At 44.8% G+C, this 71,435-nt stretch overlaps 2 protein-coding genes and 4 long non-coding RNA genes across 90 annotated transcripts; 5 read left to right on the forward strand and 1 right to left on the reverse strand.

Moving 5' to 3' along the window:
- Positions 1-16,686: 16,686 nt before the first annotated feature.
- Positions 16,687-19,014, forward strand: LOC127919232 (uncharacterized). 13 transcript variants are annotated; one of them, XR_008102213.1, is made up of 5 exons: positions 16,687-16,829; positions 16,880-17,250; positions 17,301-17,900; positions 18,101-18,432; positions 18,783-18,908. It is a non-coding gene; the product is annotated as an uncharacterized LOC127919232 (long non-coding RNA). The 13 variants fall into 13 exon arrangements; XR_008102223.1 differs by lacking the exon at positions 16,687-16,829 and adding an exon at positions 18,733-18,782 and having other exon boundaries at positions 16,846-17,250; positions 18,101-18,182; positions 18,883-19,014; XR_008102215.1 differs by lacking the exons at positions 16,687-16,829; positions 18,101-18,432 and adding an exon at positions 18,683-18,782 and having other exon boundaries at positions 16,846-17,250; positions 17,301-17,982; positions 18,883-19,014.
- A 15,069-nt stretch (positions 19,015-34,083) lies between these two features.
- LOC127919233 (uncharacterized) lies at positions 34,084-36,432 on the forward strand. 50 transcript variants are annotated; one of them, XR_008102239.1, is made up of 4 exons: positions 34,084-34,181; positions 34,224-35,771; positions 36,075-36,203; positions 36,290-36,432. It is a non-coding gene; the product is annotated as an uncharacterized LOC127919233 (long non-coding RNA). The 50 variants fall into 50 exon arrangements; XR_008102233.1 differs by having other exon boundaries at positions 36,075-36,160; positions 36,204-36,432; XR_008102229.1 differs by having other exon boundaries at positions 34,224-35,685; positions 35,729-35,771; positions 36,075-36,432.
- A 285-nt stretch (positions 36,433-36,717) lies between these two features.
- On the forward strand, positions 36,718-44,135 carry LOC127919237 (uncharacterized). Its single transcript, XR_008102307.1, has 4 exons — positions 36,718-37,380; positions 38,605-38,748; positions 39,036-39,150; positions 44,012-44,135. It is a non-coding gene; the product is annotated as an uncharacterized LOC127919237 (long non-coding RNA).
- A 915-nt stretch (positions 44,136-45,050) lies between these two features.
- LOC127919231 (oncoprotein-induced transcript 3 protein-like) lies at positions 45,051-46,386 on the forward strand. Its single transcript, XM_052502726.1, has 5 exons — positions 45,051-45,211; positions 45,468-45,623; positions 45,703-45,758; positions 45,885-46,060; positions 46,324-46,386. Exons 2-5 carry the CDS (start codon positions 45,502-45,504, stop codon positions 46,384-46,386), a joined length of 417 nt encoding a protein of 138 aa, XP_052358686.1. The 5' UTR covers positions 45,051-45,211; positions 45,468-45,501.
- Positions 46,387-46,391: 5 nt separating this feature from the next.
- Positions 46,392-54,264, forward strand: LOC127919235 (oncoprotein-induced transcript 3 protein-like). The gene is made up of 4 exons (XM_052502727.1): positions 46,392-46,726; positions 47,619-47,715; positions 47,990-48,206; positions 53,210-54,264. Exons 1-4 carry the CDS (start codon positions 46,485-46,487, stop codon positions 53,374-53,376), a joined length of 723 nt encoding a protein of 240 aa, XP_052358687.1. The 5' UTR covers positions 46,392-46,484; the 3' UTR covers positions 53,377-54,264.
- A 392-nt stretch (positions 54,265-54,656) lies between these two features.
- Positions 54,657-56,836, reverse strand: LOC127919236 (uncharacterized). Of its 24 annotated transcripts, none has more exons than XR_008102301.1 (6): positions 56,793-56,836; positions 56,469-56,612; positions 56,182-56,316; positions 56,068-56,148; positions 55,606-55,884; positions 54,657-55,481 (listed from the first exon to the last, which is right to left on the reverse strand). It is a non-coding gene; the product is annotated as an uncharacterized LOC127919236 (long non-coding RNA). The 24 variants fall into 24 exon arrangements; XR_008102286.1 differs by having other exon boundaries at positions 56,469-56,659; XR_008102287.1 differs by having other exon boundaries at positions 56,469-56,751.
- Positions 56,837-71,435: the final 14,599 nt, after the last annotated feature.

Consider the following 71,435-nt stretch of genomic DNA (forward strand, 5'->3'; position numbering starts at 1 on the left):
TTCTCTGTATTTCTCTGTATGTGTAATTGTATTGTGTTGAGGTGTCTCTGGTCCTGTAGAGTTTCTCTGTATGTGTAATTGTATTGTGTTGAGGTGTCTCTGGTCCTGTAGAGTTTCTCTGTATGTGTAATTGTATTGTGTTGAGGTGTCTCTGGTCCTGTAGAGTTTCTCTGTATGTGTAATTGTATTGTGTTGAGGTGTCTCTGGTCCTGTAGAGTTTCTCTGTATGTGTAATTGTATTGTGTTGAGGTGTCTCTGGTCCTGTAGAGTTTCTCTGTATGTGTAATTGTATTGTGTTGAGGTGTCTCTGGTCCTGTAGAGTTTCTCTGTATGTGTAATTGTATTGTGTTGAGGTGTCTCTGGTCCTGTAGAGTTTCTCTGTATGTGTAATTGTATTGTGTTGAGGTGTCTCTGGTCCTGTAGAGTTTCTCTGTATGTGTAATTGTATTGTGTTGAGGTGTCTCTGGTCCTGTAGAGTTTCTCTGTATGTGTAATTGTATTGTGTTGAGGTGTCTCTGGTCCTGGTTTCCTGTAGAGTTTCTCTGTATGTGAGTTGAGGTGTCTCTGGTCCTGTAGATGTGTAATTGTATTGTGTTGAGGTGTCTCTGGTCCTGTAGAGTTTCTCTGTATGTGTAATTGTATTGTGTTGAGGTGTCTCTGGTCCTGTAGAGTTTCTCTGTATGTGTAATTGTATTGTGTTGAGGTGTCTCTGGTCCTGTAGAGTTTCTCTGTATGTGTAATTGTATTGTGTTGAGGTGTCTCTGGTCCTGTAGAGTTTCTCTGTATGTGTAATTGTATTGTGTTGAGGTGTCTCTGGTCCTGTAGAGTTTCTCTGTATGTGTAATTGTATTGTGTTGAGGTGTGTCTCTGGTCCTGTAGAGTTTCTCTGTATGTGTAATTGTATTGTGTTGAGGTGTCTCTGGTCCTGTAGAGTTTCTCTGTATGTGTAATTGGTCCTGTTGAGGTGTCTCTGGAGTTTCTCTGTATGTGTAATTGTATTGTGTTGAGGTGTCTCTGGTCCTGTAGAGTTTCTCTGTATGTGTAATTGTATTGTGTTGAGGTGTCTCTGGTCCTGTAGAGTTTCTCTGTATGTGTAATTGTATTGTGTTGAGGTGTCTCTGGTCCTGTAGAGTTTCTCTGTATGTGTAATTGTATTGTGTTGAGGTGTCTCTGGTCCTGTAGAGTTTCTCTGTATGTGTAATTGTATTGTGTTGAGGTGTCTCTGGTCCTGTAGAGTTTCTCTGTATGTGTAATTGTATTGTGTTGAGGTGTCTCTGGTCCTGTAGAGTTTCTCTGTATGTGTAATTGTATTGTGTTGAGGTGTCTCTGGTCCTGTAGAGTTTCTCTGTATGTGTAATTGTATTGTGTTGAGGTGTCTCTAGAGTTTCCTGTATGTGTAATTGTATTGTGTTGAGTCTTTCTCTGTATGTGTAATTGTATTGTGTTGAGGTGTCTCTGGTCCTGTAGAGTTTCTCTGTATGTGTAATTGTATTGTGTTGAGGTGTCTCTGGTCCTGTAGAGTTTCTCTGTATGTGTAATTGTATTGTGTTGAGGTGTCTCTGGTCCTGTAGAGTTTCTCTGTATGTGTAATTGTATTGTGTTGAGGTGTCTCTGGTCCTGTAGAGTTTCTCTGTATGTGTAATTGTATTGTGTTGAGGTGTCTCTGGTCCTGTAGAGTTTCTCTGTATGTGTAATTGTATTGTGTTGAGGTGTCTCTGGTCCTGTAGAGTTTCTCTGTATGTGTAATTGTATTGTGTTGAGGTGTCTCTGGTCCCGTAGAGTTTCTCTGTATGTGTAATTGTATTGTGTTGAGGTGTCTCTGGTCCTGTAGAGTTTCTCTGTATGTGTAATTGTATTGTGTTGAGGTGTCTCTGGGTGTTTCTCTGTATGTGTAATTGTATTGTTTGAGGTGTAGAGTTTCTCTGTATGTGTAATTGTATTGTGTTGAGGTGTCTCTGGTCCTGTAGAGTTTCTCTGTATGTGTAATTGTATTGTGTTGAGGTGTCTCTGGTCCTGTAGAGTTTCTCTGTATGTGTAATTGTATTGTGTTGTGTTGAGGTTTCTCTGGTCCTGTAGAGTTTCTCTGTATGTGTAATTGTATTGTGTTGAGGTGTCTCTGGTCCTGTAGAGTTTCTCTGTATGTGTAATTGTATTGTGTTGAGGTGTCTCTGGTCCTGTAGAGTTTCTCTGTATGTGTAATTGTATTGTGTTGAGGTGTCTCTGGTCCTGTAGAGTTTCTCTGTATGTGTAATTGTATTGTGTTGAGGTGTCTCTGGTCCTGTAGAGTTTCTCTGTATGTGTAATTGTATTGTGTTGAGGTGTCTCTGGTCCTGTAGAGTTTCTCTGTATGTGTAATTGTATTGTGTTGAGAGGTGTAATTGTATTGTGTTGAGGTGTCTCTGGTCCTGTAGAGTTTCTCTGTATGTGTAATTGTATTGTGTTGAGGTGTCTCTGGTCCTGTCACCTGTATGGTGTTCATGACCCCGTTGGCCAGCACGGCCATCTTGCCCGCCACAGTCTTCACCCCCTGTTTGAACTGAGCAATGTCTGGCCCCGTCGGCAGCACACTCTCATAACCTGCTGCTCCTACAGAGACAGAGATCAAACTGGTCTGAGAATTTTGTTATCAATGTTCATAAACTTCAATTAATCTACTCAGTCTGCAACCCAGAGTTTGTAAGATTCTGGTTGAATGAAACAGACAAGAGTCCCAGCTTACAATAGTCAAATGGTTTATTCACGGGAACGTTCTCCAGTCCATTATACAAAAACATCCATATACTTGCTCCTTACTTACTCACGTACTTTCACACAAACAGTAGATATCCTACGCTCATACATACACACAAACAGTAGATATCCTACGCTCATACATATCCTACGCTCATACATACACACAAACAGTAGATATCCTACGCTCATACATACACACAAACAGTAGGTATCCTACGCTCATACATACACACAAACAGTAGATATCCTACGCTCATACATACACACAAACAGTAGATATCCTACGCTCATACATACACACAAACAGTAGATATCCTACGCTCATACATACACACAAACAGTAGATATCCTACGCACATACATACACACAAACAGTAGGTATCCTACGCTCATACATACACACAAACAGTAGGTATCCTACGCTCATACATACACACAAACAGTAGATATCCTACGCTCATACATACACACAAACAGTAGGTATCCTACGCTCATACATACACACAAACAGTAGATATCCTACGCTCATACATACACACAAACAGTAGATATCCTACGCTCATACATACACACAAACAGTAGATATCCTACGCTCATACATACACACAAACAGTAGATATCCTACGCTCATACATACACACAAACAGTAGATATCCTACGCTCATACATACACACAAACAGTAGATATCCTACGCTCATACATACACACAAACAGTAGATATCCTACGCTCATACATACACACAAACAGTAGATATCCTACGCTCATACATACACACAAACAGTAGATATCCTACGCTCATACATACACACAAACAGTAGATATCCTACGCTCATACATACACACAAACAGTAGATATCCTACGCTCATACATACACACAAACAGTAGATATCCTACGCTCATACATACACACAAACAGTAGATATCCTACGCTCATACATACACACAAACAGTAGATATCCTACGCTCATACATACACACAAACAGTAGATATCCTACGCTCATACATACACACAAACAGTAGATATCCTACGCTCATACATACACACAAACAGTAGATATCCTACGCTCATAAATACACACAAACAGTAGATATCCTACGCTCATACATACACACAAACAGTAGATATCCTACGCACATACATACACACAAACAGTAGATATCCTACGCTCATACATACACACAAACAGTAGGTGAGTTTTATCCTTCTCCGTAGTTCTCACCACTGTGTATCACTACCCAGCCGACAGTTCCATTCCCCCGAGGTTAGGGAGACCTTGAGAAGTACTCCCTGTCCTCATAAGTTTATCCATAGTTCTCACCACTGTGTATCACTACCCAGCCGACAGTTCCATTCCCCCCAGATTAGGGAGACCTTGAGAAGTACTCCCTGTCCTCATAAGTTTATCCATAGTTCTCACCACTGTGTATCACTACCCAGCCGACAGTACCATTCCCCCCAGATTAGGGAGACCTTGAGAAGTACTCCCTGTCCTCATAAGTTCCTCAGAGTTCTAGCCAGGTCTGTTCAAACACAGTTTAATTGTTCTCTGTATTTTCTTAGGTACACACACACACACACACACACACACACACACACACACACACACACACACACCTCTCCCTCCCAGTCCAACCTAGTTGTACTTATGTTTAATACTTTAATTATTCCTTGTCCATGCTACATAAACTATAATCCCAAATGGTTAAGTTTCAGGGTAGAAATATTTAATCATTATCTAGAAACATAAATTATTTTTTTACAAACACAAACATTAACAAATACTCAAACACACTCATAACTTGCTGCCCCTACAGAGACAGATCACAAACACACACACAACATTAACCCTTACCTGTGTCACGGTCACTCCCGTCACCAAACAGGTCAGCAGAGCTGATGGACGTGTTGCCAGACAGGCCCTCCAGACGTGTCTTGGCCTCATACTGGGGAATGACAGAACACCATTTCATTAGACTAGACAACACCATCGCATTCGCTTGACTAGGCAACACCAACGACACAATCTCATTCGTTTAGGGTTGATCCCATTTAGACTGGTCGATTGTTTGGTCAATATGCTGCTGGTCGACCAATATTTATTTAGTTGAGCAGTCAGTCGCAATATTATATATTTGTTACAATTGTGCACAAGACACCTGGATGATTGACACCTGTCTGATTGGACTGATCCATTGTGGAGGCCGTGGGGGATGGAACAGTCCATCACTAAGACATGTCTGATTGGACTGATCTATTGTGGCCGTGGGGGATGGAACAGTCCATCACTAAGACATGTCTGATTGGACTGATCCATTGTGGAGGCCGTGGGGGATGGAACAGTCCATCACTAAGACATGTCTGATTGGACTGATCCATTGTGGAGGCCGTGGGGGATGGAACAGTCCATCACTAAGACATGTCTGATTGGACTGATCTATTGTGGCCGTGGGGGATGGAACAGTCCATCACTAAGACATGTCTGATTGGACTGATCCATTGTGGAGGCCGTGGGGGATGGAACAGTCCATCACTAAGACATGTCTGATTGGACTGATCCATTGTGGAGGCCGTGGGGGATGGAACAGTCCATCACTAAGACATGTCTGATTGGACTGATCCATTGTGGAGGCCGTGGGGGATGGAACAGTCCATCACTAAGACATGTCTGATTGGACTGATCCATTGTGGAGGCCGTGGGGGATGGAACAGTCCATCACTAAGACATGTGCAACTGAAATTCTATACGATTACATTACATAAGAACAATGGTGCAACACTAATAAAAATATTATTTTATAACAAATGCTCTTGGATAGCGGTCGCTGTCCGCGGTTCTGAAACATCAGTGCACTGTTGAATTGGTGCCTTTTCCTGGACCATGTTGCTATGTAGATAATAGCGGAGTTAACCAGCATATTGGTGTTGAGAACAATGTGGCGGAGACAGCAGTGGAGTGAGAAGACGAGGAAACAGCCCAGTGGAGTGAGGAGACGAGGAAACAGCCCAGTGGAGTGAGGAGACGAGGAAACAGCCCAGTGGAGTGAGGAGACGAGGAAACAGCCCAGTGGAGTGAGGAGACGAGGAAACAGCCCAGTGGGGTGAGACGAGGAAACAGCCCAGTGGAGTGAGGAGACGAGGAAACAGCCCAGTGGAGTGAGAAGACGAGGAAACAGCCCAGTGGAGTGAGAAGACGAGGAAACAGCCCGTGCCTAAATTTTCTAGTCACAAAATGCCGGATACAGCAATTTCACAAATTAGGCAATAAAAAAATCTTTGCTATGTTTTAACAAAGGATTTAGAATGTGTTTCATTAGATGAGCCTCTGGTATTAATTACACTGGACAAAAAAAGGCCCCAGAAATGTTTCATACTCAACCTTACTTCTCTCAAATTTTGTGCACAAATTTGTTTACATCCCTGTTAGTGAGCATTTCTCCTTCGCCAAGATAATCCATCCACCTGACAGGTGTGGCATATCAAGAAGCTGATTAAACAGCATGATTCATTACACAGGTGCACCTTGTGCTAGGGACAATAAAAAGGCCCCTCTAAAAATGTGCAGTTTTGTCACTCAACACAATGCCACAGATGTCTCAAGATGAGGGAGCGTGCAATTGGCATACTAGCTGCAGGAAAGTCCACCAGAGCTGTTGCCAGATAATTTAATGTTCATTTCTCTACCATAAGCCACCTCCAACATCGTTTTCGAGAATTTGTCAGTACGTCCATCCTGCCTCACAACCACAGACCACGTGTTTGGCGTCTTGTGGGCGAGCGGTTTACTGATGTTCTCAACGTTGACAGAGTGCCCCACACGTAGTGGGGGGATGGTATGAGGGGGTGGGGTGGTATGGGCAGGCATAAGCTACGGACAACGAACACAATTGCATTTTATCGATGGCAATTTGACTGCACAGAGACACCGTGATGAGACCCAGCATATTGGTGTTGTGCCATTCATCCACCGCCATCACCTCGGCTCCATGTCGCAAAAATATTTACACAATTCCTGGAAGCTGAAAATTTCCCACTTATTCCATGTTGCCCATTGAGTATGTGTGGGATGCTATGGATCGATCCCCCACCGTGAGAATTTCTCAACGGACCATGTTTCTCTCAATTACGAGAAGACAAAGGTTGCAGACCAGCTCACCTCGATAACGAGAGGACAAAGGTTGCAGACCAGCTCACCTCGATAACGAGAGGACAAAGGTTGCAGACCAGCTCACCTCGATAACGAGAGGACAAAGGTTGCAGACCAGCTCACCTCGATAACGAGAGGACCAAGGTTGCAGACCAGCTCACCTCGATAACGAGAGGACAAAGGTTGCAGACCAGCTCACCTCGATAACGAGAGGACAAAGGTTGCAGACCAGCTCACCTCGATAACGAGAGGACAAAGGTTGCAGACCAGCTCACCTCGATAACGAGAGGACAAAGGTTGCAGACCAGCTCACCTCGATAACGAGAGGGCCAAGGTTGCAGACCAGCGCACCTCGATAACGAGAGGACAAAGGTTGCAGACCAGCTCACCTCGATAACGAGAGGACAAAGGTTGCAGACCAGCTCACCTCGATAACGAGAGGACAAAGGATGCAGACCAGCTCACCTCGATAACGAGAGGACAAAGGTTGCAGACCAGCTCACCTCGATAACGAGAGGACAAAGGTTGCAGACCAGCTCACCTCGATAACGAGAGGGCCAAGGTTGCAGACCAGCTCACCTCGATAACGAGAGGACAAAGGTTGCAGACCAGCTCACCTCGATAACGAGAGGGCCAAGGTTGCAGACCAGCTCACCTCGATAACGAGAGGACAAAGGTTGCAGACCAGCTCACCTCGATAACGAGAGGACAAAGGTTGCAGACCAGCTCACCTCGATAACGAGAGGACAAAGGTTGCAGACCAGCTCACCTCGATAACGAGAGGACAAAGGTTGCAGACCAGCTCACCTCGATAACGAGAGGACAAAGGTTGCAGACCAGCTCACCTCGATAACGAGAGGGCCAAGGTTGCAGACCAGCTCACCTCGATAACGAGAGGACCAAGGTTGCAGACCAGCTCACCTCGATAACGAGAGGGCCAAGGTTGCAGACCAGCTCACCTCGATAACGAGAGGACCAAGGTTGCAGACCAGCTCACCTCGATAACGAGAGGGCAAAGGTTGCAGACCAGCTCACCTCGATAACGAGAGGACAAAGGTTGCAGACCAGCTCACCTCGATAACGAGAGGACAAAGGTTGCAGACCAGCTCACCTCGATAACGAGAGGACCAAGGTTGCAGACCAGCTCACCTCGATAACGAGAGGACCAAGGTTGCAGACCAGCTCACCTCGATAACGAGAGGGCCAAGGTTTGAGACCAGACTGCTGAATCTTTTAACCATACCATGTTGTTAAACTCTGAGACTATCGATACCGACAGAATAAGAACAAGTCTTTGATATTAATTACTAGTCTGCAGCTAGGAATTCGGTATCATTGAACGCGAATACCGACAACCGCTGAAACATCTATTCTACAAAGACATGAATGAATGTCACTCTGAACCATCTATTCTAACCTCGATAGAGAGATCGGACAGACTCCAACAGAAACAAACTTTTCAACAGAGATCCCGACGACACACTGAGCGTAAATATATATATTGATTGCAATTATTCACGAATGAGTGAGCATTCATGTGCAAAGGATTAGCATTTCAATTGTTATAATTATAAACTTTGTCGTGTCTTTTATCTCAGTCGACCCCCACTTCCCTTTTGTCCACCAAGCTGCGATGCTGGTTTATCCCACTCGGGAAACTCCGTTATCATTTCCTTGTAACTATCTACTGTTTGTTTATGCATTTCTGTGAATTTAGTTAGTAAATAAATGATTTTAAGACAATTGATGTATGGATGACTCATAGTGAAGACTGGGTTCGTGCAGATAACCAACAATTTATGACGTTTGGAATGAGACTAACGTGAGGTAAAGAAGAATTCATTAATCAGAAGACTGTTGATCATTTCTGAAAATATCTGAAAAGTTATTAGGAAAATTATAACTTTGTAATCTGAATATTTTCCATGGTGACCCGACTTCCTAGTTAATTACAGTTACATGACTAATCAGTTTAATCGCATAATAATAATTACAGAGAGTTATTTGATGAATAGGTCTTCAGTGTTAATGATGCCAAAGACACGACAACACCAACAACACCATCTAATCTTAAAAGTAGAAATAGAATGAAACAAACAGGCATTATATATTTGCTCTATTATAGTGGCCACTATAGTAGAAATCAATCAAGTGCACAAGGCTACATGTGTGCAAAACTAACATTCACTGAGTAAAAAAATGTAATAATTCCCCCTCATTCACACACAAGTGTCACTGTCAAGTTCAAAGCCATATCTGTGGGTACACATTACTGCATTGTACACTATCTGCCTGTGGATATCTGTTCTACAATTTTCCAGCAGAGCATGAGACCCTTTGTTGGCATAATTGATCTCTTTCAGGCAGAGAGAACACCTGGCCTGTTCCTTTCACCTCTATAATGGCATCCAGCTTAAACCAGGCCCAGCTCCAGCTACACTTCATCCCTGAATACACTTGTTTAACAAGCAACGCCTCATTTTCACCTAATTCTCTCATTCTGAAAATGAACCACATACTGTAAAGGGAAAACATTAACAGTTAGTTCGTTAGCTAGTTAACAAATCAACAGTTCACACAGATTGCCAGAGTCCAGTAAGCAACTAAAGTGTTATAACTTGAGGAATGGCACAACTTCCGGTGAAACTGGAGGGCGCGCAATTCAAATAAATAATCATAAAAATTATGGATATTAAACATTTCGGTACATACAAATGTCTTATATCGGTTGAAAGCTTAAACTAACTGCACTGTCCGATTTACAGTTGGCTTTACAGCGAACGCATGCCATGTGATTGTTTGAGGACGGCGGCCCATATCAAAATATTTTACACCGGCACAGGTTTCATAAATTCACAAATAGGGATTAAATATTCACTTACTTTTTGAACATTTTCCTCTGATTTGTCATCCAAAGGGTCCCAGCTATAACATGCGGTGTAGTTTTTTTAGATAAAATCCTTCTTTATATCCCAAAAGGTCTGTTTAGTTGGCGCCATCGATTTGAGTAATCCACTCGTTCAACATGCAGGACAGGAATCCGAAAATCTACCCCTAAACTTTGTTTTAACAAGTCAAAATACGTTTATATTTAATCCTCAGATTCCCTAAAATGTAATTAAACTAATAATATTTCATACAGAAGGAAGTATGTTCAATAGGAAAACGATATTTGCAAGTGCGTGTCCTTTTCATCGCGCGCGCATACACGAATTTCCAAGTCTGTGTCCCTGTAGTAAAACTCATTATTCTTACTCGTTTTGGAAGAAACAAGCCTGAAACCTTGAACAAAGACGACCGACACCCAGTGGAAGCCACAGGAATTGCAATATGGGAGCTGGAATTGAGTATGCCCCTATACTTTCCATTGTAACAGCACAGGCTCTTAAAAAAAAAAAAAATCTGGTTGGTTTGTCTTTGGATTTTCTCCTACCATGTCTATTGTGTTATAGTCTCATACATTATTTTAACATTTCTACAAACTTCAAAGTGTTTTCTTTCCAATGGTACCAATTATATGCATATCCTGGCTTCAGGGCCTAAGTAACAGGCAGTTTACGTTGGGCACATCAGTCAGGCGGGAATTGAGAAAAAAGGACCCTAGCCTGAAGAAGTACTATAGCGAATTGGTTAGGTTACTAATGCTAGCTCATCTGATGTTGTAATGTCAGCTTGCTAACGTTAGCTGTCTGGCTTTAATAGCCAGCTCATTGAAATGCGGCACGCTTTGCTTTCTAAGTTTCCGTTCAGTTGACAGGTGGCTTGGTATTTGTTGGTAATACAGTGGTGTAACTTTACCTCGGCATAGCTCTCGCGGCCAAAGAACATGTCGGAAGAGATGGCCTTGGCGTTGGAAAACTTCTGCCGGGCCTCGCTCGACTCGGACACGGGCGCCGCCGTCTCCGCCTTCCGCCGACTGGGCCGTTCTCCGATAGGCTGGATGCTGGAGATTGTCACCTCCTCTTTAGGCTCCTCATTCTCCAGGGCCCAGGAGGAGGTGAAGGAGGCCACTCCCCCATCAGAGTCCCACCGCGAGCCGAAGCCGTCGCCCGCCGTAAACGGGTTGTCCTTGTACCTGTCCCAACAAAACACACACAGAGGCAGGGATAGATCCAATGTTGTTGGTCAGGTAGGGATAGATCCAATGTTGTTGGTCAGGTAGGGATACACAAGGACACATTCATAATGGATTAGATCTGAGGAAACAGAGGTAGATGAAGGGATATATTACACAGACCCAAGGCTCTACCCCTAACCCACAGACCCAAGGCTCTACCCCTAACCTATAGACCCAAGGCTTTACCCCTAACCCACAGACCCAAGGCTCTACCCCTAACCCACAGACCCAAGGCTCTACCCCTAACCCATAGACCCAAGGCTCTACCCCTAACCCATAGACCCAAGGCTCTACACCTAACCCATAGACCCAAGGCTCTACCCCTAACCCATAGACCCAAGGCTCCATCCCTAACCCATAGACCCAAGGCTCCATCCCTAACCCATAGACCCAAGGCTCCATCCCTAACCCATAGACCCAAGGCTCTACACCTAACCCATAGACCAAAGGCTCTACACCTAACCCATAGACCCAAGGCTCTACACCTAACCCATAGACCAAAGGCTCTACACCTAACCCATAGACCCAAGGCTCTACACCTAACCCATAGACCCAAGACTCTACACCTAACCCATAGACCAAAGGCTCTACACCTAACCCATAGACCCAAGGCTCTACACCTAACCCATAGACCCAAGGCTCTACACCTAACCCATAGACCCAAGGCTCTACACCTAACCCATAGACCCAAGGCTCTACACCTAACCCATAGACCCAAGGCTCTACACCTAACCCATAGACCCAAGGCTCTACACCTAACCCATAGACCCAAGGCTCTACACCTAACCCATAGACCCAAGGCTCTACACCTAACCCATAGACCCAAGGCTCTACACCTAACCCATAGACCCAAGGCTCTACACCTAACCCATAGACCCAAGGCTCTACACCTAACCCATAGACCCAAGGCTCTACACCTAACCCATAGACCCAAGGCTCTACACCTAACCCATAGACCCAAGGCTCTACACCTAACCCATAGACCCAAGACTCTTAGATAATTATGAAAGGATTGGATGGGTGTCTTAGCAAGATGAAGACATGTATATCAAGCCTATCTGAAGGCAAGTTGGATGCATTACCATATTGTTAATACCAATCCAATCCTTTCAGCTGTATACAACAACCCCCGTGCCTGGGAGGTAGCTAGCTTGGGGTTGGAAGTCCATTTGGAATTGGACAGAAACCCATTTTTCCACTACTACTCCATAGGAGAAGGCATTCCGATCTGTTTGGGGTGTGACGTACTTAGGGGGTCCGGAGGAGAAGCCCGGTTCATCCAACATGTCCAGTTTGGAGCGAGGCGAGGACTTGGCCCCCAAGGGCGTCTCCTGCTCAATCACCTGCATCTCTGACATCACTGAGTGAGATATGGTGCTGGAATACGCAGAACACACACTCACTTAAGTCATGTCCGCACACAATAATGTACTGCAACACAATCTACACACACACAGACACCGTAAAGACATAAACACCACTGAAGGTAAAGCCACACTCTGTAACATGGCATCCCATCAAAGAGTGGGACACCAACCAAAAGCGTAAATAATTAGAGGGATACTTCGGGATTTTTAGCAATTAGGACCTTTATCTACTTCCCCAGAGTCGTCAGATCAACTCCTTTATCTACTTCCCCAGAGTCGTCAGATCAACTCCTTTATCTACTTCCCCAGAGTCGTCAGATCAACTCCTTTATCTACTTCCCCAGAGTCGTCAGATCAACTCCTTTATCTACTACCCCAGAGTCAGATCAACTCCTTTATCTACTACCCCAGAGTCAGATCAACTCCTTTATCTACTTCCCCAGAGTCGTCAGATCAACTCCTTTATCTACTTCCCCAGAGTCGTCAGATCAACTCCTTTATCTACTTCCCCAGAGTCGTCAGATCAACTCCTTTATCTACTTCCCCAGAGTCGTCAGATCAACTCCTTTATCTACTACCCCAGAGTCAGATCAACTCCTTTATCTACTACCCCAGAGTCAGATCAACTCCTTTATCTACTACCCCAGAGTCAGATCAACTCCTTTATCTACTACCCCAGAGTCAGATCAACTCCTTTATCTACTTCCCCAGAGTCAGATCAACTCCTTTATCTACTACCCCAGAGTCAGATCAACTCCTTTATCTACTTCCCCAGAGTCAGATCAACTCCTTGATACCATTTTTATGTCTCTGTGTGCAGATACCCATACACTTCCAGTCATTGCGCTAACGCTAGTTAGCATTGGCTCACAAAACTCTCTCTAACTTCCTTCAAACTTGACACGGACTATAAAAATGGTGTCCACGAGTCCATCTGACTCTGGGGAAGTAGATAAAAGGGCCTCATTGCCAAAATCCCAAAGTATTGTTTAAGCAGGAATGCTATTGCCTACAGTAGCACATGCAAACAGGCAGCACTCATTTGCTATTTGTAGTGCTCAAGGAACGCTTATTCCATGAGAGAAACATTACTGTTCTTTGAAAACATGGTTTGATTACCTGCGGTTGCCGAAGCCCATGCCCAGTCTCTCAGCCTGCTCTCTCTTCTTACCCTCCATGTTCTGCATCTTCTTGTTGTCCATCTTCCTGTCAATCTCCAGCTCCTTGTAGGCCAGGCGCATGGAGGCCACACTGCAAAAAGAGACATTTGTCAATTGTTCTACATTCATTTGCAACAATTTTGGAATTTTAGGAAATTCTCCTCCCGACTATGTCGTTCTCATCGTAAAATGATGACCAACATTACCCTCCCTGTGTAAAATGTATTAAGACAATAATTATATTTTTTCCCCACGGTTATGGTCCATAATTGTCAGTTACACGATAATACGATTATTGAGCCAGCGGATGTCACTACTTGCTGTCCTAAAGGATCCCTTCCATTCATTTTCTGTACGCAGAAGTAGGCTGCATTATTTATCCAACCTCTGAACAGTCTGGCCATGAGAATAATATATAATAATAATAATATATGCCATTTAGCAAACGCTTTTATCCAAAGCGACTTACAGTCATGTGTGCATACATTCTACGTATGGGTGGTCCCGGGAATCGAACCCACTACCCTGGCGCTACAAGCGCTATGCTCTACCAACTGTGCTACAGAAGGAAGGCTGGGGGCAGACAGCAAATATTAATTTAGTGTAAACACTAAAACAGCAGGAAGAGCAGAATCTGGTGCGGAGGCGTTTCCATGCTCTCTGACTGTCAAACTGTGTGGTTCACTCACATGGACTCCTCTGCCTGTTTCTTAGCATCAGCTGCTTGCTCCTCTCTCTGCTTCTCGGCTACCTGGGCCTGTTTCTCCACCTCTGAGAAGCTCTTACTGCTCACCTTCTGGGCCCCCAGGCCCTTCTTAGCACCCAGCTGGAGGGGGAGAGGAGCACAGAGGAGATGGTTACACACAGCTGGGGACAGATAGAGGAAGTTACTGCCCCCCAGTGGACAAGTGGTAGTATTACATTCATGGTTTGATCAACACACTCTTAATTCATTAGCCAGGTTTGGTGATTCTGATTTTGGGACATTTGTTTTTCTGGTCAACGTGACTTATCCAGGAACAACACAGAGCCCTAACTACATGCCAGATCTAGTGCTCCACGTGTTTCCTAATCAGATCACGTGACCAGCCAAAACCCTGCTCCTCACGCAGAGCCCCCTGTCTGAGTGCTAAAGGGGGTGTAACCTACCCCTTTCTTAGTAGTGCTGGGCTTCTTTTTCCCAATGATGGATTGCTTCACATCTGTAACACAAAGCTCATCATTAGAACACTGGTGGACAGCGACAGACCAGGGACTCCCGAGTTGTAATCGCTCTGCATAACTTTCAAAAAGGAATGCAAGTTCTACACACACACACACCAATGTTTACCCCTACAAATGCATAGGTGTGCCCCCCATACATGTGAACGCACAAACCGCCGTACATTTCCCCTCTTGTTAAAAGGTGCAAACATGCAGTGTCCTTAGCAGACGCGACACGAAGAACATGTCAACGCAGTCAGATGAGAAATGGCATCCCAACGGTCCTCTTATCCAGTCAGATGAGAAATAGCATCCCAACGGTCCTCTTATCCAGTCAGATGAGAAATAGCATCCCAACGGTCCTCTTATCCAGTCAGATGAGAGATAGCATCCCAACGGTCCTCTTATCCAGTCAGATGAGAGATAGCATCCCAACGGTCCTCTTATCCAGTCAGATGAGAAATAGCATCCCAACGGTCCTCTTATCCAGTCAGATGAGAAATAGCATCCCAACGGTCCTCTTATCCAGTCAGATGAGAAATAGCATCCCAACGGTCCTCTTATCCAGTCAGATGAGAAATAGCATCCCAACGGTCCTCTTATCCAGTCAGATGAGAAATAGCATCCCAACGGTCCTCTTATCCAGTCAGATGAGAGATAGCATCCCAACGGTCCTCTTATCCAATCAGATGAGAGATAGCATCCCAACGGTCCTCTTATCCAGTCAGATGAGAGATAGCATCCCAACGGTCCTCTTATCCAGTCAGATGAGAAATAGCATCCCAACGGTCCTCTTATCCAGTCAGATGAGAAATAGCATCCCAACGGTCCTCTTATCCAGTCAGATGAGAGATAGCATCCCAACAGTCCTCTTATCCAGTCAGATGAGAAATAGCATCCCAACGGTCCTCTTATCCAGTCAGATGAGAAATAGCATCCCAACGGTCCTCTTATCCAGTCAGATGAGAAATAGCATCCTAACGGTCCTCTTATCCAGTCAGATGAGAAATAGCATCCCAACGGTCCTCTTATCCAGTCAGATGAGAAATAGCATCCCAACGGTCCTCTTATCCAGTCAGATGACAAATAGCATCCCAGCGGTCCTCTTATCCAGTCAGATGAGAAATAGCATCCTAACGGTCCTCTTATCCAGTCAGATGAGAAATAGCATCCCAACGGTCCTCTTATCCAGTCAGATGAGAAATAGCATCCTAACGGTCCTCTTATCCAGTCAGATGACAAATAGCATCCTAACGGTCCTCTTATCCAGTCAGATGACAAATAGCATCCCAGCGGTCCTCTTATCCAGTCAGATGAGAAATAGCATCCCAACGGTCCTCTTATCCAGTCAGATGAGAGATAGCATCCCAACGGTCCTCTTATCCAGTCAGATGAGAAATAGCATCCCAACGGTCCTCTTATCCAGTCAGATGAGAAATAGCATCCCAACGGTCCTCTTATCCAGTCAGATGAGAAATAGCATCCCAACGGTCCTCTTATCCAGTCAGATGAGAAATAGCATCCCAACGGTCCTCTTATCCAGTCAGATGAGAAATAGCATCCCAACGGTCCTCTTATCCAGTCAGATGAGAAATAGCATCCCAACGGTCCTCTTATCCAGACAGATGAGAAATAGCATCCCAACGGTCCTCTTATCCAGTCAGATGAGAAATAGCATCCCAGCGGTCCTCTTATCCAGTCAGAGCCGTTTGAAGACAAGCCATGTGCTACAGTCAGCAGGGTTTTATTATCACTGCAGCTGAAGGACAGCACCATTGTCATACACCTGACAGAAATAGTTTCATTAGTTTACGTTACTCTAAAGTTATGGGACACACAGTTACTATAATGACTATTCACCCCATTGGACTTTCACACTTTGATACGAAGTAGAACTGAAATGATAAGCACCAAATCATGAAAACCTATGATAGACACTAAGCCTGCTGGGTCTGTGACCGAGGCTACATGTTGAATGAAAGGCACTGTAAGTCTGCTGGGTCTGTGACCGAGGCTACGTGTTGAATGAAAGGCACTGTAAGTCTGCTGGGTCTGTGACCGAGGCTACGTGTTGAATGAAAGGCACTGTAAGTCTGCTAGGTCTGTGACCGAGGCTACCTGTTGAATGAAAGGCACTGTAAGTCTGCTAGGTCTGTGACCGAGGCTACATGTTGAATGAAAGGCACTGTAAGTCTGCTAGGTCTGTGACCGAGGCTACATGTTGAATGAAAGGCACTGTAAGTCTGCTAGGTCTGTGACCGAGGCTACATGTTGAATGAAAGGCACTGTAAGTCTGCTAGGTCTGTGACCGAGGCTACTACATGTTGAATGAAAGGCACTGTAAGTCTGCTGGGTCTGTGACCGAGGCTACGTGTTGAATGAAAGGCACTGTAAGTCTGCTGGGTCTGTGACCGAGGCTAGATGTTGAATGAAAGGCACTGTAAGTCTGCTGGGTCTGTGACCGAGGCTACATGTTGAATGAAAGGCACTGTAAGTCTGCTGGGTCTGTGACCGAGGCTACGTGTTGAATGAAAGGCACTGTAAGTCTGCTGGGTCTGTGACCGAGGCTAGATGTTGAATGAAAGGCACTGTAAGTCTGCTGGGTCTGTGACCGAGGCTACGTGTTGAATGAAAGGCACTGTAAGTCTGCTGGGTCTGTGACCGAGGCTACGTGTTGAATGAAAGGCACTGTAAGTCTGCTGGGTCTGTGACCGAGGCTACGTGTTGAATGAAAGGCACTGTAAGTCTGCTGGGTCTGTGACCGAGGCTACATGTTGAATGAAAGGCACTGTCAGTCTGCTGGGTCTGTGACCGAGGCTAGATGTTGAATGAAAGGCACTGTCAGTCTGCTAGGTCTGTGACCGAGGCTACGTGTTGAATGAAAGGCACTGTAAGTCTGCTGGGTCTGTGACCGAGGCTAGATGTTGAATGAAAGGCACTGTAAGTCTGCTGGGTCTGTGACCGAGGCTACATGTTGAATGAAAGGCACTGTAAGTCTGCTGGGTCTGTGACCGAGGCTAGATGTTGAATGAAAGGCACTGTAAGTCTGCTGGGTCTGTGACCGAGGCTACATGTTGAATGAAAGGCACTGTAAGTCTGCTGGGTCTGTGACCGAGGCTACGTGTTGAATGAAAGGCACTGTAAGTCTGCTGGGTCTGTGACCGAGGCTACGTGTTGAATGAAAGGCACTGTAAGTCTGCTGGGTCTGTGACCGAGGCTAGATGTTGAATGAAAGGCACTGTAAGTCTGCTGGGTCTGTGACCGAGGCTACATGTTGAATGAAAGGCACTGTAAGTCTGCTGGGTCTGTGACCGAGGCTACGTGTTGAATGAAAGGCACTGTAAGTCTGCTGGGTCTGTGACCGAGGCTAGATGTTGAATGAAAGGCACTGTAAGTCTGCTGGGTCTGTGACCGAGGCTACGTGTTGAATGAAAGGCACTGTAAGTCTGCTGGGTCTGTGACCGAGGCTAGATGTTGAATGAAAGGCACTGTAAGTCTGCTGGGTCTGTGACCGAGGCTACATGTTGAATGAAAGGCACTGTAAGTCTGCTAGGTCTGTGACCGAGGCTACGTGTTGAATGAAAGGCACTGTAAGTCTGCTGGGTCTGTGACCGAGGCTACGTGTTGAATGAAAGGCACTGTAAGTCTGCTGGGTCTGTGACCGAGGCTACGTGTTGAATGAAAGGCACTGTAAGTCTGCTGGGTCTGTGACCGAGGCTACATGTTGAATGAAAGGCACTGTAAGTCTGCTGGGTCTGTGACCGAGGCTACGTGTTGAATGAAAGGCACTGTAAGTCTGCTGGGTCTGTGACCGAGGCTACGTGTTGAATGAAAGGCACTGTAAGTCTGCTGGGTCTGTGACCGAGGCTACATGTTGAATGAAAGGCACTGTAAGTCTGCTGGGTCTGTGACCGAGGCTACATGTTGAATGAAAGGCACTGTAAGCCTGCTAGGTCTGTGACCGAGGCTACATGTTGAATGAAAGGCACTGTAAGTCTGCTAGGTCTGTGACCGAGGCTACGTGTTGAATGAAAGGCACTGTAAGTCTGCTAGGTCTGTGACCGAGGCTACGTGTTGAATGAAAGGCACTGTAAGTCTGCTGGGTCTGTGACCGAGGCTACATGTTGAATGAAAGGCACTGTAAGCCTGCTAGGTCTGTGACCGAGGCTACATGTTGAATGAAAGGCACTGTAAGTCTGCTAGGTCTGTGACCGAGGCTACGTGTTGAATAGGGGTGGTCTGACTGTTATATTAATGTTAGAAGACTGGAAGAACGAAGAAAGCCTTGGCAGTCGCACATTTTAGTCAGAGCTGGGAGGGAGGGGCTTAAGCTTGCGTGTCACAATCAGGTGAGGTGTCAGTCAAGCACAGAACCAACCATGCTTCCTGAAAATCTGGCCAGCCAATGAGCTAACGGCAGCTTTTAAAAAGGCGTTCCAATCACCTTTGGGTAGCTGTGGTTGATCTGACGACAAACGCATGGAGTCCTCTACGGACAAAGCAGACACAGGTGTTACTGAGGGCTCCACGGTCATATGGAAAACCTCCAGTGACTGTATTACAGGGTGGGCTATGTATGGGAGGGGTCGGGACAATTTGGTGCCTGGTCCAAACGTCTAAGGGGGTCTCCAATTCTGGGAGGAGCCAACAAGAGCAGCCTTGCCAGAATATCGGGGGGTTACTGTGGATGTTGAGGTCTGTAAATGGCTGTAACCATCACCTATTCCTTGTTTTTAAGGTCAGCAAAGATCATTGAGAGGTGAGGGGAGGAGCTGTTGTCATGTGAAAGGAGGCAGAGGAGGAACAGGATGTTGGCTGATGACTTACCCATAGTGACTTTGGGAGATTGCTCAGTGCTCAGTCCCTCAATGCTTGGTCCTTCCTCCAGCTCTGAGAATATCAAATACAATCACAGATCAACTGTCTAATTCAACCTCTGAAACATATGGGAAAGCTCCAGACGAAAGGATAGGAGAGGGGGGACTGTGTGTGTGTGTGTGTGTGTGTGTGTGTGTGTGTGTGTGTGTGTGTGTGTGTGTGTGTGTGTGTGTGTGTGTGTGTGTGTGTGTGTGTGTGTGTGTGTGTGTGTGTGTGTGTGTGTGTGTGTGTGTGTGTGTGTGAGAAAGAGACTCACGAGTGCTGGCGGTGTGGGGGGCTTTGGGTGTGTCCTCCACTAGTTGAGGAGTGAGGGTTCCATTGTGTTCTGTCAGGGAAGGAGCCGTCATGTCCCAGCTGTTTGAAGGCTGCAGACACACCAATTCAGTCACATCAAATAACACAACACATACACACAGAAACAACACTACTGCACCCACAGAATGAACACAGAAGCACAAAACACTTGTGTGATTGGTGTGATTTGAACAGTAGCCCTCAGGCCTACCTGAGTATGCTCAGTAAAGAAGTCTGTCTGTCTCTTCTCTGGGGCGGCAGGCTGGATGCTCACACTGGATTGGTCAATCCACAGCTGAGAGAGAAAGACGAAGGGTTAACGGACGCCATTCACACCGACAACTGACATTTACTCCTGAGGTGCTGACCTGCTACACCCTCAGCAACCACTGTGATTATTATTTGAACCTGCTGGTCGTCTATGAACGTTTGAACATCTTGAAGAACGATCTGGTCTTAATGACCATGTATTCTTATAATCTCCACCCGGCACAGCCAGAAGAGGACTAGCCTCCCCTCAGAGCCTGGTTCCTCTCTAGGTTTCTTCCTAGGTTCCTGCATTTCTAGGGAGTTTTTCCTGGCCACTGTGCTTCTACACCTGCATTGCTTGCTGTTTGAGGTTTTAGGCTGGGTTTCTGTATAGCACTTTATGACATCTGCTGATGTAAGAAGGGCTTTATAAATACATGTGATTTAGATGGCCCAGAGCCAAATCAACCCCTGGCCTCTATAGATGTAGACATCATGAGTCTATACCCACTAGATTTGGGAAAGGAATATGCTGGTCATAGGGACCGTATTGATTTCCCATTTTAAAAACAGCTCAGCTCTATCACACCTGCTTAAACAGTTTGGCCCAAACCGAAGACCATAGTTGATGATTCTGAAACTAGCGAGTTAAAATATGAAACACCTCTACACGCTCACAGCACATTCAAATCTGATTTGGTATCTGCAAAAGCCTTGTGAGGACCTGGAAGTGCATCTGCATGCAGCTGCACCAATAAGAACAGGTCTATCCACAAGACATGAATTAATGCTGCTGGTGACATCACACGTGGAGTTTGCCCACTCGCTGGTGACTCAACAGGCCAATGTGGAGCTGATATGGGTGGCTGTGAGAGGGACGAGAGAGGGGGAGTTCGTTGCCTTCTCAGTGGAGGAATAATATCACCGTAGTAATATATAGACATATATAGATAACCATAAGACATAATAATATATAGACATATATAGATAACCATAAGACATAATAATAATATATAGACATATATAGATAACCATAAAACATAATATATAGACATATATAGATAACCATAAGACATAATAATATCAGTAGGAATTTAAACAAACATGGTGTAATTCCAAAAGCTCAATGTTCAGTGGTCATAGCCTGGATGTACAACCATCAAGCCTGGATGTATCACTGTGAGCCTGGATGTATCACTGTGAGCCTGGATGTATCACTGTGAGCCTGGATGTGATGTATCACTGTGAGCCTGGATGTATCACTGTGAGCCTGGTTTAAAACGCAGGGTTAAGGGCGTGTTGTTACATAAGGTATGGTACGTTTGGGTGACCGTTGAAGCTGAGCCCCACACTCACGTCAGACCCATATTTGGACAGCGCCGTGTTGGCTTGCTGTCGGATCTTCTCTCGGTACATCTGTGCCGCGCGGCTGTTGTACTTGGCGGTAGTGTCGTTGGTGGAGCAGCCATGCTGGCGGAAGAAGGCCGTCTTCACCAGGAGGACACAGACAAGAAGGGAGAGAGTCAGATCCAGAGCAGGTCCCCGTTTAAAGGTGTGTGTTGTTCAACGTCTATATATAATGGAATGTTATGGTGTTGACGTACCGCGTTGGCGTTGCCTCCGACCTGCATACATCTCAGCTGAAACCAGTTCCAGTTGGAGTCGAGCTCAGTGGATCTGAGATGAAGAACAAAACAACATGGGGATTGGATCAAATCATTCTCCTTGACCGTGTATGACAGTAAAACTTGTGATTGTCGAGCCATGGTGTGTGAGACAGACAGACAGACGGACAGACGGACAGACCTGCAGACAGACCTGCAGACAGACAGAGGAGACAGACAGAGGAGACAGACAGAGGAGACAGACAGAGGAGACAGACAGACAGGCTACCTGATAAAGCTGAGGTGCACTCCTAGAGAGCGATGAATGCCAGAGCAGTCGATGCACAGAAACACTCCATATGGTATACTGGCCCAGCTGGGGTTCTTGGCAGCACAGTCAAAGCACGCCTTGCACAGAAACAAACACACAATACACTGCCTAGTTAGCTAGCTACATACCTACAGCAGACATGTCTGGATGTGGTCTTAAACAGGGAAGAGAACAAGCTGTGTAGTTACAGACATGGGACACACTCGTACATTAACCATAAAGCCCTGTTCATTGTCAATGACTAAACTCAAGAGTTATTTACACAAGATCTCAGGTCCTACATATTATCGGCTCCTCAAGGTTTGGATGTCCAATAGCTTTCCTGCTTTTTAAACTTGGCTATCAATGAACGTATAGCTGAGATAAAAATGGCCGCGAGTTCATCTCAATAAGTTGTTCTTTCTACTGCTGAGGAAGACCGACTGATAGTGTTCCATCCTATTTAAATCAGCTGTTTTAATTAAGGAAGATTACACAGAAAAGTAACATATTTTAGACTATTGAGATGCAACCCATCAGAGGAAGAGGGGAAACTGCTAGAAAAAAATCTGTCTCCTCCGTCAGGTGGCAATTTTCAACTAAAAACTTGCCCACCAAGCGAGGCGTTGAGAGTCGAAGGTCAATGAGAGTTGAATTTGGTCAACAAAAAATGTAATGGCTTATTTGCTACATGAGCCGTAATGGATCTAATTGATTTTGTAATATTTAAGTTGCTACTGATATAAGTAGGACATGTGACATCCGGCAACTTTGAGGGGGAAAAACACTTTATAATCGTAGTTCTGCTTGGTTTAGTGCTATCCAGACATCCCTGCCTAAACCCCAACCTTATTTAATGTCAACTTCAATGGAGTAACGTCAGAGTTGGGACGTCCCAATGATCCCAGATAGCAAAGACCATCTGCCCTCTCTCATATTTTTTTTTTTTTTTACCTTTATTTAACTAGGCAAGTCAGTTAAGAACAAATTCTTATTTTCAATGATGGCCTAGTGGGTAAACAACTTTGTTCAGGGGCAGAACGACAGCTTGGGGTTTCGAACTTGCAACCTTTCGGTTACTAGCCCAACGCTCTACCACTAGGCTACTCTGCCGCCGCCATTGGCTAGAATGGTCCCACCTCATCGCCCCTCCTCACGACTGTATTTCCATTGACAGAGCGACCACTTGACCATCTGGTCAAGATAATGCAGCGTTTCCCCAAACTAGGGGTTGCTTGATTTGAAAAAAAAAAAAATGGGGTCGCGAAAGAAACTACAACAAAATTGCGCTTCACTCATAGAACCCGGGTAATGTCTGTAACCTCTGGTTGCCGCTATATGGGAGTTGTAATAGTCAATAATGGCAAGTTGAATGCCTGCTTCCTGGGCTTAAAGGAGATTCGCCATATCAACATCTCCTGTAAGGCCCAATTCTGGTCCAGTCGACCCCTAGCCCAAGAATGTACTCTTAAGGAGTGTAGGCAAGCCTACCGTTAGTCTTTAGGGTCCAATGAGTGACCTTATATACTGAACAAAAATATAAACACAACCATTTCAAAGATTTTACTGAGTTACATTTCATTTAAGGAAATCAGTCAATTTAAATAAATTCATTAGGCCCTAATCAATGTATTTGCACGACTTGGTAGGGGTGCCGCCATGGGTGGGCCTGGGAGGGCATAGGTCCACCCACTTGGCAGCCAGGCCCAACCAATCAGAATGAGTTTTTCCAACCCAAAATGGCTTTATTAGAGACAGAAATACTTCTCAGCACCCAACCCCTCCCTCCACAGGTGAAGAAGCCAGATGTGGAGGTCCTGGGCTGGCATGGTTACAAGTGGTCTGCAGTTGAGGCTGGTTGGACATACTGACAAATTCTAAAAAACGACATTGGGAGGCGGCTTATGGTAGAGAAATGAAAATTAAATTCTCTGGCAACAGCTCTAGTGCAGTCGGCATGGCAATTGCGCACTCCCTCAAAACGTGAGACATATGTGGCATTGTGTTGTGTGATAAAACTGCTCCTTTTAAAGTGGCCTTTTATTGTCCTAAGCACAAGATGCACCTGTGCAGTAGTCATGCTGTTTAATCAGCTTCTTTATATGCCACACCTGTCAGGTTGATGGATTATCTTGGCAAACCAGAAATGCTCCCCAATAGAGATGAAAACAAATATGTGCCAAAGAAGAGACGCTTTTCCTGTACATGGAACATTTCTGTGATTGTTTTATTTCCGCTCATGAATCATGGGACCAACACTTTATATGTTGCGTTTATATTTTTGTTCAGTGTAGGATATTTTCAGAGGTAAACTGGCTCTGGCAGCCAGAACAGCAAAATACTCCAACTAAACAGGAATTGATTCTCAATTGCGATACGGTTCTAGAAACATAAATCCCTTAAGTTCATAACACATCTGCAAAATATACACATACACCGTTTTAACCGGCTTCACAGTTGCTGCCGACAGTATTTCTCGGTTACAACACGTTTCTGGTGGCCTTCTTCCATTACACACGAAGCACAGGTGGTCGCCTGTCTTCATGTTACACGCCGTAACATGGAGATATGGCCGTGTGGGGAGACGAATATAAAAAGGTGTATAGTACTTTACCTTTTTGAAAATGATTTATCGCTGATATGAAAGATAGGTTCCTTATTTCGAAAAACCGTAGCGCAAGTGATGCGTGTTCAAGTTCATACTCTTAAAGTTCCCCTGGGAAGAAGATCACATCAGTCGCAAAAGGTAGTTCTCGGCTATGGATGAGGCAACGTTAGTCGACCCCGGGAATTTAGCTTGGTACGTTTAAGCTAGGCAACTTTTACATTTTGGTAATAGCTTATTAGCTGGACATCTGGATTGAAAGGAAAATAACCTAATGGCTAGCTAGCTAACGTTTGCTAGGAATCCAATTACGTTGGCTTCGGTGCTAACGTTAGACAATCTCTTTCAGACATTGGCCCCGGCCCTACTCGTTCTGGCTCAAATAAACAAGCCACCAGACTGGTTAACTAGGTTAGAAAAGCAGGGTGCGTTGACGATACATAGTATACGTGGCCGATTTAGATAAGCAAAGTTAGCTGCTCTGCTAGCCTAGTGAGCTAGTGTCAGCTTCTTGCTGGCCGTCGTAAGGCCCAAGCAGACACCAGCTTGCTACCGTAGACGGATGGACGTGATCATTTTTCTGGTCTACGTTCCACCTCCAATAATGGATCAATAAACGAGTGAATAGACACTAAGCACTTATTCGTGTTACCTTGTTAGTTGGAATAGACCGTAGTCTTTTAAAAATGGTCAGAATTTCTGTCTTGTTCGGCTCCGCAGCCATCTTGCTACCTTTCTAGAGGTACGGGTGCCAGTGGGGATCAAAAATGCTGGGTTGTTCGCGAAGTTCGATCAGAGGTGATGCTGCGTTCATATGCGCCTCGTAAAGTAGGAAACAAAGAGTTTTGTAAGAGCGTTGATTGTTTAAACTTTTTGTATGCCTATTTGCCTGGCCGCAGTTCTACACACTGGCGACGCATTTTGGCATGTTTGGTGTACTCTAAAAATAAAAGGTTCCTGGACTATCCTTAGGGGTTCTTCAAATTAAAACTGTGGGGGAACACCTATAAGGTCTTTGAAGAACCCCTTTAATGGATTTAAAAATATATGTTTTTATTTAATTAGGCAAGTCAGTTAAGAACAATTCTTATTTACAATGACGGCCTATCCCAGCCAAACCCTAACCCAGACGCCGCTGGGCCAATTGTGCGCCACCCTATGGGATTCCCATTCATGACCAGTTGTGAAACAGCCTGGAACCGAACAGTGCCTTAGACGCAGTGCCTTAGACTGCTGCGCCACTCGGGAGCCCCTCAAAGAACCTTTTGGGATTCGTTTCTAACGACACCCCCTCCTCCCCTGTTATTATTAATAATAAAATGAATAACAATAACAATATTTTAGTCGTCAGTGTTTCTTATGATTTTAGTGGCAAAGCAGAATATATATTTTTTCTAAATATGAGGTAAACTCCCAGCAGAGCCAAGTCCAATGGTGTGTTGACGTACATGTGTTGATGTACATGTGTTGATGTACATGTGTTGATGTTCATGTGTTGATGTTCATGTGTTGATGTTCATGTGTTGATGTTCATGTGTTGATGTTCATGTGTTGATGATTACATGTGTTGATGTACATGTGTTGATGTTCATGTGTTGATGTACATGTGTTTGATGTACATGTGTTGATGTTCATGTGTTGATGTTACATGTGTTGATGTTCATGTGTTGATGTTCATGTGTTGATGTTCATGTGTTGATGTACATGTGTTGATGTACATGTGTTGATGTTCATGTGTTGATGTACATGTGTTGATGTGTTTCATGTGTTGATGTACATGTGTTGATGTGATGTTCATGTGTTGATGTACATGTGTTGATGTACATGATGTTGATGTACATGTGTTGATGTGACATGTGTTGATGTACATGTGTTGATGTTCATGTGTTGATGTTCATGTGTTGATGTTCATGTGTTGATGTACATGTGTTGATGTTCATGTGTTGATGTTACATGTGTTGATGTTCATGTGTTTGATGTGTTGTTCATGTGTTGATGTTCATGTGTTGATGTTGATGTACATGTGTTGATGTACATGTGTTGATGTATGTTCATGTGTTGATGTACATGTGTTGATGTACATGTGTTGATGTTCATGTGTTGATGTTACATGTGTTGATGTTCATGTGTTGATGTACATGTGTTGATGTTCATGTGTTGATGTACATGTGTTGATGTACATGTGTTGATGTACATGTGATTGATGTACATGTGTTGATGTACATGTGTTGATGTTCTGTGTTGATGATGTTCATGTGTTGATGTACATGTGTTGATGTTCTGTGATCCACAGCCAGAAGGGTTTTTCAGTACATGTGTTGATGTTCTACGTTGATCCACAGCCAGAAGGGTTTTGATGTACATGTGTTGATGTTCATGTGTTGATCCACAGCCAGATGTGTTTTTCAGTACATGTGTTGATGTTCTCCGTATCCACAGCCAGAAGGGTTTTTCAGTACATGTGTTGATGTTCTCCGTATCCACAGCCAGAAGGGTTTTTCAGTACATGTGTTGATGTTCTCCGTATCCACAGCCAGAAGGTGTTTTTTCAGTACACAGGGTTTTTGTGTTGATGTTCTCCGTATCCACAGCCAGAAGGGTTTTTCAGTACATGTGTTGATGTTCTCCGTATCCACAGCCAGAAGGGTTTTTCAGTACATGTGTTGATGTTCTCCGTATCCACAGCCAGAAGGGTTTTTCAGTACATGTGTTGATGTTCTCCGTATCCACAGCCAGAAGGGTTTTTCAGTACATGTGTTGATGTTCTCCGTATCCACAGCCAGAAGGGTTTTTCAGTACATGTGTTGATGTTCTCCGTATCCACAGCCAGAAGGGTTTTTCAGTACATGTGTTGATGTTCTCCGTATCCACAGCCAGAAGGGTTTTTCAGTACATGTGTTGATGTTCTCCGTATCCACAGCCAGAAGGGTTTTTCAGTACATGGTGATTGAACAGGTTCCCTGTTATATCCCAAAAAGAGTCATTGTACAGATTCTTTTTTTTTAACATCCACGCGACACTATTCATACCTTGGTTTATGTGGTGAATATTTTTTTACATTTTATGTAACTAGGCAAGTCATTTAAGAACAAATACCCAGACTTGACTCTGCTGGGAGTTTACCTCATTTAAAAAATATAAAAATATTCTGCTTTGCCACTAAAATCATAATAAGCACTGACAACTAAAATATTGTCATTATTGTTATGCATTATATTATTAAAATGGAGTGTAGTTAAAAAATGAACCCCAAAGGGTTCTTTGACTGCTTTATTCAGGGGCAGAACAACAGATTTTTAACTTGTCAGCTCATATAACAGATGTGAAATGGCTAGCTAGTTAGCGGTGGTGCGCGCTAATAGCGTTTCAATCGGGTGTTGGCTTGTTACTTCACCGGGCAAAAGCGGTGAGGAAGGTAAGCCCAGTTCAAATCGAGCATCACCGGGCCATAATGTCAACAAAACAGCATGATAAATCATTCAGAAACATATGTGACACATGTTACAATTTTGAAAGTAGTTTTCCTTGGGATAGGCCTATATAAGTTTTTATAAGAGCAAAAACTTTTGAATGTGAAAACACTGAGGACTCCGCTCTTCGATTTAAAGCCGCTTTCACATGCTAGGAAACCCGGAAATGTCCGACTTGTTAACTAGTTGATCGCGGCAAGTGTATAACTACAACCAGTTAGCAAATCGGAAAGTTCCGAGTTTCCTAGTTCCGACTAGGACTTAAATGCGACAGAAGGCCCAATCATGACACCGAGCAACAGCGCCCTATTGAACGACGAGCCAACTCAGAGGAAGTTGCAATTTAGCTCGCTCGGTTCACCCTGTGAGAGGAGTTTAGTCAAGGTTAAACTTAATTGCATTCGTTTTGAAAACGGCTGGGGTGAGAGAGTGCGTTTGTGCATTACGTTTTTTTTTTTTTTTTTAAGAATTGGACCATATTTATAATTCTTCAAATCAAATATATGTACAAGCCGAAATAATAATTGTCACAAGAATAGGCATATGTACAGGCTATATACCAATAGCCGAATCATATATCCACAGCCATTATTCATCATAATTACAATTTTAAAAACAAGTCTTTAGCGTTTAAAAAACATGCATAGTAATACTTTTCAAATGTGTAGGTTTGGTCTAACCAGCCCAGCCTTGCAAGCCGGTCTAAACAAGTGAAGCTCATAGGTCACTGCAACAACAACAACCAAATCACCAATAAGATTATAGTCTCAATGGCATCCTTTCATTGTAAAGGAATATATATATATATATAATGATTATAGCAATCTAATTATGAAGTGAGGCAACCCTAGGACAGTGCCCCAGGACTACCTGACATGATGGCTCCTTGCTGTCCCCATTCCACCTGACTGCTGCTGCTCCAGTTTCAACTGTTCTGCCTTATTATTATTCGACCATGCTGGTCATTTATGAACATTTGAACATCTTGGTCATGTTCTGTTATAATCTCTACCCGGCACAGCCAGAAGAGGACTGGCCACCCCACATAGCCCGGTTCCTCTCTAGGTTTCTTCCTAGGTTTTGGCCTTTCTAGGGAGTTTTTCCTAGCCACCGTGCTTTTACACCTGCATTGTTTGCTGTTTGGGGTTTTAGGCTGGGTTTCTGTACAGCACTTTGAGATATCAGCTGATGTACGAAGGGCTATATAAATAAATTTGATTTGATTTGATTTGATTTGAACACAGGATCAAACAATGCGATTTTTTTCTCAAAAAAAAGTGCATCACAAACCCGGTTATTCCAGTCATTGAATTACCCCACGCCTCCACCATATAAATGAATAGGAACGAGGAACTTGAAGGAGATGATTAGACAGACAGACAGACAGACAGATAGGCTAAGAGAAAGACATCATGGACCTTGGTATGCTGCTCCTGCTGGTACTCAGCAGTGCCGTCTGCCACAGCGCGGATTCAACGTATTATGGCGGGACTGTGCGCTGTACAGTGCCGGGATACATGCCCCCAGACTCGAAATGGACAGGGGAGGTAGGTTCCTATGACTGAATAACTTGATTTGCAATAAATAGTCAATAAATAGTCTACAAAGTACATGCCAAACCTGCCAGTGCCTTTAATACTATAACACTCCTAACCAGTGGTGGGAAAAGTACCCAAGTGTCGTACTTAAGTCAAAGTAAACATAGTAAACGACTCAAGTGAAGTAATCCAGTAAAATAATATTTGAGTAAAAGTCCTAAAAGTATTTGGTTTTAAATATACTGAAGTATCAAAAGTACAAGTAAATGCTATGTATCATTTCAAATGACTTTTTAAACCAGACAGCACAATTTTTTTTTTTAACTTATGAATAGCCAGCGGCACACTCCAACAGTCAGACATAATTTACAAACGAAGCTTTTGCGTCGAGGGAGTCGGTCTGATCAGAGGCAGTAGTGATGACCGCTTGTTCCCGATCCGACCATTTTCCTGTCCTGCTAAGCATTCGAAATGAGTGCTTTTGGGTGTCAAGGAAAATGTAAAGCGAGTAAAAAGTACATATTTTTTTTAACAGGGGAAACGGGAAAAAAATGTATTGTGTCATTTTGGAGTCACTTTTATTGAAATAAGCATATAACATGTTTCTAAACACATTGTGGATGCTACTATGGTTACGGATAATCCTGAATGAATCACGATATTTGTGCATCTTTCTCACTCAAGCTGACTGTCTACACTTTAACCAAAACATTGTTTTTGCTTAGTTACTTTACACCACTGCTCATAACCAATTTCACAAGGTACATTTACCATTTCTGGCAGTGAAAGAAACACACCATTTCTGTCTTGCTTCTATGTTTGGGAATAAAACTGTTGAAATTATGTAGCGGAGGAGGAGGAAGAGATTTTTTTTAAATATTTTTTTATATGGAAATGAAAATGAATGTCAGGAGATCATGTGATCATACAGGTTTGACATGCACATCCAAGAAATACACTGATCTATAAACGAGCTCTGATTCTGAATGACACAGGTGGTGTTCATAAATGCCTTTTCTTTAGCAACTCTTAAAGAAAACTGGTCAGACATGTAAAACAGAAGTCTGACCAATCTTTATCAATTGATGGAGTATCAGGTAAAATAATAAAGGAAGAAAGATATAGGAGGAGGAAGAGAGACAGGAAGAGAGAGGAGGAGGAAGAGAGACAGGAAGAGAGACAGGAAGATAGAAGGGTGAGGAAGAGAGACAGGAAGATAGAGGAGGAGGAAGAGAGACAGGAAGATAGAGGAGGAGGAAGAGAGACAGGAAGAGAGAAGGGGGAGGAAGAGAGACAGGAAGATATAGGAGGAGGAAGAGAGACAGGAAGATAGAAGGGTGAGGAAAAGAGACAGGAAAGAGAGGAGGAGGAAAAGAGACAGGAAGAGAGAGGAGGAGGAAGAGAGACAGGAAGAAGAGAACAGGAAGAGAGAACGGGAAGATAGAAGGGTGAAGGAAGAGAGACAGGAAGAGAGGAGGAGGAAGAGAGACAGGAAGAGAGAAGGGTGAGGAAGAGAGACAGGAAGATAGGGTGAGGAGAGAAGGAGGAGGAAGAGAGACAGGAAGGAAGAAGATAGAAGGGTGAGGAAGAGAGACAGGAAGATAGAGGAGGAAGAGAGACAGGAAGAGAGAACGGAAGATAGAAGGGTGAGGAAGAGAGACAGGAAGATAGAGGAGGAGGAAGAGGAGACAGGAAGATAGAAGGGTGAGGAAGAGAGACAGGAAGATAGAGGAGGAGGAAGAGAGACAGGAAGAGAGAACGGAAGATAGAAGGGTGAGGAAGAGAGACAGGAAGATAGAGGAGGAGGAAGAGAGACAGGAAGAGAGAACGGAAGATATAGGAGGAGGAAGAGAGAGAGGAAGAGAGAAAGGAAGATAGAGGAGGAGGAAGAGAGACAGGAAGAGAGAACGGAAGATAGAAGGGTGAGGAAGAGAGACAGGAAGATAGAGGAGGAGGAAGAGGAAGGAAGAGAGACGGAAGATAGAAGGGTGAGGAAGAAGACAGGAAGAGGAGGAGGAAGAGAGACAGGAAGAGAGAACGGAAGATAGAAGGGTGAGGAAGAGAGACAGGAAGATAGAGGAGGAGGAAGAGAGACAGGAGAGAGAAGGAAGAGAGGTGGAAGATAGAAGGGTGAGGAAGAGAGACAGGAAGATAGAGGAGGAGGAAGGAGAGAAGGGTGAGGAAGAGAGACAGGAAGATAGAGGAGGAAGGAAGAGAAAGGAAGAGAGAACGGAAGATAGAAGGGTGAGGAAGAGAGACAGGAAGATAGAGGAGGAGGAAGAGAGACAGGAAGAGAGAACGGAAGATAGAAGGGGAGGAAGAGAGAGAGGAAGATAGAGGAGGAGGAAGAGAGACAGGAAGATAGAACGGAAGATAGAAGGGTGAGGAAGAGGAAGAAGAGACAGGAAGAGAGAACGGAAGATAGGAGGAAGAGAGAAGAGGAGGAAGAGAGACAGGAAGAGAGAACGGAAGATAGAAGGGTGAGGAAGAGAGACAGGAAGATAGAGGAGGAGGAAGAGAGACAGGAAGAAGAGAGAGAAGGAAGATAGAAGGGTGAGGAAAAGAGACAGGAAGAAGAGGAAGAGGAGGAGGAAGAGAGACAGGAAGATAGAGGGGAGGAAGAGAGACAGGAGAACGGAAGATAGAAGGGTGAGGAAGATAGAGACAGGAAGAGAGAACGGAAGAAGAAGGGTGAGGAAAGAGACAGGAAGATAGAGGAGGAGGAAGAGAGACAGGAAGAGAGAACGGAAGATAGAAGGGTGAGGAAGAGAGACAGGAAGATAGAGGAGGAGGAAGAGAGAGAAGAGAGAACGGAAGATAGAGGGTGAGGAAGAGAGACAGGAAGAGAGAAGAGAGACAGGAAGAGAGAGGAAGATAGAGGAGGAAGGAAGAGAGAAAGAGAAGAGGAAGATAGAGGAGGAAGAGGAGGAGAGAGGAGGAGGAGGAAGAGAGAAGAAGAGATAGAGGAGGAGGAAGAGAGAAAGGAAGATAGAGGAGACAGGAGGAAGAGGGAAAGGAAGATAGAAGGGGAGGAAGAGAAGAGGAGGAAGAGAGAAGGAGGAGAAGGAGAGAGAAGGAGAGAAAGGAAGATAGAGGAAGAGGGGAAGAGAAGGAAGAGATAGAAGGAAGAGAGAGGAAGAGAGAAAGGAAGATAGAAAGGGGGAGGAAGAGAGAAAGGAAGATAGAAGAGGAGGAAGAGAGAAAGGAAGATAGAGGAGGAAGAAGAGAGGGAAAGGAAGATAGGAAGATAGGGAGGAAGAGAGAAAGGAGATAAAGCTAGGGTTGATAACAGTACACTGTAAATCCAGATACTCAAAACTTGTGAGGAAACTCATTGCACTTAATATATCTGAGCAGTGGTGTAAAGTACTTAAGTAAACAATACTTTAAAAAATGACTACTTAAGTATTTTGTGGGGTCTATGTACTTTACTTTACTATTTATATTTTTGGCAACTTTTACTTTTACTTCAATACATTCCGAAATAACATTTTGACAGGAGAATTGTCCAATTCACACACTTGTCAAAAGAACATCTCTGGTCATCATCCCCTTTTCCCTCTGATCTGGCGGACTCACTAAACACAACTGCTTCATTTGTTAATGATGTCTGAGTGTTGTAGTGTGCCCCTGGCTATACATACATTTAAAAACTAAAAGAGAATTGTGTCATCTGGTTTGATTAATATAAGGAATTTGAAATGATTTATACTTTTACTTTTGATACTTAAGTACATTTTAGCAATTCCATTGAGTTGTATCAACATGAACATTTAGAGTAATGCCCCCACTAAGCCACGCCTCCAATATAATTTACCAGCATACCTTGCCTTTCAGAGTGAAGTGTAGACTTACCACCCATGACAGTACTTGTTAGTGACAGAGACATGATTGTTGAATTCGTTCATTTTCAGTCCTGTGGCCTTCACCAAGTGAGTTCCTAGGTGAATGTCATCATTATAATAAAACTCATTATGACAATACATTACATATCTCATAAAGCCTTATTATGAATCCTAGCTATACTTTAATACATTGGCATGAAACTCATGGTTTACAGGCCACATAAGGCCTTCAAGTAGATTTGCAAAATTCTGGTAACTTTCCCCAAATTCCCAGATGTATTATTTTTTAAAATGGAGTTGATGTGACTTATCATTGAGTTTTGAGTCAGTACTACATAAACATTTAAAGCACTAATGACTTTTCATTGAGTTCAACTTACGAGTAGTATTTGAGTTAAAATGCCTTGGGTTTTACAGTGTAGTTTGTGGTCAATTCCAAGTTATTTCCTGTTAGTAGATTTGCAAATGGAAAATCTTAAGTGCAATTTATAAAAAATGAAAACAACGCTCCGAATCAATTCCACCTCCAATGAAAGTAAGACATTGAATTAGCAGCTTTTCTACATAAACTAGGTGATGGAGGAAATTGATTTAGCAGCTTTTCTACATAAACTAGGTGATGGAGGACATTGATTTAGCAGCTTTTCTACATAAACTAGGTGATGAGGAAATTGATTTAGCAGCTTTTCTACATAAACTAGGTGATGGAGGAAATTGATTTAGCAGCTTTTCTACATAAACTAGGTGATGGAGGAAATTGATTTAGCAGCTTTTCTACATAAACTAGGTGATGGAGGAAATTGATTTAGCAGCTTTTCTACATAAACTAGGTGATGGAGGAAATTGATTTAGCAGCTTTTCTACATAAACTAGGTGATGGAGGAAATTGATTTAGCAGCTTTTCTACATAAACTAGGTGATGGAGGAAATTGATTTAGCAGCTTTTCTACATAAACTAGGTGATGGAGGAAATTGATTTAGCAGCTTTTCTACATAAACTAGGTGATGGAGGAAATTGATTTAGCAGCTTTTCTACATAAACTAGGTGATGGAGGAAATTGATTTAGCAGCTTTTCTACATAAACTAGGTGATGGAGGACATTGATTTAGCAGCTTTTCTACATAAACTAGGTGATGGAGGACATTGATTTAGCAGCTTTTCTACATAAACTAGGTGATGGAGGACATTGATTTAGCAGCTTTTCTACATAAACTAGGTGATGGAGGACATTGATTTAGCAGCTTTTCTACATAAACTAGGTGATGGAGGACATTGATTTAGCAGCTTTTCTACATAAACTAGGTGATGGAGGAAATTGATTTAGCAGCTTTTCTACATAAACTAGGTGATGGAGGAAATTGATTTAGCAGCTTTTCTACATAAACTAGGTGATGGAGGACATTGATTTAGCAGCTTTTCTACATAAACTAGGTGATGGAGGACATTGATTTAGCAGCTTTTCTACATAAACTAGGTGATGGAGGACATTGATTTAGCAGCTTTTCTACATAAACTAGGTGATGGAGGAAATTGATTTAGCAGCTTTTCTACATAAACTAGGTGATGGAGGACATTGATTTAGCAGCTTTTCTACATAAACTAGGTGATGGAGGAAATTGATTTAGCAGCTTTTCTACATAAACTAGGTGATGGAGGAAATTGATTTAGCAGCTTTTCTACATAAACTAGGTGATGGAGGACATTGATTTAGCAGCTTTTCTACATAAACTAGGTGATGGAGGAAATTGATTTAGCAGCTTTTCTACATAAACTAGGTGATGGAGGACATTGATTTAGCAGCTTTTCTACATAAACTAGGTGATGGAGGAAATTGATTTAGCAGCTTTTCTACATAAACTAGGTGATGGAGGACATTGATTTAGCAGCTTTTCTACATAAACTAGGTGATGGAGGACATTGATTTAGCAGCTTTTCTACATAAACTAGGTGATGGAGGAAATTGATTTAGCAGCTTTTCTACATAAACTAGGTGATGGAGGACATTGATTTAGCAGCTTTTCTACATAAACTAGGTGATGGAGGAAATTGATTTAGCAGCTTTTCTACATAAACTAGGTGATGGAGGACATTGATTTAGCAGCTTTTCTACATAAACTAGGTGATGGAGGAAATTGATTTAGCAGCTTTTCTACATAAACTAGGTGATGGAGGACATTGATTTAGCAGCTTTTCTACATAAACTAGGTGATGGAGGAAATTGATTTAGCAGCTTTTCTACATAAACTAGGTGATGGAGGAAATTGAATTAGCAGCTTTTCTACATAAACTAGGTGATGGAGGACATTGAATTAGCAGTTTCTTTACATAAACTAGGTGATGGAGGACATTGAATTAGCAGTTTCTTTACATAAACTAGGTGATGGAGGACATTGATTTAGCAGTTTCTTTACATGAACTAGGTGATGGAGGAAATTGAATTAGCAGTTTCTTTACATAAACTAGGTGATGGAGGACATTGAATTAGCAGTTTCTTTACATAAACTAGGTGATGGAGGACATTGATTTAGCAGCTTTTTCTAACATAAACTAGGTGATGGAGGACATTGATTTAGCAGCTTTTCTACATAAACTAGGTGATGGAGGAAATTGATTTAGCAGCTTTTCTACATAAACTAGGTGATGGAGGACATTGATTTAGCAGCTTTTCTACATAAACTAGGTGATGGAGGAAATTGATTTAGCAGCTTTTCTACATAAACTAGGTGATGGAGGAAATTGATTTAGCAGCTTTTCTACATAAACTAGGTGATGGAGGAAATTGATTTAGCAGTTTCTTTACGTAAACTCTGTGGAAGAATTTGGGGGAAAGATCTTCAAGTTGAGAAATAGCTTGAGTCATGGGACAATATTACAGTACATTTACCATCTAATGCACTCTTGATAACTATTCAACAATATTAACTAATATATTATGTCAAACATGTATTACTTATTTGTTCTGTCTTGGTGCAACCGATTTTCGTTCTGTCTTGATGTAACCATTCTTTCTATCTTGATGCAACCCTTCTTTCTATCTTGATGTAACCATTATTTCTGTCTTGATGTAACCATTCTTTCTATCTTGATGCAACCATTCTTTCTATCTTGATGCAACCATTCTTTCTATCTTGATGCAACCATTCTTTCTATCTTGATGCAACCATTCTTTCTATCTTGATGTAACCATTCTTTCTATCTTGATGCAACCCTTCTTTCTATCTTGATGCAACCATTCTTTCTATCTTGATGCAACCATTCTTTCTATCTTGATGTAACCATTATTCATTCTGTCTTGATGCAACCATTCTTTCTATCTTGATGTAACCATTATTCATTCTGTCTGGATGTAACCATTCTTTCTATCTTGATGTAACCATTCTTTCTATCTTGATGTAAACATTATTCATTCTGTCTGGATGCAACCATTTCTAAACATTCTTAATGCAAACCGACCTATCTCCCCTAGCAGGGCCATATATTCAAAAAGCTTCTCAGAGTGGTAGTGCTGATCTAGGATCAGGGTCCCCCCCTGTCCGTATACTCTTATTCATTATGATCTAAAAGGCAAAACTGATCCTGTATCAGCACTCCTACTCTGAGTCTGTCTGTGAGTATGGATCCTAACCTGTGTGCTGGCAGGTACAATTCCATTACCGTGAGAATGGCCGGGACAGGTGTGAACAGCAGTTCTCCTGGGAGTGCACCAGCGGCTACTGTAATGGCAGTGCCAACCGACAAGGACCTGTCGTGCAGACCACCGACAAGGACCAGTCCGGCCAAAACCTCTGGTGCCAGTCGGAGGGACACTTCACTAGAAACTTCACTAGGGACCAGAAAACCCAATCCTACACCCTGAGGTAAACTTGGATTTTCTGGGTGTGGTGGAGGAAGGGGCGGGGGGTTGTCGTCAGCCTCTGGGTGTTAGAGACAGGAAGTCATCTGTTGAATGCTGTTTTGAAGAGTAATAAGCACATCATCCAGGCATCTTGACACCCCCCTCCTCCCCCCGACACACACACAAACACTGTGTAGTTACTGTTGCTGTGTCTGTTGTGCTCCGCCCCCCACCCCCCCAAGCCACCCCCCCGACACACACACAAACCCTGTATAGTTACTGTTGCTGTGTCTGTTGTGCTCCGCCCCCCACCCCCAAGCCACCCCCCGACACACACACAAACCCTGTATAGTTACTGTTGCTGTGTCTGTTGTGCTCCGCCCCCCACCCCCCCCCACCCCCCGACACACACACCCCTGTATAGTTAGCCCCCCCCCCCCGCCACACACACACAAACCCTGTATAGTTACTGTTGCTGTGTTTGTTGTGCTCCGCCCCCCCCCCCCCTCCCCCCCAAGCCACCCCCCCGACACACACACAAACCCTGTATAGTTACTGTTGCTGTGTCTGTTGTGCTCCGCCCCCCACCCCCCCGCCACCCCCCGACACACACACAAACCCTGTGTAGTTACTGTTGCCTCCGCCCCCCACCCCCAAGCCACCCCCGACACACACACAAACCCTGTGTAGTTACTGTTGCTGTGTCTGTTGTGCTCCGCCCCCCACTGCCACCCCCCGACACCCCAAGCCAGCCACCCCCCCGACACACACACAAACCCTGTGTAGTTACTGTTGCTGTGTCTGTTGTGCTCCGCCCCCCACCCCCCAAGCCACCCCCCGACACACACACAAACCCTGTGTAGTTACTGTTGCTGTGTTCTGTTGTGCTGAACCCCCCCCCGCCACCCCCCCCCACCCCCAAGCCACCCCCCGACACACACACAAACCCTGTGTAGTTACTGTTGCTGTGTTTGTTGTGCTCCGCCCCCCCCCCCCCCCAAGCCACCCCCCCGACACACACAAACCCTGTATAGTTACTGTTGCTGTGTTTGTTGTGCTCCGATCCCATCAAACAACATTTTGCTGGATTTTAATGTTGGAAAGACATAACATTGCAATCTGACCACTGTGGAAATAACAGTTATATTGATGATGTGGATGGAATCACTAGAAAATACTGGTATCTGTCAGAATGATGTCATGCTGATCTACCACTTCAATGCACTGATTCAACCTCTCATTGTAGTGACTCAGGTTGCTGTTGGGGCTCCAATGTCAATGGAAAGACCAACTGGACAATACACACCGAGGTGGATTTGGGGTTACGGGTCAGCCCGGGGCCTCCAACCCAAAACACACCTCCTGTCACGGCAACTGTCCCAACCCTGCGGTACGACCACGAGGGAAGCAAACTGAATGTACCAAAAGAGCTTCTGCCAAATAACCACACACTAAACTTAGTGGCATATTTCAACCTGAGCCCTTTAGAACCCATAGGGGCCGTCTCAGTCATCTACAGCAGCATTCTAGAATTCTATTGTCGTCTAAAGGGTTAAACAATACATTCTGTTTTATTCTACATCTATATAACACTACAGTCATGTCGATGTTATCTGGGATTATGAACTACTAATGAAAGTGTTTTTTTTTTGTTTCTCTCTGTGATGTCATGAGTAGAGTTCCTCAGAACTGCTTTTCCACTCTTCCTCTCTTGGCCTATGACCCGGATGGAGATGACGTGAGGTGCCACTTCCCTGTGAACGTCGCACACCCCAACATTACACTTGACAGGGTAATAAAATTAACAATATCCCTCCCTGCAGATTGATGTAGATGAAATCAAGCCCGTTTATTAACGGTTTAGTGCGTGGGGTATTATTAAGATAGCTAAAATCAGATCGGTTGAAGAATTGTTCCGACTTCAAAGGCACGTGAACAATCCCTGCGGAGGTACTGCAGAAGGCTCCCCCTCTCAATGTTTTTATGAATATCGCTAGCAACAACAGAATAAACACATTTATTATTACATACCCACAGTAGACAAGAGGAGAATATCTTATTTCTAACGATGTCAACTTTATTTCTCAACTCTGAACATTAAGCAAATTACACTCATGGTATCCAATGACACTCACTGGAGTATCTGATTTCGGATTTTAAAAAGCACACGCTAATTTGTAAGTCGCTCTGGATAAGAGCGTCTGCTAAATGACTTAAATGTAAATGTAAATGTAAATGTAAATGAATAGGGGTGGCTTCATGTGCTCGTGGGAAATGGGAAACTGGGAAGTGGGAAGTCGTAAGTCCGACATGAATGTGTTCACATGCCTTTGAAGTTAGATCGATTCTTTAACAAATACGATTTTAGCTAGCTTGATAAGCTAGCTAACGTTGCTAATTATAAAATTAGCTTGCTTAACATTGACAATATGGTCAAACTAGCTACATTATCCACATTGATAATGTTGTAATTGTCAAAAAGGGATTTGTTGTCATTTTTTGGTTGAAAAGCTGAAATGTCAGTGGTGAAACGTCGCTACATGGCAATTCGGGAAACAACAAGCTTCCCACTTGAAACTCCGACTTAGAAGGCCGTTCCCACTTCCGATAACTCTGATAGCATGTGAATGCGGCACAGGCTACCAGTGCCACTGGCTGCTGGTAAGCTTTCTTGACTTGGACATAATGCTTTGCCAACACATGGCTGACCTTTGTTTAACCAGATAAACAGTCGCTCTTAGCAAAAATGTGTTTGGAATTACCTTTCTAGCTAATAGGCTATGTTAGAGTTTACACTTCCTCTTCCAATTATAATGTGGGGAGATCAAAATAATGAAAATTATCTACGTAATATTTTCATTTTAAAATGTTGATTACTTCTCCTTTCCATTATCATTTACCTGATGTGAAGGAAAACCACTTTTTGCTAACTGTATGATGTTGGTCGCCGGTTTGCCTGGGACGGGTCCCTGGGTCGCCAGTTTGCCTGGGACGGGTCCCTGGGTCACCGGTTTGCCTGGGACGGGTCCCTGGGTTGCCGGTTTGCCTGGGACGGGTCCCTGGGTCGCCAGTTTGCCTGGGACGAGGTCCCTGGTTTGCCTGGGACGGGTCCCTGGTCAGGTTTGCCTGGGACGGGTCCCTGGGTTGCCAGGTTTGCCTGGGACGGGTCCCTGGGTTGCTGGTTTGCCTGGGACGGGTCCCTGGGGCCAGTTTGCCTGGGACGGGTCCCTGGGTTGCCGGTTTGCCTGGGACGGGTCCCTGGGTTGCCGGTTTGCCTGGGACGGGTCCCTGGGTTGCCGGTTTGCCTGGGACGGGTCCCTGGGTTGCAGGTTTGCCTGGGACGGGTCCCTGGGTTGCCGGTTTGCCTGGGACGGGTTTGCCTGGGATGGGTCCCTGCGTCGCCGGTTTGCCTGGGACGGGGTCCCTGACGGGTTGGGTTGCCGGTTTGCCTGGGACGGGTCCCTGCCGGTTTGCCTGAGACGGGTCACTTGCCGGTTTGCCTGGGACGGGTCCCTGGGTTGCCGGTTTGCCTGGGACGGGTCCCTGGGTTGCCGGTTTGCCTGGGACGGGTCCCTGGGTTGCCGGTTTGCCTGGGACGGGTCCCTGGGTTGCTGGTTTGCCTGGGACGGGTCCCTGGGTTGCTGGTTTGCCTGGGACGGGTCCCTGGGTTGCCGGTTTGCCTGGGACGGGTCCCTGGGTTGCTGGTTTGCCTGGGACGGGTCCCTGGGTCGCCGGTTTGCCTGGGACGGGTCCCTGGGTTGCCGGTTTGCCTGGGACGGGTCCCTGGGTCGCCGGTTTGCCTGGGACGGGTCCCTGGGTTGCCGGTTTGCCTGGGACGGGTCCCTGGGTTGCCGGTTTGCCTGGGACGGGTCCCTGGGTCGCCGGTTTGCCTGGGACTGGTCCCTGCGTCGCCGGTTTGCCTGGGACGGGTCCCTGGGTTGATCCCTGGTCTAGTGTGAAAGACCCTTGTTTATTATTATTTATTATAAACATTCAATCCAATTGAGCACAATTAACATCCAACATGGCGTAGGTGCACTGATCTGGGATCAGAGATCATAATGCTAGGATTTGCCAGGGAGAAACTGTTCCTAGATCAGCAGTTAATTCACTATCATCTCATCCCTCCAGGTCCAGTTTGCACTAGGCCACGGGTCCCTGCGTCGGGTTTGCCTGGGACGGGTATTTGAGGGTTGCTGTTGCAGGACGGGTCCCCACTGTAGACGTTTGCATGACGGGATATAAATCTAATTTACCAGAAAGGCCCTAATGCCAGTTAACCTGGGACGGGTCCCTGGGTTCGGTTTCGGGTCCCTGGGTTGCAGTTTGCCTGGGAGGGTCCCTGGGTTGCTGTTTCCAGACGGGAATGCTCTCCGGTTTGCCATAGGGCCAAGTTTTTGCCTGGGATTAATCCCTAGTGTTTTGCCTAGACGGGTAATATGTTAGATGCCAGTGACGGGTCCATAGTCATTTGTCAAAAAATAAAACAGGTTTTGCCTGGTAAAACTGGTGTAGGTTTCAAAATTGAACGTAGTTTGTTTATGCAAATTTGATGTTCCCTGGGTTGCCGGTTTGCCTGGGACGGGTCCCTGCGTCCAAATGGCCGGTTTGCCTGGGACGGGTCCCCTGGTTTGCCTAAGACGGGTCCCTGGGTTGCCATTTGCAGACGCTTTTGCCTGGGACGAGGTCATGTGTGCCATTTTGCCTGGGACGGGTCCCTGGGTCGAACCGGTTTGCCTGGGACCCTGGGTTACAAGCGGTTTGCCTACGGGTCCCTGGGTACAGAACCGGTTTGCCTGGGACTGGTAATGTACCTTTATTTACTGGGACAGTTTGCCTGGGAATGGGTTGCTAAAACGGGTCCCCCTTAGTTTAAAATGGACAACAATTTAGTCCGGTTTGCCTCATTGTTTACAGACATTGCCTGGGACGGGTCCCTGGGTAATCTGAGTTTTGGGACGGGTCCCTTTTTGCCGGTTTAAACGGGTCCCTGGGTTGCTGGTTTGCCTGGGACGGGTGTCGCCAGTTTGCCTCAACGGGTCCCTGCGTCGCAAAGTTTGCCTATCCATGAGATCCCTGGGTAGCTATGGTTTGCCTGGGACGGGTCCCTAGTGGTTAGAGGTTTGCCTGGGACAGGTCCCTGGGTTGCAAGTCAGGTCCCTTGACAAGGTTTGCCTGGGAAGGTCCCTGGGTCGCCGGTTTGCCAGGCAGTTATTGTTCCTAGGCTGTGAAAATAAGTTTTACGGGTCCCTTTTTTTTGCCTGACACGGGTCCCTGGGTGGTTTGCCTGGGAGGTTTCGGTTTGCCTGACGGGTCCCTCGGTTTGATAGCTATGGTCCCTGGGTTGCTGGTTTGCCTGGGACGGGTCCCTATGGTTGCCGGTTTGCATCCACGGGTCAAAATGATAGTTTGCCTGGATACAAGGATGATGGTTTGCCACGGGTCCCTGGGTTGCTGGTTTGCCTACGGGTCCCTGGGTTACCGGTTTGCCTGACGGGTCCATGGGATGCTGGTTTGCCTGGAAAGGTCCCTGACTATCCAGTTTGCCTAAAACGGATGATTTTGCCTGGGACGGGTCCCTGGGTTCCGGTGAGCCTCAGAATGGTCCCTTTACCATGCCTGGGACAGGTCAAACCTGGGATTGATTAAACGAGGTCCCTGGGTGTATTTTGCCTGGGACGGGTCCCTGGGACAGTTGCCTACGGGTCCCTGGGGCAGGTTTGCCTGGGAAGTCCCTGGGTGCTGGTTTGCCTGAAGGGTCAAATATTTGCATTACGGGTCCCTGCGTCGCCGGTTTGCCTAGGGTCCCTGGTTGCCGGTTTCCCAGACGGGTCCCTTTATTAACACGGTTTGCCTAGATGTCTAAAACCTGTCCTTGCCTGGGTCCACAACTGTCTCACTGGCTACATGTCAAGAGTCCTCTCGTTTTAGCCCGGTTTGCCTGGGACGGGTCCCTGAGTTGCCAAAGGTTTGCCTGGGACGGGTCCCTGGGTTGCTGGTTTGCCTGGGACGGGTATTTAGATTTGTTTGGCTGGGACTTTTTGGTTACGGTTTGCCATGGGACGGGTCCCATGGTTTGCCTGGGTTTTGCCGGTTTCCTGGGACGGGTCCCTGGGTCGGGGTTTGCCTGAATGGTAAAAAATAAATAAGACGGGTCCCTTTTTTGCCTGGGACGGGTCCCTGGAACTGGTTTGCCTGGGATGTCCTTTCTGTGGTTTGCCGGGCCCTCTATCCAACGGTTTGCCTGGCTACATCCCACAGTTCTGGTTTCCTGGGATGTCCAATGGCTTGGGTTTGCCTGTACCAACGGGTCCCTGGGTTGCCGGTTTGCCTGGGACGGGTCCCTGGGTTGCTGGTTTGCCTGACCACAACACTTTAACCATGAAAACATGGCAAGTCCCTGCGTCGCCAGTTTGCCTGGGACGGGTCCCTGGGTAAGATAATGTTGAAGATCCCTGGTCTAGTGTGAAAGACCCTTGTTGATTATTATTTATTATAAACATTCAATCCAATTGAGCACAATTAACATCCAACATGGCGTAGGTGCACTGATCTGGGATCAGCTTTTCCTTTTCAGATCATAATGAATAGGATTCAGTGGGAGAAACTGTTCCTAGATCAGCAGTTAATTCACTATCATCTCATCCCTCCAGGTCCAGTGCACTCTGCATGCCACGGGCCAGTTGGCTGTAGGGTTGCATGTATTTGAGGTGCTGCTGCAGGACCACCCCACTGTAGACGTCAACATGACGGGATATAAATCAAATTATACCAGAGGCCCAAAACAAGGTCCATCAATAACCTGACTCCGCCCCGTTGAGCGTGCCAGTTGCAACCCACTGTTCCTATGCTGTCATTGAAAATAAGCATTTGTTCTTCTCACAGTTAATATTTAACTGTCATTTGTCAAAATCAATAAACACATTGAGTTTTATTTAACTGACATGTCAAATTAATTTTTTTTTTAAAAAGGACTGACCATCCATCAGATCAAAATGATAGCTATGGATACAAGGACTGACTATCCATCAGATCAAAATGATAGCTATGGATACAAGGACTGACTATCCATCAGATCAAAATGATAGCTATGGATACAAGGACTGACTATCCATGAGATTAAAATGATAGCTATGGATACAAGGACTGACCATCCATGAGATCAAAATGATAGCTTTAACCATGCTATAAAACTATACAAACATTAGATTAAATAAAATAAGCTTGTATTTTAGCTAGTGATTTATTAAGACAGTTGAACTAAGCTCCTGAGGCATTTCTATAAGTCATAGTCTTGAAGAATCAATGTCTATATATCATTAATTTAATAGTATAATAATGGATGTAGCAATCCCAGAATGCCCCTTTATTAACACACACACTAGATGTCTAAAACCTGTCCTTTCTCTGGTTTTAGTCCAGCCAACTGTCTCACTGGCTACATAGAGAATGCCAAGAGTGTGCAAAGCTGTCATCAAGGCAAAGGGTGGCTACTTTGAAGAATGTCAAATATAAAATATATTTAGATTTGTTTAACACTTTTTTGGTTACTACATGATTCAGTATGTGTCATTTCATAGTGTTGATGTCTTCACTATTATTCTACAATTTAGAAAATAGTAAAAAATAAATAAATAACCCTTGAATGAGTAGGTGTGTCTAAATGATTGACTGGTACTGTATCTACAACCTGTCCTTTCTGTGGTTTTAGTCCAGCCAGCTCTGTCCAACTGTCTCCCTGGCTACATACGACCACAGTTCTTGACTCCAACACCTTCACATGGGGATGTCCATCATGCCGCTGTGGGTCTCCTGTACCAACTCGAAGCCCGAGTAAAAACCGCTCATGCCAAGTAAGAGTACCTCTCTCACCTACATCACCTTACTGTCCAAAAGTCCATCGACTTCCCCCATTGTCTCACCTCTGGACTGACTGACTGCAGAGACCACAACACTTAGCAATGCTTGTTTTTTATAACCAGCTTGAAAACAGCACATGAAAATTGAAACTGAATGAGATGAATAGAGTTTGATATAACCAAAATACTCCTTGGCATCCTCACACTTGTCCAGGGGTTGTAACTTGTCTGTCTTTCTGCTTCCTCAAAGGACATTTGACTTCCAGGTCAGCGGCCCTTCCAACATGACCAAGAAGATCAGGGATGAGGGCTTTGGTGTCACGAGGCTCTTCCTGGGCTGGATCCCGCAGGAAAGACACCTGAGACAAAACATTCCCATCTGTTTCACTGCCGAGACAAACGAGAGGTACGTTGAAGGGACATTTACAGTACGTGTTGTTGTTGTTGTTGTGGTCATTGTTGTTCTCATTTGTTCTTCATTTCAGCCAGTCAGAGATGAGATGTGTGGTTGTGGTGGTGGCCAAAGCCCTCGCACTTACAGGTAAGTTGATTTTCACCCCCTTCAATCATTGCACTGTTGCTAGATAGACTTCCATGTATGTTACAGGGTAAGATCCAATCCTAACGTGATGACACACACATAACACATCATTTCCTCTGTGTACAGGTGAGGCGATTGTTTCGTGCACAGAGAATAGGATCAGCATCGCCGTGAGCAAGGCCTATCTGCCTGGGGTGGACATGAAGTGGCTGCGGCTAGCCGACTCATCCTGCTCCCTAACCTCCAACCAAACACACATCATGGGCACCATGTCACTCAAAACCTGTGGCACAAAGATGGAGGTATGAGAAATATTCGAACACACACACACACACACACACACACACACGCACACACACACACACACACACACACACACACACACACACACACACACACACACACACACACACACACACACACACACACACACACACACACACACACACACACACACACACACACACACACACACACATACTTGGAGGTGTGCCATCTCTTTCTCCTTTCTTGTGTTTTGTTTCTTATCTTCCTAAATCTGGTTTCTCTCTCTGCTTCTATCTAGGATGCAGGTGACTTCATGGTGTTCAAAAACGAAATAAACTCCTTCGATGCGGTCAACGCGTAACCATCACGCGACGTAACCGGATCAACATCGGCTTCTCCTGCCGGTATCCCAAGACCGTCAGCATTTCCAACTATTACCAGATCCACAGCTCCAACTACATGTTCACAGAGTCCAACTTTGGGAGCTTCGGCTACACCTTTGAGGTCTTCAAGGACAGTAAGTTCACCCAGAAGGTGGATCCCAGTGCTTACCCAGTGAAGGTGAAGCTAATGGACAGGCTGTACATGGGCATCCAGGCCCAGGCCGATCTGCCCAAGGTACAGCTGTTGGTGGAGTCTTGCAAAGCCACTCCGGATGACAGCGCCAGCAGCAGTCTCTTCTATGACCTCATCAAAGACGGGTGAGGCAGGGGTCCCACAGAAAGGCTGTGGGCTTGAAGCTGTGAAAGTGGAATTGCAGGAATCTGCCGTCGTGCTGTATTTCTGACATGTTGAACCTTTATTTAGGCAGGGTGGAGTCCCGGTGAGACCAAGGTCTGCTTTACAAGGGAGCCCTGCATGACAAACTATTACACACTCAAGGCAGCATAGGAAACACACAACCTTTTTCCTTGTTTACCACCCCTGTTGCATTATGTGGCCTGAAAAGCTCATCTTATTTTGTTTACCTGCAAGAGTAAAGAATGTGTGACAACAGATAACAGTCAACATAATGTTGTATTCCTAAATGGTAAACAACAGGTTACAGTCAACATAATGTTGTATTCCTAAATGGTAAACAACAGGTAACAGTCAACATAATGTTGTATTCCTAAATGGTAAACAACAGGTTACAGTCAACATAATGTTGCATTCCTAAATGGTAAACAACAGGTAACAGTCAACATAATGTCACCTTCCTAAATGGTAAACAACAGGTAACAGTCAACATAATGTCACCTTCCTAAATGGTAAACAACAGGTAACAGTCAACATAATGTCACCTTCCTAAATGGTAAACAACAGGTAACAGTCAACATAATGTCACCTTCCTAAATGGTAAACAACAGGTAACAGTCAACATAATGTCACCTTCCTAAATGGTAAACAATGTTGTTTTGTTTTCCCTAATATTTTTGTTTTGTTTTCCACAGTTGCTATTTGTCTACCAGTCTTTATTGACTAAGAGAAGCACATAATGCTATTGGCAAGCTTCAAATGGGACTGAGAGATTACACAAACGTAATCATGAATGAATTTGTCTCCATCCTGTCTCAGTAAAAATGTACTTCCTTTCTTTCTTTTACAATGAAGGTGTCTAAAGGACGAGACAGTCAAGGTTTATCCCGGGAACCGAACCCAATTCTACTTTGAGGTCCAGGCCTTCAAATTCACTGGGAGCTACGACCAGGTAAAACCCAACATCAAAATGACTTGACTTCACATTCTTTCTTACTTTTGTTATATTTACTAACTTTATTAGAGAATAATCATGTTGCATCAATGTGGAATTTACCTGACGACATCAAGACGCACAGGTTTGGTCTTATTCAGACACAGATTTCAACCTCAATGTTTATTTCAAAAATATCAATCAAACTGGTTGATTGTGGATGTTGATCCGGTATTAGGAACATCTTCTTGGATGATCACCTCCCCTTTCACATCCCATGACCCTCCTCCAGGTGTTCCTCACCTGTACCGTCATCCTGTGTGAGGTAGGAAACCCCAACTCTAGGTGTGACCAGGGCTGCCTGAACAAAGCCTCGCGGAGGCGCAGGCGAGATCTCCCCAACGGAGAGACAGACAGGCACTACATTACCCAGGGTCCTTTCCGTGTGGTCAGAGAGACCCAGCCCAGTGCAGACCAGAAGACAGGTGCAGGTGAAAAGACCCGTGCAGGTAATTACCCCACTGTTAGGGATGGATCGAAATGTACAGAAATGGTACCTGGAGGAAAAGGGGGAGGGTTATGCTTTTTCTATTTCAGTCAAGGGGAAGGTTTTTGAGGTTTAGTCCAGGGGAGGGTCATGTAATAGATGAAATGTAAATATTTCTCAGTGTTTTTGAATTAGTTTCATAATAGGCTGTATATCGATGTGTGCCTGATGCCACCCCTCATCTCTGATTCTCCACTGGACACGCAATATCAAGTGAGGCTATAGGCTGTTTAGAGTGGTCTCAATCAAATGATCCGTAGCCTATAGGCTGTTTAGAGTGGTCTCAATCAAATGATCCATAGTCTATAGGCTGTTTAGAGTGGTCTCAATCAAATGATCCGTAGCCTATAGGCTGTTTAGAGTGGTCTCAATCAAATGATCCGTAGCCTATAGGCTGTTTAGAGTGGTCTCAATCAAATGATCCATAGTCTATAGGCTGTTTAGAGTGGTCTCAATCAAATGATCCGTAGCCTATAGGCTGTTTAGAGTGGTCTCAATCAAATGATCCATAGTCTAGTGGTCTCAATCAAATCAGCCTATAAGGTGGTCTCCCTAGCCTCAAATGATCCATAGCCTATAGGCTGTTTAGAGTGGTCTCAATCAAATGATCCATAGCCTATAGGCTGTTTAGAGTGGTCTCAATCAAATGATCCTAGCCTATAGGCTGTTTAGAGTGGTCTCAATCAAATGATCCATAGCCTATAGGCTGTTTAGAGTGGTCTCAATCAAATGATCCATAGCCTATAGGCTGTTTAGAGTGGTCTCAATCAAATGATCCATAGCCTATAGGCTGTTTAGAGTGGTCTCAATCAAATGATCCATAGCCTATAGGCTGTTTAGAGTGGTCTCAATCAAATGATCCATAGCCTATAGGCTGTTTAGAGTGGTCTCAATCAAATGATCCATAGCCTATAGGCTGTTTAGAGTGGTCTCAATCAAATGATCCATAGCCTATAGGCTGTTTAGAGTGGTCTCAATCAAATGATCCATAGCCTATAGGCTGTTTAGAGTGGTCTCAATCAAATGATCCATAGCCTATAGGCTGTTTAGAGTGGTCTCAATCAAATGATCCATAGCCTAGGCTGTTTAGGCTGTTTAGGCTGTTTGGTCTCAATCAAATGATCCATAGCCTATAGGCTGTTTAGAGTGGTCTCAATCAAATGATCCATAGCCTATAGGCTGTTTAGAGTGGTCTCAATCAAATGATCCATAGCCTATAGGCTGTTTAGAGTGGTCTCAATCAAATGATCCATAGCCTATAGGCTGTTTAGAGTGGTCTCAATCAAATGATCCATAGCCTATAGGCTGTTTAGAGTGGTCTCAATCAAATGATCCATAGCCTATAGGCTGTTTAGAGTGGTCTCAATCAAATGATCCATAGCCTATAGGCTGTTTAGAGTGGTCTCAATCAAATGATCCATAGCCTATAGGCTGTTTAGAGTGGTCTCAATCAAATGATCCATAGCCTATAGGCTGTTTAGAGTGGTCTCAATCAAATGATCCATAGCCTATAGGCTGTTTAGAGTGGTCTCAATCAAATGATCCATAGCCTATAGGCTGTTTAGAGTGGTCTCAATCAAATGATCCATAGCCTATAGGCTGTTTAGAGTGGTCTCAATCAAATGATCCATAGCCTATAGGCTGTTTAGAGTGGTCTCAATCAAATGATCCATAGCCTATAGGCTGTTTAGAGTGGTCTCAATCAATCCAGCCTATAGGCTGTTTAGAGTGGTCCAATCAAATGTAGCCTATAGGCTGTTTAGAGTGGTCTCTCATGATCCAAAGGCTGTTTGAGTGGTCTCCAATGATAGCCTATAGGCTGTTTAGAGTGGTCTAGGCAATCAAATGATCCATAGCCTATAGGCTGTCTCAATCAAATGATTAGCCTATAGGCTGTTTGGTCTCAATCAAATGATCCATAGCCTATAGGCTGTTTAGAGTGGTCTCAATCAAATGATCCATAGCCTATAGGCTGTTTAGAGTGGTCTCAATCAAATGATCCATAGCCTATAGGCTGTTTAGAGTGGTCTCAATCAAATGATCCATAGCCTATAGGCTGTTTAGAGTGGTCTCAATCAAATGATCCATAGCCTATAGGCTGTTTGAGTGGTCTCAATCAAATGATCCATAGCCTATAGGCTGTTTAGAGTGGTCTCAATCAAATGATCCATAGCCTATAGGCTGTTTAGAGTGGTCTCAATCAAATGATCCTAGCCTATAGGCTGTTTAGGCTGAGTGGTCTCAATCAAATGATCCATAGCCTATAGGCTGTTTAGAGTGGTCTCAATCAAATGATCCATAGTCTATAGGCAACAAATGAGTAACCAATGGCTGGGAGAAGCACAGATAGCTGATGGGATGGTGTAAATCAAACTAGGCTGCATTACACACTGCAATGGATATTCCAACCCTGAGCCCCTGCCTGCTCTGTTCTTGTTGACCATCCCTTCCCCCTGCCTAACCAATGGCTGTGCTCTGTAGGCCCATCCTAACCAATGGCTGTGCTCTGTAGGCCCATCCTAACCAATGGCTGTGCTCTGTAGGCCCATCCTAACCAATGGCTGTGCTCTGTAGGCCCATAACCAATGGCTGTGCTCTGTAGGCCCATCCTAACCAACCAATCCTAACCAATGGCTGTGCTCTGTAGGCCCATCCTAACCAATGGCTGTGCTCTGTAGGCCCATCCTAACCAATGGCTGTGCTCTGTAGGCCCATCCTAACCAATGGCTGTGCTCTGTAGGCCCATCCTAACCAATGGCTGTGCTCTGTAGGCCCATCCTAACCAATGGCTGTGCAATCTGCTCTAGGCCCATCCTAACCAATGGCTGTGCTCTGTAGGCCCATCCTAACCAATGGCTGTGCTCTGTAGGCCCATCCTAACCAATGGCTGTGCTCTGTAACCAAGGCCCATCCTAACCAATGGCTGTGCTCTGTAGGCCCATCCTAACCAATGGCTGTGCTCTGTAGGCCCATCCTAACCAATGGCTGTGCTCTGTAGGCCTATTGTGGCAGTTCAGGAAGAGAGTCAAAGGCTTCCTCTGAAATGTTTTGTTTGATTAGGCCTAGTCCAACAAATGCACCAACTTGCGGTCAGACTAGCCTATTTCATTTACCTTTATTTAACTAGGCAAGTCAGTCAAGAACAAATTCTTATTTTCAACGACGGCCTAGGAACAGTGGGTTAACTGCCTGTTCAGGGGCAGAACGACAGATTTGTACCTTGTCAGCTCAGGGATTGAATTTATAACCTTCCGGTTACTAGTCCAACGCTCTAACCACTAGGCTACCCTGCCGCCCCTATAGCCTATGTTCTGTTCTGTTCAACTTGATATGGAGATTCTGTTCTTGTCCAGTCGTGAAATCCATAGATTAGGGAGGAAATTAATTTATTTAAATTGACTGATTTACTGTAACTCTGTAAAATAACTGAAATCGTTGAAAATACACAATATATTCAAAAGTATGTGGACACCCCTTCAAATGAGTGGATTTTGCTATTTCAGCCACACCGTTGCTAACAGGTGTATAAAATTGAGCACACCGCCATGCAATCTCCATAGACAAACATTGGCAGTAGAATGGCCTTACTGAAGAGGCACCGTCGTAGGATGCCACCTTTCCAACAAGTCAGTCCGTCAAGTTACTGCATTGCTAAAGGTCAACTATAGGTGCTGTTATTGTGAAGTAGAAACACCTAGGAGCAACAACGGCTCAGCCGGGAAGTGGAAGGCAAAACAAGCTCACAGAACGGACCAGCGACTGCTGAAGCGCCTAAAAATCGTCTCTCCTCAGTTGCAACACTCACAACCGAGATCCAAACTGCCTCTGGAAGCAACGTCAGCATAAGAGCTGTTTTTTGGGAGCTTCATGAAATGGGTTTCCATGGCCGAGCAGCCGCATACAAGCCTAAGATCACCATGTGCAATACCAAGTGTCGGCTGCAGTGGTGTAAAGCTCGCCGCCATTGGAACTGTGGAAACGCGTTCTCTGGAGTGATGAATTACGCTTCACCATCTGGCAGTCCGACGGTTGAATCTGAGTTTGGCGAATGCCAGAAGAGCACTACCTGCCTGAATGCGTGGGGCCAACTGTAAAGTTTGGTGTAGGAGAAATAATGGTCTGGGGCTGTTTTTCATGGTTTGGCCCCTTAGTTCCAGTGAAGGGAAATCTTAACGCTACAGCATACAATGACATTCTAGACGATTCTGTGCTTCCAATTCTGTGGCACAGTTTGGGGAAGGCTCTTTCCTGTTTCATCACGACAATGATGAAGTGAGGTCCATACAGAAATTATTTGTCAAGATTGGTGTTGAAAAACTTGACTGGCCTGCACAGAGCCCTGACCTCAACCTCATTGAACACCTTTGGGATGAATTGGAATGCCGATTGCGAGCCAGGCCTAATCGCCCAACATCAGTGCCCGACCTCACTAATGCTCTTGTGGCTGAATGGAAGCAAGTCCCTGCAGCAATGTACCAACATCTAGTGGAAAGCCTTCTCAGAAGAGTGGAGGCTGTTATAGCTGCAAATGGGGGACCAACTCCATATTAATGCCTATGATTTTGGAATGAGATGTTTGACGAGCAGGTGTCCACATACTTTTGGCCTCGTAGTGTATCTTTTGCTGAAGGGAGGGCCATCCATTTTCCTTTCAGAGTGGTCTGATTTTCTCCATGTAACCGTTATTATAAATAACGTTCACCCTCTTAGTAAAGGATTCATTCCGATCAGGATTAGACCAGAAAAACACCAGTATGTCCCAGACAATTATGTTGAAGCATTTAGGATGAGGTTATAGGGTTAACCAGACCTAAAACATAACCCTGAACCCTGAACATGCTGACTGGATGGTCTGTGTCCCAATACTTTTTCATGACTGCTTTTCCTTGCCTGCTTTTTCCTAAACAAATATAAACTCCCATTACTCTGATGACATTATTTGGTTGTTTTTGCTGTTGATTGCAGCTCCTGTTGTAGATGTGGAAGCTACATATTTTCTCAGATCGGACATGGGAACCATCGTCTTCGCCGGGCTGTTCATCATGACCTTGATTCTGCTGACAGTGGTCGTGGTCTATTTTTTGAAGAAGAGCAGAGCTGAAGAACATGAGGCTCTCATTGCATATGATTAGAGAAATGTAACTGGATTTGTGCCTGACCAGGGTCACTTCTGGTTTACCAAAAGTAAAGCACACCTTTCTTTTAGTTTAACTTTAAACAACAAATGAACACTAGTTTACATACTGAATACAATAACATTAACTACACAAATGAACACTAGTTTACATACTGAATACGGTAACATTAACTACACAAATTAACACTAGTTTACATACTGAATACAATAACATTAACTACACAAATTAACACTAGTTTACATACTGAATACGGTAACATTAACTACACAAATTAACACGAGTTTACATACTGAATACAATAACATTAACTACACAAATTAACACTAGTTTACATACTGAATACGGTAACATTAACTACACAAATTAACACTAGTTTACATACTGAATACGGTAACATTAACTACACAAATGAACACTAGTTTACATACTGAATACGGTAACATTAACTACACAAATTAACACTAGTTTACATACTGAATACAGTAACATTAACTACACAAATTAACACTAGTTTACATACTGAATACGGTAACATTAACTACACAAATTAACACTAGTTTACATACTGAATACAATAACATTAACTACACAAATTAACACTAGTTTACATACTGAATACAATAACATTAACTACACAAATGAACACTAGTTTACATACTGAATACGGTAACATTAACTACACAAATTAACACTAGTTTACATACTGAATACAATAACATTAACTACACAAATGAACACTAGTTTACATACTGAATACAATAACATTAACTACACAAATGAACACTAGTTTACATACTGAATACAATAACATTAACTACACAAATTAACACTAGTTTACATACTGAATACGGTAACATTAACTACACAAATGAACACTAGTTTACATACTGAATACAATAACATTAACTACACAAATTAACACTAGTTTACATACTGAATACGGTAACATTAACTACACAAATTAACACTGTTTACAAATAACATTAACTACACAAATTAACACTAGTTTACATACTGAATACGGTAACATTAACTACACAAATTAACACGAGTTTACATACTGAATACGGTAACATTTTAACTACACAAATTAACACTAGTTTACATACTGAATATGTAACATTAACTATTAACACTAGTTTACATACTGAATAGTGTAAGTTAACTACACAAATGAACACTAGTTTACATACTGAATACTGTAACGTTACGACACAAATGCAGTTGGTTCATTCTTATTCACTTTTCTGTGATATAGACATTTGCATCAACTGTTTGTTGCTCCTGTGACTCAAGAAAGTGGAAGAAATTGTTTGTTGTTGAGAATCCTGTTATGCAAATAAGTCTGTATTGATCAAATACATTTTAGGCAAAAGTACTCTTTTATACTGTTCTCTGCCTCACCACTCATTCAAACATGATTTATTGCTTTAAAGGGGCAATCATTTTATGACTAATAAATGTATGATATTTATTGATTCTTGAATGTTTATAAATTCCTCATGAGTGTAGTTCAAGTGTTATACCCCTATCAGAACCCCAAATATATGCTTGTTTTACTTCAATGTTTGTTAAGCGTCTATCTGTATTTTTGTTCAAATTGAGTTATTGACATTTAGCCTTGTTCTTTTCAATGTTCTCAACATATATATATATATATATACTCTAAATACCCCAATTCATGTTAAGTTCAAAAGAATACAAGATAAAAAATAGCTGACACCATTCAAATCAACGAGGAAAATGTAAAGCCAATTATCTCAGAATAATCTTTATGCAGACAGAACCTTTTGGTCCCAAACTCTAAATGTGTTTGTTTATGTCATGACCTCTACTACCTGCCACTCTCTCTATTGGTTTGTTTATGTCATGACCTCTACTACCTGCCACTCTCTCTATTGGTTAGTTTATGTCATGACCTCTACTACCTGCCACTCTCTCTATTGGTTTGTTTATGTCATGACCTCTACTACCTGCCACTCTCTCTATTGGTTAGTTTATGTCATGACCTCTACTACCTGCCACTCTCTCTATTGGTTTGTTTATGTCATGACCTCTACTACCTGCCACTCTCTCTATTGGTTTGTTTATGTCATGACCTCTACTACCTGCCACTCTCTCTATTGGTTTGTTTATGTCATGACTACTACCTGCCACTCTCTCTATTGTTTGTTTATGTCATTTACTACCTGCCACTCTTTATTGGTTTGTTTATGTCATGACCTCTACTACCTGCCACTCTCTCTATTGGTTTGTTTATGTCATGACCTCTACTACCTGCCACTCTCTCTATTGGTTTGTTTATGTCATGACCTCTACTACCTGCCACTCTCTCTATTGGTTTGTTTATGTCATGACCTCTACTACCTGCCACTCTCTCTATTGGTTTGTTTATGTCATGACCTCTACTACCTGCCACTCTCTCTATTGGTTTGTTTATGTCATGACCTCTACTACCTGCCACTCTCTCTATTGGTTTGTTTATGTCATGACCTCTACTACCTGCCACTCTCTCTATTGGTTTGTTTATGTCATGACGACCTCTACTACCTGCCACTCTCTCTATTGGTTTGTTTATGTCATGACCTCTACTACCTGCCACTCTCTCTATTGGTTTGTTTATGTCATGACCTCTACTACCTGCCACTCTCTCTATTGGTTTGTTTATGTCATGATCTCTACTACCTGCCACTCTCTCTATTGGTTTGTTTATGTCATGACCTCTACTACCTGCCACTCTCTCTATTGGTTTGTTTATGTCATGACCTCTACTGTCTATTGGTTTGTTTATGTCATGACCTCTACTACCTGCCACTCTCTCTATTGGTTTGTTTATGTCATGACCTCTACTACCTGCCACTCTCTCTATTGGTTTGTTTATGTCATGACCTCTACTACCTGCCACTCTCTCTATTGGTTTGTTTATGTCATGACCTCTACTACCTGCCACTCTCTCTATTGGTTTGTTTATGTCATGTCTATTGGTTTGTTTATGTCATGACCTCTACTACCTGCCACTCTCTCTATTGGTTTGTTTATGTCTACTACCTGCCACTCTCTCTCTATTGGTTAGTTTATGTCATGACCTCTACTACCTGCCACTCTCTCTATTGGTTTGTTTATGTCATGACCTCTACTACCTGCCACTCTCTCTATTGGTTTGTTTATGTCATGACCTCTACTACCTGCCACTCTCTCTATTGGTTTGTTTATGTCATGACCTCTACTACCTGCCACTCTCTCTCTATTGGTTTGTTTATGTCATGACCTCTACTACCTGCCACTCTCTCTCTATTGGTTTGTTTATGTCATGACCTCTACTACCTGCCACTCTCTCTATTGGTTTGTTTATGTCATGACCTCTACTACCTGCCACTCTCTCTCTATTGGTTTGTTTATGTCATGACTACCTGCCACTCTCTCTATTGGTTTGTTTATGTCATGACCTCTACTACCTGTCTATTGGTTTGTTTCTGAGTCTGCTAAAGTGGTGTGAAGTAAAAAATACTTTAAAGTACAACTTAAGTAGTTTTGGGGGGTATCTGTACTTGACTTCACTATTCATATTTATAACAACGTATACTTTTACTTCACTACATTCCTAAACTAAATAATGTAAAATAAAGAAAATAACTTTTTACTCCATAATTTTCCCCTGACACCCAAAAGATGTGTTACATTTTGAATGCTTAGCAGGACAGGAAAATTGTTATCGGTAAAATAAATAAAAAATAGAAAATTGTGCTGTGTGGTTTGTAAGGAATTTTAAATTATTTTTACTTTTGATACTTAATGTATATTTGAGCAATTACATTTACTTTTGATACTTAAGTTTATTTAAAACCTGCCAAATTGTAGATACAACAGTGCGGATTTCTCCCAGGCACGTTTAATCAGTCACTTGCATGAACACATAAATTGGTTATTAGAAAAGCACACGCATAAATATTTCCATCACAATACCCCTTGACTTATTCCACATTACAGCCTGAATTCAAAATGGATTACAGTCTTTCTCAGTCGCTTTGGTGCATTTCTTAGATCAAAAGTGCAATTCTTGATACTACTTGTACAAATTCCAAATCATCTAGTCACTTGTGCACATCATTAAAGCAATGTCTTATTCCTTTGAACAAATTGCAATTGATAATGTACAAGTGTCAGCTTTTTTCCACATTATCAATTGCTCATGTCATGTTGATCAAAATATCGTAGATGGTTCTCTGTTCAATAGTCTTACCCCTCAAAACATCTAGGCATGAGTTCCTTGCATAAGCCATTACATGCAAAATTGTTGAACTATTTGTCATAAACTGTCAAGCATAGTTTTACACATTTCTATTAGACCTTTTGTACAAAAACGTGAATTGATGAATCGTGCAGGTGAAATTGACCCTCACTCATGAAGGAATGGAAAGTGTTCGTTCAACCAACAATCAACCAGTTGTCTAAATTGCTTAAAGTTGCATCTCATGAAGAATCAATTGGCAAGTATATATAGACAGACCACAACACAGTTGCAATTTACCAATAATGGATGGACCAGGAAACGAACAGGGTCAACAGCCAAGAGGAGGAAGAAGAGGAGTAAGGATGCGTGGTGGAAGGCAAAACAGAGGAAGAGGCAGAAGAGGACATAGGGGCCACTATTGTAGACCATGTTGTCAATCATGGCCTTACAATGGCTGAGACGGGTCGAAGGGTGCAGCCGAATATTGGGAGATCAACCGTGTCCTCAATAGTTCAAACGTTTCGAAGAGAGAACAGGTATGTCCACCAATGTACAGTGCACTGTTACTGTATATAAGCAGTATACTGTATACTTCCTACAATGCTTCATATTACAGTAGTCCACTTGTATTTCACAGCATACAGAAATATACTCTATACAGATACATACTGCACCTTACATGCACCCACCTGTATGTTTTACAGTAAAATGTGTGTTCGCATAGTTTTTGTCTATGTGAAAGTATGCGATGCATCACTGCATTTCCCCACATAGGACTGACTGCAAGATTACCTCAAACAGGTGGCAGAGGCCTTTTCACACCTCAACAGGAGGAGGCTATTTGCACCATGGTCCGATTAAACAATGCCATGAGACTCAGGGAAAAGTTGTGCCTTAGGGGTGGTTTTCTGCGTTTCTTTCTAATTTAGTTGTTTTTCCTTTGTGCCCCTTGGGTTGTCCCGTCTCTTTCAATCAATAACCCACATACAGTAATATGTAAATAGTACTGTTGAAATTGATATATGCCATAGAAGTGCAGCCTTGTGCATTTTCAATACAGTAACTGTCATCCAAACTGTAGCCTAAGTTTACATCAGGTAATACTGTCAAAGTACACAGTTACATTGACAACATGCCTAAACATTTTGACGACCTTGTTCGTGAACAATGACTCAATGACTTATCATTCTGATGACACTGACATGATCATTGGCATGAATATTTACTTTTGAGAGATGTACTAAGGATTTTTAGTGGCTGACTAGCTTTAGAAACATATCTATTGTATATTGCAGTTTGTACAAATTTTTCTGAGAAATGCACTTGTTATTTTGCACATGTTAGGGATGATGTGAAAAATGCACCAAAGCGACTGAGAAAACCCGTAAATAGTTTTCTCAGTCTCACCCATTTACACACAATACCCCATAATGACAAAGTGACATGTTTTTAGAAAAGTTTTGCAAAAGTATATAAAATTAAATACAGAAATATCTCATTTACATAAGTATTCACACCACTGAGTAAATACATGTTGGAATTACCTTTGGCAGCAATTACAGTATTTCTGGGTAGATCTCTAAGAGCTTTGCACACTAGGATTGCACAATATTTGCACATTATTCAATAAAAAATCCTTCAAGCTAGGTCAAGTTGGTTATTAATCATTGCTAGGCAGACATTTTCAAGTCATGCCATAGATTTTCAAGCCACTTTAAACTGTCCCTAGGCCATTCAGGAACATTCAAGATCGTTTTGGTAAGCAACACCAGTGTATATTTGACCTTGTGTTTTAGGTTATTTTGAGAGAAAGCCAGAGAGAGTGAGGGACAGAGAGAGAGTGAGGGACAGCGAGAGAGTGAGGGACAGAGAGAGAGTGAGGGACAGAGAGAGAGTGAGGGACAGCGAGAGAGTGAGAGAGTGAGGGACAGCGAGAGAGTGAGAGACAGCGAGAGAGTGAGGGACAGAGAGAGAGTGAGGGACAGAGAGAGAGTGAGGGACAGAGAGAGAGAGAGACGGACAGAGAGAGAGAGAGACGGACAGAGAGAGAGAGAAGGACAGAGAAAGAGAGAGATGGACAGAGAGAGAGAGAGGGACAGAGAGAGAGAGAGACGGACAGAGAGAGAGAGAGGGACAGAGAGAGTGAGGGACAGAGAGAGAGAGAGATAGACAGAGAGAGAGAGGGACAGAGAGAGAGTGAGGGACAGAGAGAGAGAGATGGACAGACAGAGAGAGAGAGAGACGGACAGAGAGAGAGAGAGGGACAGAGAGAGAGTGAGGGACAGAGAGAGAGACGGACAGAGAGAGAGAGAGGGACAGAGAGGAGTGAGGGACAGAGAGAGAGAGACGGACAGAGAAAGAGAGAGACGGACAGAGAGAGAGAGACGGACAGAGAGAGAGAGAGACAGACAGAGAGAGAGAGACGGACAGAGAGAGAGAGAGACGGACAGAGAGAGAGACGGACAGACAGAGAGAGACGGACAGAGAGAGATAGAGACGGACAGAGAGAGAGAGACGGACAGAGAGAGAGAGAGAGAGAGAGACGGACAGAGAGAGATAGAGATGGACAGAGAGAGATGGACAGAGAGAGAGAGAGACGGACAGAGAGAGAGAGACGGACAGAGACAGAGAGAGACGGACAGAGAGAGATAGAGATGGACAGAGAGAGAGAGAGAGAGAGAGACGGACAGAGAGAGAGAGAGAGAGACGGACAGAGAGAGATAGAGAGGGACAGAGAGAGAGAGAGACGGACAGAGAGAGAGAGACGGACAGAGAGAGAGAGAGAGAGGTACAGAGAGAGAGAAGGACAGATGTGGTGTGTCCTAACGAACTAGACACAGGTAGGCCTACAAATGCCAGACATATGAGTGATTCTTTCACTGAAAGGTCCTTTTCCGATTCGATCGGCTCATAGCCAACATGACACGCTTCACCGCAATAATTCACAATTCACAACCTTTTCTCTTCATGGATGCACAATGAAGTTCCTGTTGCAGTGACGTGTCAAAATCCATTTTCAGGTAAGCGTTGTCCATCATGTCAGTCTATTGACATCGTTTACGGGAAAAGGTATTTCGACAGCGTTTACTGGAACAGGTATTGTTGACTCGATTAAATGCTTTACAATCAGTTGCTTGCCAACATAACATGCAATCAGTTGCTTGCCAACATAACATGCAACAATTCACACTGAAACAGAACATTTCAGACTGGAAAGTCCAGTCTTTGCCACTCCTTGCCAGACCATACATGTTTGTCAAGACAAGTAATCCCTCCAGGATTTCGTCTTATTCTTTGTGATTTTTGCTGCTGCTATTCTTACATATTGCATGACAAATTTCAATCATTTTTATCCAATTTGTTCTGCAAAATGCACTGGCGGGGAAATAGACAGTATTAAAAAAAATATTAGCACTAATCATAGTCATTCACATTAAACACCTGGCGTTTCTATAAAACACAAAGGGCATATTTTACTTGCTGTTGCAAGAAGAAATAGATTTCGACCAAAGTTACAGAACATAAGTATTAACAGGTGTAATAATGATGTCCTTTACGATTCCTACCACATCCTGTATTAGGAGGAAACTCACCGAAAATATTATTATCTACAAGACAATAATATTCAATCGTCCTATTGGTAGGTACTCATTCACCAAGTCCTTTAAAGGGACCAGCTCTTCCACACTGGTATCAGTCCCACATAGAAATGATGTCCTGACAGTCTGCTGGTAGTGAGGAAATCTTCTTCCGTTCTGCTGGTTGATAAGGACGTCTCTAATGAGAACACTTCACAGGTGATGCTATTCAACCGATCGCTGCCTGCACCTGCCCGCCCGTCCAGCATCACTACGCTGGATGGTTCTGACTTAGAATATGTGGACAACTACAAATACCTAGGCGTCTGGTTAGACTGTAAACTCTCCTTCCAGACTCGCATTAAACATCTCCAATCCAAAATTAAATCTAGAATCGGCTTCCTATTTCGCGACAAAGAATCCTTCACTCATGCTGCCAAACATACCCTCGTAAAACTAACACATTCCTACCGATCCTCGACTTTGGCGATGTCATTTACAAAATAGCCTCCAATACCCTACTCAATAAATTGGATGCAGTCTATCACAGTGCCATCCGTTTTGTCACCAAAGCCCCATATACTACCCACCACTGCGACCTGTATGCTCTCGTTGGCTGGCCCTCACTTCATACTCGTCGCCAAACCCACTGGCTCCAGGTCATCTACAAGACCCTGCTAGGTAAATTCCCCCTTATCTCAGCTCGCTGGTCATCATAGCAGCACCCACCTGTTGCACGCACTCCAGCAGGTATATCTCTCTGGTCTCCCCCAAAGGCAATTCTTCCTTTAGCCCCCTTTCCTTCCAGTTCTCTGCTGCCAATGACTGGAACGAACTACAAAAATCTCTGAAACTGGAAACACTCCCTCACTAGCTTTAAGCACCAGCTGTCAGAGCAGCTCACAGATTATTGCACCTGTACATAGCCCATCTATAATTTAGCCCAAACAACTACCTCGTCCCCTACTGTATTTATTTATTGTGCTCCTTAACACCCCATTATATCTATTTCTACTTTGCACATTCTTCCACTGCAAATTCCATTCCAGTGTTTTACTTGCTATATTGTATTTACTTTGCAACCATGGCCCCCCCCTTTTACCTCCCTTACATTGTATATAGACTTATTTTTTCGACTGTATTATTGACTGTATGTTTGTTTTACTCCATGTGTAACTCTGTGTTGTTGTTTGTGTCGAACTGCTTGTTCTGGTTGGTTACCAGGTCACAATTGTAGATGGTTCAAATTGCCTACCTGGTTAAATAAAGGTGAAATAAAAATAAATAAAATAAAATAATTTCAGGTATTGCTTCACCTTCAGATGATAGATTCTCATAACCTGTAACGAAGGAAACAAAAAAGTAAAAGTAACACGTCCTTGTTTCAAGAGAAATGGACATTTCACATGATTTCTCTAAGTAAGCATGTCCAGATTTTCAGGAAAGAGTTTCTCCAAGATACACCTAATATGACGACTGCGGTGTACAACACAGAAGCTGACCAGGTTCTGATTATCTTACTATACTTCAACAGAGATTGGCCCCCGATTGCTAATCAATCAGTTCCTAATTCTCCAGGCTCTGCTTTGTCATCGACATTGACAACCTTGCAATGAGTGACATGTATCCATGCGATTTTCCCTGGACTTTTACTGCCGACCTCGTTATGAGCAAAACTTGATAAGGACCTTCCTGTTTTGGCCCTAATGTGTCTGTTACATATTGTTTTCCCATCAGCCACTGTCCTGGTACTACGTCATGTCTCCCCTCAGGAGTTATTCCCCACGCCCGTTTTACATGTCTGTCTGCCAGCACAGTGCGGGCTATTCCACCTCGCCGCACTGGCAGGGTGACCGGGAGCATTCAACCAGGTAAGGTTGGGCAGGCTCGGTGCTCAAGAGCTCCAGTGCGCCTGCACGGTCCAGCCAGCCAGGAGCTGCCAGAGCCGCGAGCCAGCCAGGAGCTGCTAGAGCCGTCAGCCAGTCCTGAGCTCCCCTTCAGTTCGGAGCTACCCTTCAGTCCGGAGCTGCCCCTCCAGTGCCCTCAGTCCCGAGCTGCCCCTCAGTCCCGAGCTGCCCCTCAGTCCCCTCAGTCCGAGCTGCCCCTCAGTCCCGAGAGCTGCCCCTCAGTCCCGAACTGCCCCTCAGTCCCGAGCTGCCCTTCAGTCCGGAGCTGTCCCTCAGGCTGCCCTCAGTTTGCGGCCGGAGTCCGCACTTTCCGGAGCTGGGGGAGTACTGTCACGCCCTGACCATAGTTTGCTTTTTATGTTTCTATGTTTTGTTTGGTCAGGGTGTGATCTGAGTGGGCATTCTATGTTGTATGTCTAGTTTGTCTGTTTCTCTGTTCGTTTTGTGGATGTGATATTTTCTGTATTTCTCCGGACTGTTTGTGTCCTGTTGTTGGGCCGGTCATTGTGTGCGCCTGGTGTTGTTGGGCCGGTCATTGTGTGCGCCTGGTGTTGTTGGGCCGGTCATTGTGTGCGCCTGGTGTTTTGGGCCGGTCATTGTGTGCGCCTGGTGTTTTGGGCCGGTCATTGTGTGCGCCTGGTGTTGTTGGGCCGGTCATTGTGTGCGCCTGGTGTTTTGGGCCGGTCATTGTGTGCGCCTGGTGTTTTGGGCCGGTCATTGTGTGCGCCTGGTGTTTTGGGCCGGTCATTGTGTGCGCCTGGTGTTGTTGGGCCGGTCATTGTGTGCGCCTGGTGTTGTTGGGCCGGTCATTGTGCGCCTGGTGTTGTTGGGCCGGTCATTGTGTGCGCCTGGTGTTGTTGGGCCGGTCATTGTGTGCGCCTGGTGTTGTTGGGCCGGTCATTGTGTGCGCCTGGTGTTGTTGGGCCGGTCATTGTGTGCGCCTGGTGTTGTTGGGCCGGTCATTGTGTGCGCCTGGTGTTGTTGGGCCGGTCATTGTGTGCGCCTGGTGTTGTTGGGCCGGTCATTGTGTGCGCCTGGTGTTGTTGGGCCGGTCATTGTGTGCGCCTGGTGTTGTTGGGCCGGTCATTGTATGCACCTGGTGTTGTTGGGCCGGTCATTGTGTGCGCCTGGTGTTGTTGGGCCGGTCATTGTGTGCGCCTGGTGTTTTGGCGTGACCTACTTTTCTCCTGAATAAATACAGTTGTCCTTTACCCTCTGCTCTCTGTGCCTGACTCCGCCCCTACTACCCTAGAAGTCTCTCTGCACCTGACTCCGCCCCTACTACTCCTAGAAGTCTCTCTGCGCCTGACTCCGCCCCTACTACTCCTAGAAGTCTCTCTGCGCCTGACTCCGCCCCACTACCCCTCGAAGTCTCTCTGTGCCTGACTCCGCCCCACTACCCCTCGAAGTCTCTCTGCGCCTGACTCCGCCCCCACTACCCCTAGAAGTCTCTCTGCACCTGACTCCGCCCCCACTACCCCTAGAAGTCTCTCTGCGCCTGACTCCGCCCCCACTACCCCTAGAAGTCTCTCTGCACCTGACTCCGCCCCCACTACCCCTAGAAGTCTCTCTGCGCCTGACTCCGCCCCACTACCCCTAGAAGTCTCTCTGTGCCTGACTCCGCCCCCACTACCCCTAGAAGTCTCTCTGTGCCTGACTCCGCCCCCACTACCCCTAGAAGTCTCTCTGTGCCTGACTCCGCACCCACTATCCCTAGAAGTCTCTCTGTGCCTGACTCCGCCCCCACTACCCCTAGAAGTCTCTCTGTGCCTGACTCCGCACCCACTACCCCTAGAAGTCTCTCTGTGCCTGACTCCGCCCCCACTACCCCTCTAGAAGTCTCTCTGCGCCTGACTCCGCCCCCCACTACCCCTAGAAGTCTCTCTGCACCTGACTCCGCCCCACTACCCCTAGAAGTCTCTCTGCCTGACTCCGCCCCCACTACCCCTAGAAGTCTCTCTGTGCCTGACTCCGCCCCACTACCCCTAGAAGTCTCTCTGTGCCTGACTCCGCACCCACTATCCCTAGAAGTCTCTCTGTGCCTGACTCCGCACCCAGTCTCTCTGTGCCTGACTCCGCCCCCCTACCCCTCGAAGTCTCTCTGCGCCTGACTCCGCCCCCCTACCCCCTAGAAGTCTCTCTGTGCCTGACTCCGCCCCCACTACCCCTAGAAGTCTCTCTGTGCCTGACTCCGCCCCCACTACCCCTAGAAGTCTCTCTGCGCCTGACTCCGCCCCCACTACCCCTAGAAGTCTCTCTGTGCCTGACTCCGCCCCCACTACCCCTAGAAGTCTCTCTGTGCCTGACTCCGCCCCCACTACCCCTAGAAGTCTCTCTGTGCCTGACTCCGCACCCACTATCCCTAGAAGTCTCTCTGTGCCTGACTCCGCCCCCACTACCCCTAGAAGTCTCTCTGTGCCTGACTCCGCCCCCACTACCCCTAGAAGTCTCTCTGTGCCTGACTCCGCCCCCACTACCCCTAGAAGTCTCTCTGTGCCTGACTCCGCCCCCACTACCCCTAGAAGTCTCTCTGTGCCTGACTCCGCACCCACTATCCCTAGAAGTCGTAACAATATCCAAAGTTCCACACCAATTTTTTTTCGTATTCCAAATAGCAAGGTTCTGAACTGTAGATCCCTGCAGTTGTCTAATTTGCCACGTAACCTTCCCTTCAGAAATGTTCAATGTAGATTCAAGTTGCATAATAACATCAAGGCCTAAAATAGGTTGTTCAAATGAGCCTATCCACACCCCTGCATCAATCTTCCAGCTGAGATGGGACGTAAGAGGGGGTCTATTAGTTGCCCTCCACAGCATCCAGCAAACTCTGCTGCTGAGCCGGAGAGAGCTTCTTAAATTTCTGCATCAGCAGTGTGTCGTTGGGACTATTTTGTTGATTCCATTTTCCCTCAGACGGACCCTGCTTCTCCTGGCCATTCCCCGTAAGAACACGTTTTCTTTTCCGACATTCTCGTTGCCAGTAATCAGAAATCCTGCAATAATGACATACACCAGGTTTCTCCTCTGTTGATGGAATAATGTTGGTTTCACTCGGAACCTGCACAAAACTGATGACAGTCGGTTTATTATGTTGATTGACGTCTCTGGTCAGTCGTGACAACCTGTCGATGATGTTGCCGTAGTTTTGTGTCTCCCAAATCAGCATTTGTGGAAACAAATGTTTTTCACATTATCATGTATGTATTCCATCAGCTGATGTGTGATTGGCCCATATTGACCCAATATTCTTACAATGACAGCTTTGCACACTCTTGGCATTCTCTCAACCAGGTTCAGCTGGAATGCTTTTCCAACAAATAGCCCTTACACAGCCTGGAGGTGTGTTTTGTTCATTGCCCTGTTGTAAAACAAACGAGAGTCCCACTAACACAAACCAGATGGGATGGCGTCTCGCTGCAGAATGCTGTGGTAGCCATGCTGGTTAAGTGTGCCTTGAATTCTAAATAAATCACAGACAGTGTCACCAACAAAGCACCCCCACACACCATGACAACTCCTCCATGCTTCACGGTGGGAACCACGCATGCAGAGATCATCCATTCACCTACAGTACTCTGCGTCTCACAAAGACATGGCAGTTGGAACCAAAAATCATATATTTGGACAGATTTCAGGACAGACCAAATGACAGATTAGCATCGGTCTAGTGTCCATTGCTGGTGTTTCTTGGCCCAAGCAACTCTCTTCTTACTTGAACTCTGTGAAGCATTTATTTGAGCTGCAAATTCTGAGGCAGGTAATTCTAATGAACTTATCCTCTGCAGCAGAGGTAAGCCTGGGTCTTCCTTTCCTATGCCAGTCCTCGTGAGAGCCAGTTTCATCATAGCTGGTTTTTGCCATTGAACTTGAAGAAAGTTTCAAAGTTCTTGACTGACCTTCATGTGTTAACATTTACATTACATTTAAGTCATTTAGCAGACGCTCTTATCCAGAGCGACTTACAAATTGGTGCATTCACCTTATGACATCCAGTGGAACAGCCACTTTACAATAGTGCATCTAAATCTTTTAAGGGGGGGGGGTGAGAAGGATTACTTTATCCTATCCTAGGTATTCCTTAAAGAGGTGGGGTTTCAGGTGTCTCCGGAAGGTGGTGATTGACTCCGCTGTCCTGGCGTCGTGAGGGAGTTTGTTCCACCATTGGGGGGCCAGAGCAGCGAACAGTTTTGACTGGGCTGAGCGGGAACTGTACTTCCTCAGTGGTAGGGAGGCGAGCAGGCCAGAGGTGGATGAACGCAGTGCCCTTGTTTGGGTGTAGGGCCTGATCAGAGCCTGGAGGTACTGAGGTGCCGTTCCCCTCACAGCTCCGTAGGCAAGCACCATGGTCTTGTAGCGGATGCGAGCTTCAACTGGAAGCCAGTGGAGAGAGCGGAGGAGCGGGGTGACGTGAGAGAACTTGGGAAGGTTGAACACCAGACGGGCTGCGGCGTTCTGGATGAGTTGTAGGGGTTTAATGGCACAGGCAGGGAGCCCAGCCAACAGCGAGTTGCAGTAATCCAGACGGGAGATGACAAGTGCCTGGATTAGGACCTGCGCCGCTTCCTGTGTGAGGCAGGGTCGTACTCTGCGGATGTTGTAGAGCATGAACCTACAGGAACGGGCCACCGCCTTGATGTTAGTTGAGAACGACAGGGTGTTGTCCAGGATCACGCCAAGGTTCTTAGCGCTCTGGGAGGAGGACACAATGGAGTTGTCAACCGTGATGGTGAGATCATGGAATGGGCAGTCCTTCCCCGGGAGGAAGAGCAGCTCCGTCTTGCCGAGGTTCAGCTTGAGGTGGTGATCCGTCATCCACACTGATATGTCTGCCAGACATGCAGAGATGCGATTCGCCACCTGGTCATCAGAAGGGGAAAGGAGAAGATTAATTGTGTGTCGTCTGCATAGCAATGATAGGAGAGACCATGTGAGGTTATGACAGAGCCAAGTGACTTGGTGTATAGCGAGAATAGGAGAGGGCCTAGAACAGAGCCCTGGGGACACCAGTGGTGAGAGCGCGTGGTGAGGAGACAGATTCTCGCCACGCCACCTGGTAGGAGCGACCTGTCAGGTAGGACGCAATCAAGCGTGGGCCGCGCCGGAGATGCCCAACTCGGAGAGGGTGGAGAGGAGGATCTGATGGTTCACAGTATCGAAGGCAGCCGATAGGTCTAGAAGGATGAGAGCAGAGGAGAGAGAGTTAGCTTTAGCAGTGCGGAGCGCCTCCGTGATACAGAGAAGAGCAGTCTCAGTTGAATGACTAGTCTTGAAACATTTACATTTAAGTCATTTAGCAGACGCTCTTATCCAGAGCTGACTTACAAATTGGAAACCTGACTGATTTGGATCAAGAAGGTCATTCTGAGAGAGATAGCGGGAGAGCTGGCCGAGGACGGCACGTTCAAGAGTTTTGGAGAGTAAAGAAAAGAAGGGATACTGGTCTGTAGTTGTTGACATCGGAGGGATCGAGTGTAGGTTTTTTCAGAAGGGTGCAACTCTCGCTCTCTTGAAGACGGAAGGGACGTAGCCAGCGGTCAGGGATGAGTTGATGAGCGAGGTGAGGTAAGGGAGAAGGTCTCCGGAAATGGTCTGGAGAAGAGAGGAGGGGATAGGGTCAAGCGGGCAGGTTGTTGGGCGGCCGGCCGTCACAAGACGCGAGATTTCATCTGGAGAGAGAGGGGAGAAAGAGGTCAGAGCACAGGGTAGGGCAGTGTGAGCAGAACCAGCGGTGTCGTTTGACTTAGCAAACGAGGATCGGATGTCGTCGACCTTCTTTTCAAAATGGTTGACGAAGTCATCTGCAGAGAGGGAGGAGGGGGGAGGTGGAGGAGGATTCAGGAGGGAGGAGAAGGTGGCAAAGAGCTTCCTAGGGTTAGAGGCAGATGCTTGGAATTTAGAGTGGTACAAAGTGGCTTTAGCAGCAGAGACAGAGGAGGAAAATGTAGAGAGGAGGGAGTGAAAGGATGCCAGGTCCGCAGGGAGGCGAGTTTTCCTCCATTTCCGCTCGGCTGCCCGGAGCCCTGTTCTGTGAGCTCGCAATGAGTCGTCGAGCCACGGAGCGGGAGGGAGGACCGAGCCGGCCTGGAGGATAGGGGACATAGAGAGTCAAAGGATGCAGAAAGGGAGGAGAGGAGGGTTGAGGAGGCAGAATCAGGAGATAGGTTGGAGAAGGTTTGAGCAGAGGGAAGAGATGATAGGATGGAAGAGGAGAGAGTAGCGGGGGAGAGAGAGCGAAGGTTGGGACGGCGCGATACCATCCGAGTAGGGGCAGTGTGGGAAGTGTTGGATGAGAGCGAGAGGGAAAAGGATACAAGGTAGTGGTCGGGGACTTGGAGGAGTTGCAATGAGGTTAGTGGAAGAACAGCATCTAGTAAAGATGAGGTCGGCGTATTGCCTGCCTTGTGAGTAGGGGGGAAGGTGAGAGGGTGAGGTCAAAGAGGAGAGGAGTGGAAAGAAGGAGGCAGAGAGGAATGAGTCAAAGGTAGACGTGGGGAGGTTAAAGTCGCCCAGAACTGTGAGAGGTGAGCCGTCCTCAGGAAAGGAGCTTATCAAGGCATCACGCTCATTGATGAACTCTCCGAGGGAACCTGGAGGGCGATAAATGATAAGGATGTTAAGCTTGAAAGGGCTAGTAACTGTGACAGCATGGAATTCAAAGGAGGCGATAGACAGATGGGTAAGGGGAGAAAGAGAGAATGACCACTTGGGAGAGATGAGGATCCCGGTGCCACCACCCCGCTGACCAGAAGCTCTCGGGGTGTGCGAGAACACGTGGGCGGACGAAGAGAGAGCAGTAGGAGTAGCAGTGTTATCTGTGGTGATCCATGTTTCCGTCAGTGCCAAGAAGTCGAGGACTGGAGGGAGGCATAGGCTGAGATGAACTCTGCCTTGTTGGCCGCAGATTGGCAGTTCCAGAGGCTACCGGAGACCTGGAACTCCACGTGGGTCGTGCGCGCTGGGACCACCAGATTAGGGTGGCCGCGGTTAAAGTAATGATGGACTGTCGTTTCTCTTTGCTTATTTGAAATGTTCTTGTTCTTGGAATTGGTCTTTTACCAAATAGTGCTATCTTCTGTATACCACCCCTACCTTGTCACAGCACAACTGATTGGCTCAAATGCATTAAGAAGGAAAGAAATTCCTGGCGATTTACATATTACTTTTAAGGCTGGAACAATTCATAAGGGTGAAGCCGATAGACGGGACAGTTGTAAAGTTTGGTTTTAATCGTAAGGCAGAACGTTGTTGGAGGAGAGGTTATATTTTTGTCAACTGGTAAGAAGAGGACAGTTGGTAGCACTCACTGGGCTATATTTGGCTGTAAGAGAGGGAGGTCTGAATAGTTCCTGGTTATTGATTTTTGGTTTGATTGTTTTAGGTAACAACAGTGCAATTGAACAGGAAGTTAAGGTACACTAACATTATAATCTGTTTCCATTATGTGGAACCATGAAGGACAGAGATCGAGATGATGAGAAATGTTATAATTTTAACGAGCCAGGTCACTTTGCTCGGGATTGTGAGGCGCCAAGACAAAGCAAGCTTGGAGCGCATGTTCAATTAAGCATAATGAACCATTGAGGAAATGTAAAACTAATGATTGGATGGAGTACAATGGAATTACAATGTTGACACCTAGGCGGAGCCAGGTATCAAAGGGGGGATAGGTAGTTGTGGCCTAGGATAGGACAGGGCCTAGGGGGGCCTAGGATAGGACACTTTGTGGCCTATTAGATAATAAACCACTAAAAAAATGAAATGTTGTAATAGATAAGCTAAAATATTAGGTCAAGATAGAATTGGTTTACTAGGATCTATTTCTTTAAATAGTGGATGACATTCTAGCTAACAAGCATAGAAGTTGAAGATATACTAGCAGAACAAATGAGAAGACTGTTTGTGAACCAAACCTGTATGCTCTACAGGTGAATTACAGGAGAAGGTGATTTACTCTATCCAGTCCCTGATGAGAGTAGACGGGAAGCAGCCCCGTTGGCAGGGGCCATACCAGGTGCTCCTGGTGACAGCCTTCGCGGTGAGCTGAAAGAGCTGCCTGGTCATATCACACATTGCAGGAGGGTAAGACACATTGGCACTGTCGAACAATCACAGAGTTAGGAGAAGAACCAAATGCAATAGGGTTCGGTGGTTACCTCTCTAACAAAGATTCCCTGACCCCGCCCTATCCTCCCTGTGTGCGTTCATAGAAGTGAAAGTATGGGCTGGCCTCTAGCTAATGATATGTTCTCCAGGAAAGGGTGGGGCTTTATAGGAGTGCTGGTTGGTCTGAGCTGTCTTATTGTGGGAGCGATCTTCCTAATACACCACGACCCATCC

Source organism: Oncorhynchus keta, unplaced genomic scaffold (assembly GCF_023373465.1).
Source record: "Oncorhynchus keta strain PuntledgeMale-10-30-2019 unplaced genomic scaffold, Oket_V2 Un_contig_16042_pilon_pilon, whole genome shotgun sequence".
NCBI lineage: Eukaryota > Metazoa > Chordata > Actinopteri > Salmoniformes > Salmonidae > Oncorhynchus > Oncorhynchus keta.

Excerpts from the sequence above, each read along its gene's own strand:
- LOC127919235 (XM_052502727.1), top strand. The coding sequence starts at position 46,485 with ATGTTCACAGAGTCCAACTTTGGGAGCTTCGGCTACACCTTTGAGGTC. Across the intron at positions 46,727-47,618 it reads TATGACCTCATCAAAGACGG|GTGTCTAAAGGACGAGACAG; the intron begins GTGAGGCAGGGG and ends TTTACAATGAAG. Across the intron at positions 47,716-47,989 it reads TCACTGGGAGCTACGACCAG|GTGTTCCTCACCTGTACCGT; the intron begins GTAAAACCCAAC and ends ACCCTCCTCCAG.
- LOC127919231 (XM_052502726.1), top strand. The coding sequence starts at position 45,502 with ATGACCAAGAAGATCAGGGATGAGGGCTTTGGTGTCACGAGGCTCTTC. Across the intron at positions 45,759-45,884 it reads CAAAGCCCTCGCACTTACAG|GTGAGGCGATTGTTTCGTGC; the intron begins GTAAGTTGATTT and ends CTCTGTGTACAG. Across the intron at positions 46,061-46,323 it reads CCTGTGGCACAAAGATGGAG|GATGCAGGTGACTTCATGGT; the intron begins GTATGAGAAATA and ends GCTTCTATCTAG.